The sequence below is a fragment of the Aulonocara stuartgranti genome (genome assembly GCF_965226115.1).
Source record: "Aulonocara stuartgranti genome assembly, chromosome: 13".
Taxonomy (NCBI): domain Eukaryota; kingdom Metazoa; phylum Chordata; class Actinopteri; order Cichliformes; family Cichlidae; genus Aulonocara; species Aulonocara stuartgranti.
The window spans coordinates 10,772,490-10,844,578 of record NC_138949.1 but is presented as its reverse complement, the minus strand read 5'-3'; the positions used below and the strand labels follow the sequence as shown (position 1 = coordinate 10,844,578).

Genomic DNA, 72,089 nt, shown 5'->3' with positions numbered 1-72,089 from the left:
GTTGTTTTAGGAGCGACACACTGCAAAAACGAGAGAAAATCAAATGAAGTTGAAAAGAAAAAATGTTGTGCAATGTTCAAATCTTCCTTTTTTCCAAAGCCATCAAATCCCCCTTTTGTGCTGCAGTCAGATACTGAGCTTCAGGTTAACTGTGCAAGTTAAATCCAATTCCTTTCAAACAGCCTCTTAGTCATTTCTCTCCCTCTACCCAGCAGCTAAAGCCAGTATTGGTAAACAGATCATGTAGCAATGCAGCAGTGAGGTGAGCAGACAGATCAGCTTTTAGATAAAGGAGGTGGCAAACGTTAGAGAGAGGAGAGGAGGAGTTTTGACCAGACAAAAGGAGAGAATGAGAGTTTTGTTTTTTAAGTTTTTAAAAAAAGAAAGAAGGAAAGATTTATTTATTGAAGAAGAAGAAATTGCATTGCGGTGAGGTCTATCTTAATCTGTACCTGCCTTTATGGTTCATCCCTTCAAAGATCTGTCCACTGTAAACCCACTATGAACATAAACCTCTCCTTTTTATCTGCATGCAGGCGATACCCAAAACATATCTCACCCTGAGACATAAATGTGAAAGAATAACGCAAAACGTCCCTGTGAAGAAGAGCATCAATCTCTTCTTCAAAGCTTATGCAGCTGAACACACTTACACAAAGCTGACCTGTGGCCTGTAAGCAGACCTTAGGGGCAGTGAGGGTGAACCGTGTGTGTGTCTGTGGTTGGTTTACTCCATGCTGGGCCGTCTGGATTTAAAGCCAGGGCCCTTACTCTGCGTCTGGTTGTCTGGGCTCGGCTTATTTATGACCCGAGCCGAGCGTGGTCCAACAGCCACAGACAGAGACGAGAGGAGGGATCGAGCTCTGCACAACCCCGTGAATTCCTACGCACACAAGACCTGACTGACACACATTTGTGTGGCGTTAAAACACCACAAACACACTGCAGATAAGGGGATGGAAATCTCTCCCATGACCTCACATCAGAAACTGTGAGTGCAGGGCTCCTTTCCCGTGGCATGTTCTCTCACTCATTTTTACAGCCTAATGGAAAAGAGGGAGTGTTGTGGTGAGGACGCAGGGCCACGTAATTTATACAATTAGCTGTAACCGAGTTTTTGTTACTTCAGAGGAGGTAAAAAATTCAGCTGCACCGAGGATCGACTCTGTACTCTCTGGTTGGGGTGAAGCTTCATCAACAGATTGAACAGCATGATGCTCCAGACTGCTGCCCATTTTAGTGAACTTTGTGAAATGTTCTGATTGCATTGCATTATGAGTACAGACTTTCTCAGTTGGTTTAAAGCCAAAGTCAAAGTCCAAGAAGAGAAAAAAAATCTAATATTAGCGCAAAAACCTTTTCTGCTCTTCGGTATTCTTTATTTCTTTCCTTCCTGATGTCTTGCCCCTTGTATTTAAAGGCCAAACACTGAATTGTATCACTTCTTAGTCATCTGAGTGTCAGTGACCAAGGAGGTTGTGTATGGTCAGACACATTCAGGCATACAAAACCATCTGAGCAGCAAAACTGAGCTTCTGCTGCTAACTATCAGTAGTGGGCACTGTAAAAGAGAGGAGATGAGTTCTCTTTTTCAATTTCGCTCTTCCTTTTCTGTGGTTAAATGCTGTGGAAAATTGGACGGCCTAGCAAAGCAGAGGTGGATGTTTTCTCCGAAGCAGAGTGCGGATGGAGCACATTCCAGGGGAAAGCTGTGTAAATCCCTCCATTGATTTGGTGCGAAACCCTCCTGACCTCTGGAATACATTAGCAGATTAGGCACGGAGGCCGTGTGCACACGGCTCTCTTAGCCCAGCCGCCAGCCTATTCAGACTGCACCCTAGCAGCAGTCTGCCCATGGGCCCCCCAAAAACCCACAGTCCGGATACCACGGGCAAATGGGCCCCATGCCCGCACTCATTCTTTCAAAGCCCAATTACAACAATGTGTGTACTGACTTATTAGATTCACTTGATTTTATGAACATGCGATTCGCTTCATGTATTGCTCAGTCGTCCAGAATGGAGGCGTTCTGTAGGAGCTTTAAGTACACTGTAATCTTCGTGCAGTCTGACAAAGACAAAAACAGAAACAGAGAAAGTTGTTGAAAGCCAGGTCACCACAACCTCAAGCGTCTGTAACTGCTTTCATTTACAAACTGACTGCTGCTGCTTCTTTACATCGTGCTGTCTGGAAGCCGGGTCAGTACAGCCTCAGCTGTCTAGCTTGATCAAAATTACCTGTGTAAGATAGAGATGACAGTGACTTACACTGTGAATCTGGTTAAAAAAAAATAGTCCTGCTTTCTGGCATTTGAGATATTCGTCTTATCTTCAAGTTTGATAACACCAGTGAATACAAGCTTCCTTATCTGAAGTTTAGTCCTGCATACAAATAGGTCGGACACATTATTTTTAAGTGTATATTTTGTAGTCTTGATGTAAATTAATATAGGGCATCCTGATGAACAGAAGGCCAATTGCTCATTGTGTTTTGTTTGCTTTGTGCTTGTTTACTGGATGAAGAGAATATTGGCATCACTAAGTGATACCAGACCCTCAGTGTGGATCTGGACGCCAGCTTTTCCATTGTATCTCAACCTTTGAACATGTGCTTTTCATAACATTGTAGGCTCCTATAAAAGCTAACAGAGTGTTAATGGATTGAGCAAGTGGTCATTGACCTGGTATTGTGCGTATGTGTGTTTGGATGCGTGCGTCTTGTTTGGGAGGGTGGGGTTGCTCTGGGTCAGGGGAGCAGGCATCATGGTCACAGGCTACAAATCCCACCAGGACCCCTGCGCCCCCCCTCAGAGGGGACACATGGCCAGTCGCCTCCCATCTCCCCCGCATTGCAGGCAGGGTTTTACTCGCCAGCAGAGCAGCCTGACACCCAGATGGCAGGCAGCTCGGCTCACTGTCCATCTTCTCGCATGAGGCAGGAGAAATTAAATCACCTCATTTGTCATCAGCGAGCTCGCTGTTTGTCTTCAGCGATAACTGAAGCGATGACTCTAGCCGCATGAGAGCAGTGGAAAAAAACCACAAAAAAACCCGATGGTGTATAAGAAAATTAAAAGTATATATCTGATGTTCCACATAACAATAACAGTAACCACAAAGCCAAACATCCCCTCTGCTCTGTCTCATTGCGGCCAGCTAATTGTCACTACTAACCACACTGAAAATGTTACAGATGGGAGAGTTTGCTTGCATCCATCTTGGTAGTGCTGCAATCGAGTAAACAAGTTCCCGTCGCAGACTCTGATAGTCGAGTACACAAGGCTTCCAATGAAACGCACATGCCGCCACCACAACTGGAAGGAAGTTAGTTTGCCGCAAAACATCCTTCCAGCAACGATGTTATAATTTACAGAGGATACAATGGAGACACTGTTTCAGCTGAGGGAAAATCACGTAGCTGGATTTGGGTCAGCTAAAATGCCGAACAATTGGACTCAGAAATTTTATGGCAGAAAAGTGTGAGTGAAAGAAATCGTCTTTGAGTGTTCAAATTTCTTCAGACATAGCTGGCATTCATCACAGCTTATTGACTGGATGAGCATGAGAAACTGGAGGAGAGGCAAATGACAGTAACAGAGGTGGGGAAAAAAGTTGTGCCTGCCTGGGGGCTTCTGTGAAACAGCTGAGAAAAAATCCAGGTGAAAAAACAAAAGTTTTTTTTCTTAAACCAGTTTTTAATCCATTAAGACAAAAGTAAAAACAACAGACCTCACCTACTTTTTTCCCTCCTCACTGTCTCCCTCCCTTACTTCTCTGGGCCTCTCTGTACCTGGTAAATATTTAGTCAGTTCCTCATATTCTGTGGGAACTTCTCGTTAAAGCGATCTAAAGGTTAAGGACGCCTTTCTCCACTAACTGTTTGCACTCCAGGGGCATTCGGTTTGGAAGTCACCCTGTTTGTCATTCCGTGTGTCGGTGCATTTTCTCATTTTCCCTGAAACACTTTTCCCGCCCTCTGCCTCTCCGTACCCTGGTTAATGTTTATACCATGACTGATTTGGCTCCTATTGCTAATGCTAGATAAGCAACAACTGATCAGTGCCATTAGCACATCAATCCTCACAAGTGACTCCTCTTTGCAAAAGAACAATATGGCTCCTCAGTTTGATTTATGCCCAGACTTTAGCTGAACCTGGGTCATGTTCCCTTTTTGCTTTTCTCAGTTTTTTCTCCCCACCTTCTCCTCCTCCCTCCTATTTTCAGTTCACCCCTATTTCTCTGTTTATTGGTATTCTTCCTGTTCCTCCACCTCTGCCTCACAGGAGAGGAAAACGCTCCACAAACTTGTACAAAACCTCAAACTGAGTGTTGTTATTGACACGGGGTGTGAAACTGAAAACTACCCACCTTTGTCTTTTTTATTCCTTCTTTTCCTTGGAGTCAGAGGTTACCAGCTTACTATTCCTCAAACTATGAATCCCCTCTGACAGGACGGTATTGACTATCAGCGTCATTGTTGTCTTTCAGGACCAAGACAGCCATACAGGAAAAATATTAATTATGGGTTTTTACGCTGCAGGGCATCACAGCAGGACTTTGTAATGTGTAAGAAAATATTGAAAAAGGCTTGTGAACAGATATGGCAGATAGTGTGTTTGTACACATCTCTGTGCTATGGCCCACCCACCCCACCTCTCTTCTGTTAGGGATCATGGGTGATGTGTAGCATGGCCAGTTGTTTGTTGTCACTGTGAATTATGGTGACATGCTGAAGGAGTGAAAACTCACGCTGGGCAGCACTTGCAAGGAACAGTGAGGGTGTGTTTGTGTGTGTGTAGGGGGATGGGTTGAGGGGGCTTTTATCCTGCCATTTATACCCAAGGTTAACTGCACAGGAAGGGACAGAGGGGCGGAGCTTTTGGTGAGAACATCGGCGTTCTCAGGGATCAGTTTACAAGGTGTGTCTGGTTGACTTTCACTGTTACAGTTATAAGATTTTCCCGCGGTGACTTTAATTACTACAAACACTCCATTGGATGATGAATTGTGTCCAGGCTGACGAGTCATATTGTCTGAGCACAAGAATTTATTTTATAGTTTATCTATCCTTTAACAGCACGCTACACACAGTGGGCAAAATTAGCGAGACAGTGACATTTTGTTTTTAGTCAACTCAAATGGAAACCTGAAGAATTATTAGCATGTGAGAAACCAACAGCTGTTTATTAATGACTTACGCAGATTTATAATTGCAGAACTAATGGCTGCAAAGCATAGCGGCCTCCAAAACAAACAGTCTGCAGTTGTAAACTGTACCTTCTAACTGAATGCATGGTTAATTCAACTAATTTACTGCTTCAGTTAAATGTTTCACATATAGGTTAAAGTATCGCTGTTTTGTTTTTTTAAATGTAGTTATTTTAAAGTTAGTCATTTATAAGCTAAAGTGAAGCAAACTCTTCAGTAAAAACGTGGCATTGCATCTCAGCTCCCAGATGGATTTCGGTGCTTCTTTTTCTAACCACGCTCTACTTTTCACCACTAACACATTTACAGTTCCATCAGTCTTTGCTAAAATGCTTCCCTGCTGGAACAGTTCTCCGTGCTGGCCCGGTCCCATTTTTCCACAGTGATTTGATCATGATTGATGGGTTACATGCTAACAGGGCACCCAAACTGCGAAGCTCTAAAAAGGAATGAGAATGAATGAAGTGCACGACGGGAGCCCGCGTGTTAAAGCATGCGTCTGTTTACACGAAGAAATTATTCTAAAGACTTTTCCTGGCCCGTCCCAAAGGTTTGGTGCCAGAATGATCTTTTTATATAAATGAAGCAGTCAAAAGCTCTATTGTCTCGAGGAGTGTTCACTTGTGCAGAGACGAGTCTATCCGGGTGCCTTTATAATTGCACGGTTATTCTATAAACCTTGTAGGAGTTTTTAATCTGCTTTGCTTTGCCCAGCCCAAGGTTTCTATTGCATTGCTGTGGGCAAGAAGGCTGAAAAATAAAACATGTACATGCTGAGAGATTCTTTTTTTCATTGCTCAACAGCACAATTAGAACTTGCAAGTGCAGAACAACATGGTAGACGACAATATAAATCTGTCAGTCTGTGCTCCAGAGGTGGGCATGCTGCAACTTGAACTCTTAAGTCTCGCTCGCAGTCTTTCCTCTGTTACTAAGTACAGGAAACCGTATAAACAGAAGAGAAAAATGTATTCAGGAATGAGCACAGAAAAAAAAGGTTATTTAATGCAAGCATTGTACTGTCATGTATGCACAGGAGTTATTTTCCAGGATGCAGGCTGAAGAGATGCTTAAGCAGACATATATCTCTGTCACTCTCTCTAGTTCCCTCTTTCTGTTTCTCTCAAGCGCAGAAGAAACTTGGGGGCGGGGTAAAGGTCAGGGCCCCGGTGAGGAGGTCGCGCCTCAGGAGCACACTCAGCTCAAATTAGGTCTCAGATTGGCATTCACGGTCAAAATAGTTAACCTCAGCTCACCTCACCGTCCCTTAAGAAAACATATGCTTTACCTCAGCGCCTTAGGTTCATTTTAACAAACTCTTTCACCCACACAAAGGTAAACGTGCTTCGCTGTGAAGCACCACTGACACATGTCTAAACACCTCCTTGGTAAACCGTCGCTTTCAGATGCCCATATTAGCACATGGGTTGGACCCAGGCTGTGTTTTCACAATCATCTGCTGCCCTACTACGAGTAGGACCAGATGAAATATGTTGGACGGAAGTAATTTACTGCTCCCCTAACTTACAATATCTTGTGCCCCTGCCACTGGACAGAGTGGTAAGAAGAGACGCGGAGAAACAATAAACGTGGTTAAATGTGGGAGTGGGGAGTGGAAAACGGCACAGAGCCAAGGTCAAGTCTATAACTGCTGCTGCAAGAATGATTTAGGTGCTATGGCCAGGGGGCTAGACCAATAGCGGCTCGGCAGAGTGAATCAGGGAGGGATGGCAGAGGTGTTGAGAGCCTTGGTGGTAATGACTTGCTGATGACATCAGGACATAGCACAGAGTCTTTTCTCTGCAGAGGGGTTAAAGTTCAGACAGCCCATTCAGTGACCCTGTGATTTATTCCCGGGGCCTCCTTTAATATATAAACACAATGAAAGCTGGGTCTTTGCTGGGAATGCACGACTGTCTGTGAGGCATAGTCCAGAGAGCTGCTAAACACTTTTTGTTTGTTTCTTCAGCCCTCTTTAGTGCTTACTTTATCACCATCTGTGACAATGAAAGTTTCCCAAAAAGAAAAAAGTCAACAACCAGACAGACTGGGCTCATCTCTGAATGTTGTAAAGACTCACACCTGCTTTCAAAATGCAGCGAAAGTCTTTCAAAAGCCCCACTGCCTCAAAGGAGCGTCCCCGAGGACAACCTCGAAGATAGCATCAGTTCAGTTCATAGCAGCGGATAATGCTGCTGGTAAGAGCAGCCGATTATAAGCACTACAAAGCACACATCCTGTGAGTTGTCACTCAAAGCAGCTGTTAGTTCAGGGGAACAGTTTGGCCCTGATGCACAGTCTAATATTTAACCTGACTTCCTGCTGCACCACAGAAGAACTGCAGGAATCACTGCAGTCAGCAAAAATACCTTACTCCCTGCCAGAACTACGAAGCAGCAGTAAGGCTCAAAATGATATCAATTATACGCATTTAAATAAATCACGCTGAGCATTTAAACAGTCCTTCATTCCACAGATAAGATTTTAAAAATGCATTTCTTTAAAAAACCCAACAACTTTTAATTACTTTAAAACGGTTTGTGTTCACTTTCTGATGGAGAGTTGTGGGAAAGAGTGATAGCTCTCAAATGCCTGCGTGTTCGCTAAAGGACCTGCAGCCATCAGCCAGCTTGGAATGAAGACTGCAAAGAGTAAACACCTACCCCACGCCTGTTCAGGGGTGACAAAATCTTCCCCACCAGTCCTGCAAAAGCTCATTAACTAAAATCTACAATTTGGTGTAAAAATATTTTCTTTTTCCTTTTTTTTTTTTTTTTGCCAGGAGCCACGTGTCAGAATAAAAAGCGCTCAGAGCCAAGAAGCAGTCCAGCATACAACTCTCGATAAAATGGCAAATTAGCATTTTTTCCACAACATTTTTAGTTAATGAGCTTTAGAGAGGCTGGAAGCAGATTTCAGGCACAGCCAGGCAAGCTGTTTACCCCTGTTTCCAGTCTTTATGCTAAGCTAAGTTAATCAGCCACAGGGTTTATGGTTTCATATAAACATAGAGTGGCATCAATCTATAAATTTCTCTAGCAAGTGAAAAGCAAGCATCTCTAAAAATGACAAACATTAGCTTTTATACAAATTTGTTGCCACTACATTTGTCACAGATTTAAGTAGCTTGAAATAACTTTGTTTAAGCACTTAAATATTGTCTGATTATCGCTCGAGGCTAGCATATTTATTGTCCAGCAAAGATTACATAGATGAATTTTAATGTTTCATGCTCACTGTAATGTCACCTCAACATAAGAACTTAAATTCCAAACATCACACAAGAATGTGATAATTTTTGACTTGATGTAAAGGAAAAAAAAGTAATTTTCAATGCTCAACACAGTTACTTAGTGACTCCGTAATTTAATCCATCTTTGGCTGCAGCATGCGTAGGTGAGGAGCAGCAGCAGTTAGCTCAGGATTGTCAGCTCGGGGTGAGAAACAAACCTGATTTCAACGCTGTCAGCACAGACCGAAGTCCTGACTTGCAAAGTGTGAGTCATGCAGGATGGCTGGAGTGACCTGCTCTCTGTGTTTGTAGTTATGTGTGTGAGTGTAATGTGTTTTGTGAGCAAAGGACGTTGAAATAAAAAGAGCAACAAAGCCAGGGAGGTAAAAACAACATCAACAACAACAAAAAGAGTGGGAGAGAAAGCCTCATCACTTATAAAGACAGGAGAAAGATCTGTTCATTCTTCATTTTATGTACGAGATATAAAGTTGTCAGTTCCACTCAGCTTTTCTCTGTGTTTCTCCCTGGAAAAAGTCATGTGTTATTTTTATTAGGTATAATGGTGCCAGTCAGGTGGGAGGGGAAGCAGACGTTTTGATCAGAGGTAAAGCTGCATTAGCACAAGCGGGCACATGTTTCTGCTCAGTGTGCTCCTGTTTGCCGTTTCCCGTCGTTGCTCGAGGGATTCGAAACTATCAAACGCCCTGCTCGAGCTGGAAACGCCAGCTTTCTCCGTCTGCTCGTGTCCCCCTTTATAGCTTAGCTCTGCAGCCAGCTCAATCTGCAGGCATCCCAGCTATTCCAAACACTCTGGAGCACTAAGGTGGAAACATGTGAGGAATCTGGATGACTGACCCTCCATCCACTCCCCTCGATCGCTGCATTCTGTTACCTGCTGAGGAGGCGGAGAGGGCGGCGGAGGCCTGGGTGTCCAGATGAGGTTATTATAGCGTATCAGTGATGCCTCCTGAGGTAAAAGCAGAGTCTGTGACAGCGTGAGATGGCTCAAGTCAGGCAGTATGAGAGTCCAGCGCTAAGATCTGACCTCCTGGGTGGAGAAAAGGCATATATGATATGATGACATTTTCAGGCGCACATCTAAAACTGATTTCTGCTTGTCTGTTTCGAATGCCCCCTAAACTTTCCCTTCACACCTTCTGTCAGGGTCCTCTTACATCGGCACACGGCTGCAGAGGAGCTACATGGTTCAAATTAGACCCTGAGGTGTGCTTTTACTTCTTCCTTCTCTCTCTCTCCAATCCCCCCCAACACTTATAGCTCCGCGCATTTGTTTCATATTTTGCTCAGGATATGACTCACTCACCCGGCTGATGTTTGATGTTTTAATTATGCAGTGTCAGTGATACACTGGGAGAAAAATGAGGGGTCTTTCTGGCTAAGATTTGGAACAGGGAAGTTGCAATAACATATCGCTGCCATTCATGATTAACTGCAGGACCCTCAAGGAGGAAGAAAGCACGGTGTTCAAAAGGAGAACAAGTCTGTTTTGTGTTCTCAATGGCAAATATCTCTGTTACGCTTCTATAGCATTCAGAGGGACACAGGGAGGAGTTTGGTGCTCTGGCTCTGTTCAGTGTGAGGGAGTGGATTGTCTATGTGCCACTGCAGTAAAAAAACAACACAAAAAAACACTGTATAATGGATGATTGACTCCAGCAGAGGCGTGCACGGCAATCATTGCTGCGATCACTAATACAGCACTGTGAGGATTTGTTGTGCAGACTGTGGCTGCCTAAAATAGACTTTTATGAGACATGATATTTCATGAATTGTTAAAAAGGAAAACGATAGAAACACATTCCCGAGACGCAACTGTATAAAAAAAGCAAGACGGCCCACAGCGATGCTAGCCTCTCTGTGAGGCTGCTTAAAGCCTTGCAAAAAAGGAAGTTTTCACAGGACTCTGTGTGAAAAGCTAAGCACACCCCATATGTCAGTAGTTTCTAGAACCAGCAATAACTTGAAGTGATTATTTTTAGTGTGTCTCACATCTTTGTGGAGGAATTGTCATTCTTCTTTACAGCGTTGCTTCATAAACTAAAGTGCAGAACAAATTAGATGTGCGTTCAAACGCAGTGGATCTCAAATTCATCCTCTGGGGAGCATGAATGTTTTTTCTAGCAGCCCATCAAGGAGTTGTAGAGATTTTCATCTGGAGTAAGTGGTCAGCCAATAACACACAGTGGTCCATATTACCGCTGCTGCCAAGGTGAGGTCAGGGGAGGTCTTCTTGAGCAATGATTTGAGTCTACTGCCTCATCTATTGGAAAACCACGAATCAATAAATGTGCGAGAAAAACAAATTCAGATATTTTAGAGCAGAATGTGTGATGTTTTATGCTAAAGAGTAGATAAAGGTTGTTATACTTCTACATGCTATTTGAATAACTGGGCTCTTAAAGCCCTTATGCAAACATATTTTATGCATTTATTTTGTTGTTTTTTAATTGGCTAATACTGTGATTTATTCTCAAAAGCTGCCAGGTTCATATTTTTCACATGCACCATCCATTTTCTGAGCTGCTTATCCAACTAGGATCAGGCTGTTCCCTGTCCCAGCTGACCTGAGGGAGAGCGACGTTCATCACGCTCAGCTCACCCATACATCACATGGTTAACACAGAGACAAAAACAGCACTTCACTCTCCTGTCCACACCTACAGCTAAGTTACAATCAGCAGTTAACCTAACAGGAAGAGTATGCAAACTCTGTGGAGGGAGATCCCAGCCAAGCACCCGGTTTGAACCCAGAATATTTTTGCTGTAAGGTGACAATGCTAACATCTGCACCAGCATGCAGACGTACACAGTTCATCTCATCAGACTTTCATACTAATACTTTCATGAAAAGATGGGACATCTGGGTGTGATCCAGGAATCGCTGTTATTCATCCCTCACATCATCTCAGATTTGCATATCAGGATGAGGTAAACATAATGACCTGTGATTGGCTCAGAGCAAAACCATCAGTTGCAGCTTCAGTTCTCACAGCAATAAGAGACGTTCTGGCATTAACATATCACTGGGCAGCCATTCCAATAAGCTCACCTCCTTACGAGTTCTATCAACAATGACGAGAAATCAATATATTCATCTAACATGCTGATTACAAGCTACTAGCTTGTTATTTCCTTCCCTGCATCCAAACACTGTGGTTGCTGGCACAGGAGGGAGAAAAAACAAAACAAAAAAAGAAAAGATTGGAAATGAAGAGGGCCAATGACAGGTTGACGGATACCACAACACCAGGGCACTGAGTCCATCCCGTCCTCCGTCAAAGCCCCATGAGAATCTGCTTGATGAGGTTTCTTTCAAATGTGGGATGCCCGAGCAGTGGAAAATAAAGTGGGTGATTGTAAATAGACTTCTGTAGTGGGAGGAAAGAGTCACAGAGAGGGAGAAACGGTGGGGGGTATTTTGTGCCACTTGAAAAATGAGTCAAACTTTCCTTCCTCACCTCTTGCTCCCTCTGTATTTCTAGCCAACCTGTCAGCTCCACTGTTATCTGAAGGTTTTACTGGTTTTCAGGCAGAGGTGGGAGAGGAGAGAGAAACAGACGAGAAACTCTGCATTCACAGGACAAACCTTTTGCTGAAAGAAAAAAAAGCCTTATTAGTGCAAAATGAATGAAAGCGTTTTCCCTCCCTTGTTTAAAAAAAAGGGGCTCCTGCAGTGAAAGCGAGACAAAAATAAAAAGTCTGCAGAGATTAGAGTCTTCCACCCTCGCCTGTGTCTCTTTCAGAGCACTTGAACGCCTGAACCAATGCAGGAGACAGCTTGAATCAGTGGGGGACAACTTTTGTTGGGCCGACCTTCAGTTTCTCTCCGGGTAGCTGCAGACAGAGCTGTTCATTTATAGGAAAGTTATAAACAGAAGTTTTTTTCTAAACTCCGCAGCCTTGCAGAATATCATAAACCTCCCCCTCTCTTAAACTGTGATTCACTTCTTATTGCTTTCATTTATTGTTCTGTTATCACGAGCTATGAAAAAGATCTCTTATTTAAAAATGTGCACAATAGTATGAAACAGTAAAGGTTCAGACGCAGAGAGAATGTTTTCAGTGATATATCAGTATTACTTGGACTGCTATATTAGTGATGTTTTCTTATCCCAACTCTAAAAAAGTTGGGACGCTGCGTAAAATGTGAATAAATACAGAATGTAATGATTTATGACCGACACAAACTGTGTGGAACTGAGAAAATGTGACATTTTAAGGCCATTTAGAATTTGTTGGCAGCAACACCACTGTGTAGCATCCCCTCTACTGTCTGTAAACATCTGGGAACCAAAGAAATGAGTTGCTGGACATTTTGAAGGATTTTAAATGGTGCTGATTCTGGATCATTTTCACATATCTTTCACTTCTTTGCATCATAGGGCTTTGCACTGCATGGTGAGCTGTGGTCACAGACAATTTCTGGCAGTGTTCCTCAGGTCATACAGTGATTTCTATGCCTGTTTTTAATGCCGTGCTGTCTGAGGTACCAGAAACCACAGGCATCAAATACTGTCTTTTGCGCATGCTCTGAATCCTATTATGCCCTGCAGATGATGAGATATTCAAAGTCTTTGCAATTTTATATTGAGGAACATTGTTCTAAAATTGTTCCACAATTTGTAGACATGGTTTTTGTAGTTTGGTGAACCTCTGCCGATCTTTCATTCTGACTTCAGTTTTCTTGCTCTAAATCACTGTACACTATTTCTACTTTGAGAAACTGATCTGAATATTCTAATACTGAGTCTGCAGGGATGCTTCACTACAGTCTACGTTGTGTCACGTCTTGGCCACTGAGCGGCGTTGCGGTCTGACAGCTCGGCAGAGGAGCAGTGGCTCTCGCATTCCCACTCTGTGTGAACGAGTCGAGCGCGGGGCAGGCAGTCAGGCAGCTCTGCAGTTTGATGGGCGGAGGAAGGCAGGGCCCGAAAGCAGTGCAGGCACAGGCTCGAATTACACTCGGGGTGCTCGGGACAGGAGGAGGGAGGGGGGGTGATGACACGCACTGGAGGGAAGGAGGAGGGCGGTGTGTGTGGAGACGTAAGGAGGAGAAAAAATCTAGTAAACCTGACAAAGCGTCTGAGTAACAGAGTGAAGACTGTCGGCGGAAGAAGTAGACGCGAGAGACGCTCGTTTCACCGAGAGGACGCACATTCACGGATTTTACGAGGTGTTTTTTTCTCCTTGCAGTGGACAACTATTCTCTTCTGCCCTTTAGAACTCGTCCCACGTACGTGGTAGCTGCAAACTTTCTGTTGAGTTGACAAGTGCGCTGTTCGGGGAACACTGGCCAGTGTTTTGCGCTTTGGAAGAAACTTGGTGACGAGAGGTGGAAAGTTTCGAGGGGGGGACAGCGATATGGTTTTACGAAGTGTTTTGGAAGGATAACGCGTGTAAACCCGGATTTCTGTGCATGGCATTGGTCTACGCTGTCAGTCGGGTTTGGAATATATCTTCAGATCCGAGCTGATGCCGGCTGATTGTGGAATAGTAAGCTGAAGAAAAAAAAAAAAGCCAGCGCCTCGATTTTTTTCCCTTTTTTGCCGCTGCATTGTATTATTGGAGACATTCCTCCCTCTGGATTCAGCTCATGCTCTCTCCTCCCTTATCTGTGCATGCCAAAACAGAGATCTCCACGATTTTAGTCCTCCCTGGTAAGTGTTCTCTGCATGGGATAAAAAAAAAAATCTAATGCGTCTTCAGAGCCTCATCTGTCAGGGTTCCTGCTGCCATACGCGATAGTGGAAATGCGCTTCCACGGTTTGTGCAGTTATTTATTTTTTTACAGCTGCACGAAAAAACCCCTGAAAATTGTTTGTTTGTAGTTTTCTAACCAAAAGAGTTTCCAGAAGACGACGAAGTGCGTAAAGTTCTTAAATCTTAAAGTTTTTAAATTTTAGTTTCATATTTTCCTGGCATGCATTAAAAAAAACCCAATTTGTTTTTTTTTTTTCTTTTTTTGCACGTAAAAACTTATTGCTGTGAACTTCATCTTTGTTTATTTAAGACGCGAGAGGAGCCACACAACACCTTGCATCATCACTTTAGGGCCCATTAACAAGTGTCCGGGTTATTTATTACTTTGGTAAATTTTCTACATTGCATTTATGGTGCCAATTACCCCGTGACCGCTGTTGTTTTTTCACTGCTTGGTGCCGGAGCCCTAAATCACCGAGGAGCTCCAAATGAGCCCCCCTCATTGTGGAAAAAGCCAACTGATTTGAATTTCAATCGGGGATTCAATCAGTGCCAAGAAATTTCATTGAAAGCTCGAGTTTTTAAATGAAGGCTTGGTTATGTATGAGGCCGAGCTCTCAGTGGGTCCCGTTTTAGAGTGGATTATTTCACGTATCACTATATACCGTTTACTTCTGAGTTTTGCGCATTAATTTTCTCTTTTTCCAAATCGTTTCTGTTGTAGGTTATTTATTTGACGGCTGTAGAAAAATGTAGTATTTGTATTGCTCTCTTTAAGCAGCGTAGCACAAAAACACCCCCACATGGAGGCTTTTTTGGTGGGGGCGTGTTATCTGGGCTCTTTTCGTCCTGCAGAAGTTTTTAGACAGCGGTGATGCCAGTAGTACTTGATTGGTGCACTGATTCGTTTACTTTTCATCAATAATTCATGAGTCTGGGCTGTCACTATGCGGAACTGGGTACTCTAATTGCAAAATTCACACCGGCGCATTTCTCTAATAAAGTTAAGACGTCGGATGAACTCAAGCATGCACGCCGACATCAGGTGCGCGGTCACCGTCCGTGTCCCGCAGTCCCCCGCCCCCGAGCGGTTGAATGAAAGATAACTCGGCATGTGCACGTCTTCTTTTTCGCCCTCTAAAAGTCAAATTACATTTGTCTTTGCTGGTGAAACCAATCGATACTTCCAGCTGGAAGAGAAGGAGCTCAGGGAAGCGTGACTTAACCAAACCTCCAGAGACACTTCGCCGCGGTTGAACCGCAGATGTCTGGCTAAACGGAACGATGTGTGTGTTTGTCCCCATGTTGCAATATCGCTTTTTTCAATTAAAACCGTACGGCTCTCATAATCAAGTCCTGGGCATGCAATAAAAGCTCTTACGAATGCGATTAACACAAACACAACAGCGCGGGCAACAGGTTTGGTGCATCTGTTGCGCATAAGCGGCGTCCAGCGGAGAAACTGGTGCCACACTGGCTGCTGCTGCTTTGCCTTTTCTGCACCAGTGACTTTTGAAAACATATAATGACTGATCTGTTACAAAAGAAAACGTAATATTAGTAATTTAGCGGGGAAAATGAGCAGCGTGGAACAGGTGATGCTCTTTTTTTCATTAGATTCATGTGAGATTAAATAAATGCTAGAAGTCTGGGGGACGTGAGTGAAACGGCTCCTTTGACACTAAAATTTAGAAGAGGGATGTTTGAGTTCGTGTTCTGAAATATATGTCAGTGCGTACAGATCAAAACTAAAGGTAGATGCGGGGCGGCTCTGTGTGGGCTGCCTCACCTTTCAGGTATGTCTGTGGTGTGGCTTGTTTGACAGCATTTTGAAGCACTTGGTGACTCTGTTGTTTCAGCTGTCTCTCACTTTTTACGTGGCTCAAAGAGCATCTATGAATTAAGATGAACCATTTTGACTAAATCTGTCTTCTTGTTCTCTCCCCTTGCTGCCTTTCACACTTCTGCCTCTTCAACCTGTCTCCCAACTTCTTCCCCTTACCTCCCAGCCCAGGTGATTGGGTGAATTCCGGTGAGTGACAGGCCAACCCTGCAGCAGTTGATGGTTGGGCGGACCCCCTCAGATGGGATCAGTGTCCAGGGGGAGGTGGAGAAGGGGGGTATGGGGAGCGCTGTCCCCCAATAGCGGGATGGCCTCGTGGGCCTGGCTCCTGGCCGCTGTCCTGTTGTCCCTTTTGACTGTCAGCGTGGCCCGGCCGCCCCTTACTGCCACCAAGGGGGAGGCCACTCTGGAACCTGAAGGTAAGCAGTGAGGGGCTGTAACACGGGGTAGGAGAGGGGTGGGGGGGGACCCACATTTGTTTGCCTTGTTTTTCAAGAGCAGGCACCAGTTTGTCAATAACTAAATAAATAAATCCACCCTTCATCCTATTTTTGTTTACTTTTGCATCCTTCCCTTCAAATTCTTGTCATTTACTCACATTGAGGTGGATAAGAATCCAGAACTGGCCCGTGACACAGTTTCTATATTTTATACTCTTATTTATTTATTTATTTTGTAACTTTCGGAGTTTCATGCAGAAGCACAAGTTGTTGTTTTTTTTCATTTAACTTCCAGTAAAAGTTAAAATATTGGAAAAGAGACAACATTTTAGAGGGAGAAATATAAATAAACTAAAGAGAAACAACTAACCTTGGCATGGCCGACCTCTTGTTTTCCTCACTGAGTTCTAATTCGCACTCTTTTTGTTTTATTGTTCTTCTCTGTGCGTAGCTTACTGAGCTATACTTGAGCTGTAAAGCCTGGTTTGTGTCTCTGTTTGGAGGGAAAGTTGTGAAGAAGGGTGGCACAATGTTTAACCCGGCGTCTCTCTCATGACCTTCTCGCCTGGAAAGAGATTGAGATGGAGATTTAGAGTTCTGGTCTTTGCTTTCTTCCAGTCACGACTGCTGTTATTTCCTGTTCCTGCAAAGTTTGAATAATTGTTTTAAGCTATATAGTTTTGAGAAACATCTTAGTGAAAGGCTTTCTTTCTTTTAGGCTTCTCTATTTCTGTGTCTCTGGTCTCGGAGTCTGGTTAGAGACGAGTTAATTAGTTGTTTTGATGGGTGGTAAGTCGCATTCCAAAGTCCTTTGTTCCCTGGCTTTAATCAGCATGCTAATTGTGAGTTAGGCCAAACAACAGAGCATCACTTTTAAGCCACCTCCCCCACCGTCCTTCTGTCTTTACACAAACACACACTGTACCTTTTCTCGGCCTTTGCCCTTGAGGTCAGGTATCAAACTTACCTACTTGGATGAGAGGCTGCCCGAGCTCTCCTCTCCTGTTGTTTTTGTTGTTCTGTCTCAGACTGTTTGGCTCCAAGCCGGTGAGTTCAGAGCCCCACATGGCCCGGACGCTACGCTACATGGCCACAGAGAGGACAGGGGGAGTTTTCCAGAGTTACAAAATCCCCCAGAAGAGCTCTAAGAGGATTTGTGCATATTTGACTTCTCCTTTAGATGGAGAGATTACAGAGTGCTGCTGAGCAGCGATGAAGTCATGTGACTGGAGATTAAGTGGCCTGGGTGAGGTCACCTGAAGAAGAACAGAGAGGGCACAAAGAACCTGGTCTGCTTATCTGATTGTGAACCAATTTATCTGTTGCATGTTGCAAACAAATATTTATTTATTTAAATTATCATCAACAGCACCTTTGTGTGATTTTACTCAATGTGTTGTCCTCTTCAGTCTGTTGCTTTCTTCCATTCACTAATACTGACAGGACACTATGGAGTCACCTGTGGGATGCAGATGTTAGAGAGAGATGGACTGACTTGTCCTACCTACCGTAACTGTCTTGAATACCCCCCGCCTCCGTCCCCACACCCCACCCAGAAAGGTTAAGAATTCTCAAAATTTGAATTCTCGCTCCCCTCCCCTCTGCCCTGCAGACGTGCTTGTGTCTGTGGGAGCAGTAATTACTTTAGATTCATCAGATTGCATATCAATGTTGTCTCTATACAGCCTGCCCCTGCACCCCTGGTGGTGGCCCTGGTAGTTTGCCTACCTGTGGCTGTTACAATGGAAGAAGCGGACTGAACGTGCTGTTTAATGTCTTCACACAACAGGCTTATTGTTGCCACTGTAGCCACTTCAATATGGGAACGTTTACCTTGTCCAGGCACGCTCTGTTTGCACATTGATTAAAATACTCTGAATGACAATGGCAGAAAATACACAGGCATTTTTCTGCTCTTTCAAGCCACTCTTCTTGCACATAATGCGGAATAAATGTGGCACCAGGCGCAGGCTGACAAAAGTCAGCTCATGGTTTGGCTTGACTTTCATGTCGTCCCCGCCTGACTGTGTTCTTCAAAAATGCTCTGATCAGCATGGAGGCAGCGCTTCAAAATAGTCGAGTGGTTAAATAAATATAGGCTCCATTATGCATCAAGGAAGATTCTTTGATGCCTAGACAGGCACACGAATGGGATGGATGCTTGTTAACAACACACTAGTTGCTTTTCCACAGTAGGAATGTAATTGCTCTCTTGGCTTTCTTGCTGCATCGTTCCTGCTTTCACATGTACGCTGCGCCCTTTTAAACCAGTCACACAGTCGGCACATGTTAAACAAAATGGGATTACAGTTTTCTGTCTCAGCGTGTGCATCCGTGTGCGAGGTGTTGCTCATAACCGATCTGTAGCACTGTGCTATCTGCACAGTAGGAGTGCAGCTGTAAAAGTGTAAAACTGTCAGCTGGCCAGTTAATGACATGGATTGTGGGTTTAGATGTGTGGCGATGGCAATGGAACTGAACTCTAAACAAACACAGTGTGTCAGTCGGTGTGTGTGTGTTTGGGGGGGGGGGCATTGGGGTTTAATATACAGCTTTCACACAATGGCTTTTACTAGCCTGCCGTTAGCTGGTGTTAATCTTGTAGGTTGGAGTGCGTTATTTGCTTTGGCTTATGTGCCAGAAAATACCATGTCACTCCACCGCTCACTCTCACAGCTGTCTGATAAGAGGCTGGGAAGAGCCGCTACCTGTGCCAGCCTGTTTCGTCAGACCTCCATGCGCTGTCTGGTGTACTTCAGGTGGTAGACGGCAAAAAACCCCACCTTTCCTATTAAGTGTGTGTGTATATATATATATATATATATATATATATATATATATATATATATATATATATATATATATATATATATATATATATATATATATATATATATATATATATATATATATATATATATATATATATATATATTAAAAAAAATAAAGATCCGTGGCCTCATAAAAGTGTAAAAGGTCTAGATCACATTGTTATTTGTTTTTCTCCTTTCTCTCACAAGCTGAGGTCACATTTGTTGTTATCTGCGCATTATGAAGATTTTTGAAAAGGTTACTTAACCACTTAATTGGTAACCATAACGATATTATTGAGTTAAGGAACAATGCTGCGTTACAGGCAAATTTAATGTGATTAGGGTGATGCAATACATTTATATTGTACTCTTTCTGCCATTAGCCCCACCCCTCCTCAGTAGCCCCCCGCCCCCCAGAATTACCACCTCAATTTAAAAAAAAAATTAAAAAAAATTAAAATCAACAATACAAAGGGATCAAAATTAAAAAGAAAACTAAAACAACTCAAACTTGTCCATGCCACTGCAGCAGCACATTGATTTGTTGTACAGCTTTAAGAATTAAGCACTCAATATGTTTTTCTTAACATAAAATAACTTGCATAAGACAAGTGTTTTTATAGTCTACTGATCTGACAGATTATCATTAGATTGTCGTTACTGTTGGCTTCAGCGTGTCCTTCATCTGACTTGTTATAATCTCAAGATTAATGCAATGTTTCTGAGGGTCACTACTGCTACATTCAGCCTAAGAAGATTGTTGTACATAGTGTCCAAAGGGCTAAAGGGGTCGTGTGGGGTTCAGGGAAGGCCTTGATAAGGGGGTGAAGGGGTGAGCGAACTCGAGGGGCTGTTGCCATGGATGCTTGCAGGAGCCAGTTCACGGAGCTGCTCCTTTGTCATAAAAAAAAAAGCAGAGGAGGGATTTGAATCTGAAAGGACACAGACATTAGAAAAGGGGTAGAGACAAAAAAGGGGGAGAAAAGTCCTGGGATTTAAGTACGTGAGGGGGTTACAGAGGAAGAAGAGAGGGGTAAAAAGAAAAGAGGAAGGATAAGAAGGGCAGTGGAGATGATGTGATTTGAGCACGTGTATGTGAGTGTCTGTGTTGGACTCCATGCATGCTTAGTGTGCGCCTTTGAGATGGCAGTCATTACATTTAGTCTTCGATCTCATTTTGCAGAATGAGGCAGGGAGGAGATGGGAAGATAGGCCTGGAGGCAAATGTGCCTCTCTGAAGAAGTCAATTCCTAAGATCAGAGAAAGGAAAAAACGTTGCTCTTGTCTTTTACCAACATTTCTGTGGGGATCATGCCAACTTGATAGATGGACAGATGGGCAAGCAGACATTAAAGGGACTTTGGTGAGAATCGCTTGCTGCATTTAGCCACACATACACACACACACACACACACACATGCACATATATTCGGATTGTGAGACTTAATTATTGCCAGCAAAAGATGGTGCGACTGAGGATGAGAAGAGGGAGCGGGGATAAGAGGGGCTGAATCTGTTCCACCTGATGGACACTTGTAATGGCTGTGCATGAGAGGGAGAGAGATGGAGTTTGAAATGTGCTCCAGGAGAAGAGAGGAAAGTGATAGGACTGTGAGAGGGTGGGAAGAGGAGAAAGTTGCTTTAGAAAGAAATTGAGAAAAACGTGTGTGTGTGTGTGTCTATGTGTGAGAGAGAGAGAGGCTCCCGCCTCCTCCTGTTGTGCAGAAGGGGGATGAAACTTTGCAGAGATGAGAAAATCTGCAGTGAAGTGTTTCAGCTCTTACACACAAGAGGCTACAAGAGTCCATGTACACATGCTGAGAGTAAGTGTTTCACCGGAGCTGTGCATTTAGATAACATGTTTAAGATTCAGTTCTGTATCTTTATTTTCTTAGTTTGTCTACAAGTTAGTTTCTGCATTCTGTGTGTGTGTGTTTACATGGGGTTAGATGACACAGGTTCCCATGAAAAATCAGGTATGCTGGAGGTGTCAACAGGTTTGGGAAGGGTCGAGGTTAGGTCAGCAGGGTCGTGGTGGGTGTGGATGTGTGTAATCAGAGGAAGAAGAGGGCAAAGCGGAAGGAGAGGTGAAAGAGCAGCAGGAGGAGGAGGAGCTGATGGAGGGGCACAGATGGACACAGCAGAGAAAAGAAAATGATGAAGACAAATTCAATCACTCACACACCAAATGGATAAATTCCTGCCCTTCCCTTTTCCTGTTTTTCCTTCCAAACTTGCGTACCCTTCTTCCATCGCTCCTTCATTTCCAGAACTATCCCTGTGATATAGAAAAAACCCCTCCAAGCAGTAATAACATCACACTGAATGCCTCCAGTGTGGAAAACCACATTGTAAAAGGTAGCGGAGACAGCTCCCATCAATCAGCACAGGAGCTCCACCTCTTATCAGACCACACACTCGGCCCTGGGTGCCAAAGGGGGGTTTAATCACTTCCGGTTTGAAGGAGTTAAGAGGGAAAAACAAGACAATGCAGGAACCGTACCTGTGTGCGTACGTGCCTAGGGGCAAGAGGTTTGCGCACATACCTCAACTCCAGGCTTGTGGCGGAATGACTTTCCCTTCCTGTTGTACGTGTGTGTGCAGGTTTACGTTACATTTTACACAAACATAGGAAGCGCAGAGGTGTATAATGAGGGTGGGGTGTCGGTGAAAAGGTGCATTGAGGTACAGGAAAGGCAGGGAGTGCCGCTGCCTCTGTAATTACACATATCGGACTTCAGCTAAACGCTCTGCATATACCACCATCGCTGGCTTTTTTTGTACGCTTTTCCATTGTTGCGACTTTCCTCCCTCGAATCTTTTTAATCCCTCTCATTTTTCACCTTGTTCCCACTGAAGACGTAAACTTGTGAACATCTGCATTATAGAGAACAACACTGACTAAGATCAGTCTGCAATCGAGCTGAGTGAACACATACACGTGTGCATGAATGTGTGTGTGAAGTTTGCAACGTGCCCGGGGTGACTGGAATCGACTTGAGCATATACGGCAGAACCCAGCTTAGGTTTTTTCCTAGTTTGCTCAGCGTTCCCAAACTGTCTCAATGTGTGTGGATATGTAATCCATGATGATCCTGATGTAGAAGTGCAGTCTCAGCTATGGAAATTCAGAATTCTCTCTTTTTTTTCTTTTCTTTTTTTAAAACATGTCGGGTGTTCATCTTGCTCCGTCAGTGCAGATGTACGAGTCTGAGAACAGTGTGTGCACACGCACTCGCAGGCAGGCTTGATTTTTCTCCCAGAAATGAAGAGTTCTATGCACTTTGGAGTAGAGCGCTGAGTTTCTTGCTCTCTGCCTTGGCTGGCAGGAGCTGAGGCTGTAGATCTGGCCGAGCTGTAGATCCTCCATGGCCATGTTGTGAAAGAGAACGACGACAAGAGAGATGGAAAACAGAAGAGTCAGGCTGCCGCCAGCTCAAGGTTTTTCGTAGCTTAGGTGCACAGTCAGTACCAGAGAAATGCCAAGACAGGAAAAAAAAAAAACAAACCCCCGTCCGATCCCATCCCCGCCTCCCCCCTCCCACTTCCCCTGCTTGTCAACTACTTCCGTCTTAGACTTTTCTGGATGCTTTCCTTTCTGATGGGCAGACATTCTGGAGTTGTATTACCTTCCCTTTTTCTTTTTTTTTTTTTTTTAAACGCTGCAGAAATGTTTCTGCATTGCTCCTACTCACCTACACACACTGCTTGGCATCTGCACTGAAACAGATGGATGGCTGGGGAGGGGTGTTTCACCACAAAGATGTCCATTTCACAACTGTTCGCAAAGCTTGGATTGTTTTCTTTGGTTTTGTTTTTATTCCTTTCTCCTTTACACACAGCTATGGCCATAACTGCATGCACTGAATCTATAACAGCCAATCGTCTGCACACTTCAACAGATCTAGGTTTCCAAGGGTCTCATTTTAAATGACTGGGAGTTTGTAAAGATGTGTTGGTGTGGCGGTTTGAAACGTGGGCCTCCTCTTTTCTGTATTGCTCCTCCTGCATAAGTTGATTTAAATGCATCCGTTGGGTTTTTTTGGTGTTTTTTATTTCTTTCTTAAATTGCTTATTTCTTCCTCTCCCACCTCTCTTTCCTCCTCCTCCTTGTGCACCCTCTTCCTTCCTCATCCTTTACCCCCACCCACCTTCCCCGATCCCCTTCGACCTTACCCCACTCCTCCCCACATCTGCTCTGCAGAGGCGTCGAACAAATACCAAATTTCTAAGCCCACGGTGTGCTCAGTGCACCCGGGGGAAGTGCTAAAGCTCAGCTGCCCTCTGCCAGGGACGGGGACCATCACCTGGACCAAAGATGGCAGCTCTCTGGGCAACAACAACCGCACGCTGATAGAGCAGGAGGTGCTGCAGATCCGTGACACCACGCCCAAGGATTCGGGCCTGTACGCCTGCACCAGCGTGGGCAAAGACACAGTCTGCTTCATAGTCAATGTCACAGGTGAGTCAGGGATCAGGCAAGGTTAGGACAGGTCAGGATGTGAACTTTAGAGAGAGGATTGGTCTGTGCTTGGTGTGGATCCAGGAAATGGCCATGGAGTAGATGTGGTCAAGGATGAGCAGCCTGAAGCTCAATATATAGTGTGTGCGCTTGTATAACAACAGTAACTTACAATCATATTTTAATATTAAAAAAAAAAAATGCCCTCACGCTATTGATTCCTTTAAAACTGTGTTGCAGTGTTGTAACATGGAAATTGCTACATGTGTGTCTGTGTGTGGGGTGCAAAAAAGGATGGCAGTAACCGTGGTTACTCTGTGCAGATGCCATCTCGTCGGGGGATGATGAGGACGATACAGAGCGATCGGAGGACACTGGGGCGGATGGAGAGCAGTTAAGTGAGTATGGGAGGAAACCAAAGGGGGTATGAATGAGTTCGAGATGCTCTCCCTTTCCTCACCAGGTCGCGTAGATTAGGCACCCCTGAGCAAGATGCCTTAAAGAGACAGTAGTAACCCGTTTCTTCACCGATCTGACATCTTCCAACTTCTCCGTTCAATAATTTTCTCTGTTTCCTGACATTTGTTCCATCGTTAACTCAAGCTTCATTCTCCTACCAGTTACAGCTATGTCTCCATGACACTTTAAATGCACATTTTGGATGCAGAGAAGGCTAAAGCAATTAACTAATAGCATATTTGCCCATATCAAATAACAAAAAGTTCAGTTTAAGGGCTTTAAAATTAGCACATACCATGGTTTGAGTGCTCTAGTCTGTTAAATACCGAAGAGTCCCTAAGAGCATGTCAGAACTTAAGTGTGGGATGCTGATTGTGATAGCCAAATACTTAGAAAGGCTTAATCCCCAAGCGAAATAATCTACTTGGCTTTGTCAGAGTTTGTTAGCAGAAGTGAGATTCTGTGATTATGATTAAAGCAGCACAGACAGTGGATGGTCTTTATTTGTTCTGGGAGTGACACCAAACTCTTGTCAAATTGGACTTTTAGCCATATTGCTGCTATTCTATACATTAGTGTTCCTGAGATTTGCGTGTGTGTGTGTGTGTGTGTGTGTGTGTGTGTGTGTGTGTGTGTGTGTGTGTGTGTGTGTGTGTTTCAGGCTGGACGCTCCAGGGGAGTGCAGGGATTCCTTACATTCTTCTAGCTTGTGTCTCACAGGTAGTCAGGCCTCATGGAGCCATCCTGTCAGCCATTTAGTCAGCTGGGCTCATCCATTATGAAAGATGCCCATCTGGACTCAGTTACCCACCTGATGGGTTTGTGTGTGTGTGTGCATGTGTGTGAGAAAGAGAAAGTTCTTTACCCAACTTTGTGGCGAGTATCTGGGATGTTTCTGCACGCGCGCATGTGCACGCTTGCGATCGCATACGCTCTCACGAAAAGGAGGCTGAAACAAAGTTGAGGGCTTCCACATCTTGTTAAACTTCTCCACAGGCGCTGCGTCTCATCGTGAGTTCTCCTTCTCCACTTTTGGGCTGACTGTAATTGCCTGAAATCCATTAAATATGTGGTGGTGATGGTTGGGGGGGGGGGGAAGCAGAACTCGAGCAAGAGTAAAAGAAAAAAATGGTGGAGGGGAAAAGATCCAGCCACTCTGATGGTAATAAGCTGTTTGAAAACAAAGGCGAAGCTGTTCTGGCAGTACAGTTGCATTTTCTCGCCGTGTGTGTTTCTGAAAATTCAAAACCAAGATTATTATTAAAAGAAAGGGGGGGGGGGAGAAAAAGAGGCAGGGGAGTGGGGGTGTGTTGGATCAGTACCAACTCTTTTCTGAGCATGGCGTGGAGCCTTGGCCTCGGGCCGAGAAGGAGGAGGGTGGGCGTGGGAGGGAAGGAGAGTGGAGAGTGAGGGGTGTAGCTTTATATTCGTGGCTTTATTTTCTGGATCGGGCAACACAGAGCATTTTGTTTAAACTTTGTACAGAAGACTGACGAACATATGCTAGTGAAGAAAAGATGGAAATTTGTTTGTTTATCAGCGGGGGGTGGTGTAATTGGAGAAGATGCAGAGGAGCCTCTACAGGGATCTGTGAGGGGAGCCATGCTTAGGGTGGTGGATGGAGGGAAGGGGGGCAGGGGGGACTGATGTCATGATTAAGTTGAAAAGCCACGAGGAGCTTCGCTCTAAGCTCGGGTCTAAATCATCAGACCTGTATCCTGTTTACAGTTGTGTTGTTTAGATGATTGCTCACTTTTATTGCGTGTTCCCTTTGGTAAAAGTTGTGCATCTTTCGAATTTTTATAAGGGAACTCCTCCCCGTCTCAGTTTTTACTTTGCTTATGACATCATCTTCCTTGTTGGGTGGGACTCAGCTGAAGAAAAGTTGATGTCATAAATCTAAGCGAACCAACCAGGATTAAACAATGTCTGAATCAAAACTTGATGACGATTGATCTGCCACTATCTTCCAGATCGAATTAAACCTTCCTCACATGTGTTAAACATATGTAATAACTCTTTGAAGCTTCCTTCGTTTGTTGCATATTTCTTTTTTGGATTTAGGAAATCCTGCCATCATGAAAGGTTGTCAAAATAAATAACAGCGTTTCGGCTTGATCAAGAAAAACATTACAAATTGAATGCTTTTATATTAAATTTGTCTTGGTGAAGAACCCATATGAACATGGTAAAAGTTGACATTTTAGAGGTACTTTGATTTGACAGATTTTTCCAGCACTGGTACTAATTTACCATCAAGAAAAATCACTTGTTCAGCTTGCACAGATGAACGGTAAACAGGAGGATATTGCAGCTTAACAAGAAATCATTTCAACAATGAAATACTTCTCTGGGACACTTGCAGATTTAGCTCTCTAGAGGAGCTTAGAGAGAAAAAAAAACTTGACTCTCAGTGCCTGAGTTAGATAACCTCAGCTCACCCCAGGCCAGCTAAGGATAAACAGCCGTGAGCGGGGAGCCGGATGTGCAGGGCTTTGGGGGCGGCAGGGATTCCTGGAGGCCAAAGCGTTTGGGCCAGCGAGAGTTTGGCTTCATCTGAGGGCTTGTTGGGTTTGAAGTGCTATCCCTCCGGACAGAGAGCATGGGAAACTGCACTGCTCACCTTTTATGTCTCAACCTCATCTTCTGACCGGCTGCCAGTTTGAGGTCAGAGGTCGGTTTTGAGAGACGGGCTCACGATGGGTTAGTCTCCACCTAATCTGTCTCTGTCTGAATGGATGGAGTGATAACAGGGCGAGTGTGCGGAAGTGAAGCTGGAGGAAAAAGAAGAGCAGTGATAGTGAGAGTGAGGAGGAAGATGAAAGGGGTAGTGACTAATTATAGTGCGAGCACTTACTGTATGCATCCATTCAGGAAGGAAGAGCGATGTTTACTGACTGTACTTTCCAAATATGCTCGACTTGTCCGGTTGTTTAAGCCAGAGAAATGATTGGTGGCTTCTGCTGATAGTATGGGCGGGAAGGAAAGAGAGTGCAGGGAATAGTCTCCTTCAATTTAAGCTTGTGTTTGAACCAGTAGCAGTCTTATCTTTGGGTATTCCCTCTGTTACTTGCCATATGAGGGGGAAGTGATGGTGTGGAAGACCGTTTGGATTGTTGTTTGACTTGGAGTTTCTCTTCCCCTCCGAGTCCCATCTGCTTAGGCAATCACCCTCCCAGGTGCAGAGAAAAAAAAGAGGGGCGGGGGAATCCAGCTGACTGAGTGACTGAAATTGTGAGAAAAAGAGGAGCTGACAAATGGACGAAACACAAGCACGGTGACAGATTTCAGTAGGAGAAATAACGGTTGTCAGTTTGGTGTTGATATGAATCTGGACAAAAGTATGCAGCGAAAACTCTGATATCCTTCGTTAAATGTGACATTCATTTTCTCCCCTGATGGCACATAATGATTTTCAAAAGGTGATAAGCGTCCTGGGCCCTGCTGTCCATATCTAGCCAAGTGACAGGCAGATAAACAGGGCAGCTATGGTAATTGGAGGAAGTGGAGGGAGGAAAAAAGCTGCTAAGTGGAATGAGATGAAATTGAATGTGATGGTCTAGTTACCCTCCTGGCAACGCCCAGGCACATTCTCCCCTTAGAGCCGATGTTTTCCTCCCCTGCTACACCCCGTCGAGCCTGCAGGAAAAGTGTGTTTTTGTTTAGCTCTGTGAATGTTGAGCTCTGGTTTTTGTTCTGTTGGAGGGGGGGTTTGGGGTTCCCAAAGCCCTGGGAGTTTTACAAATGCTTCAGGTTTGTCTCTTCTTGCAGTAATTCTTCAAATGTACATGCCTTAGCCAGTCTGCAGTCCCACTGCCAAAATGTTAATGCCGAGGACATTATTAGGAAATCTCAGCCTCACTCAACACCAACTGTTCTCTGGTTGCAGGCGCGCCGTATTGGACCTCATCAGCAAAGATGGAGAAGAAGCTGCATGCGGTGCCAGCTGCCAACACAGTCAAGTTCCGCTGTGCTGCAGGAGGCAACCCCAAGCCCAAGCTGCGCTGGCTTAAAAACAGCAAGCCTTTCCGCCAAGAGGACCGCATGGGAGGGTATAAGGTAGGATAAACACTAATAGATCAGAATTTTTATTACTAACGTCAACTCACTTCCCTCTCTGGGTTTTGGCTGCTTTTCTGGGCTGCGGTTCTCATGGCCATTTTGTGAATTTTATTTGCAAGGAGAGCCTTCTCCTTTCAATACTTCCCTGAATGTCCTTTCACCCCTTTTCCACCCTTCGCTGGAGAGACGGGAGGAGGAAAGACAGAGGAAACGAGGGCAGGGTTTCTGGTGTGAAATTGGAATTGCTCATCCGTGCGCCTCTTCTCACCGGGATACTTTGCAGAGCCTCTCACTGTAACTTGACATGGTTCTATACCCCCAACAATTAGAAATGTAAGCCCAGGACATAAGGGTTAAATGCTCCTAAACAGTAATGCATAGAGAAAGTCGGTAGCGTCAGGTTTGAAATGAGTTCACAATGTTGAGGTAACTCGATCAGGGAGAACCTGTCCCACTGGCTTTAGGTTGGAGACTTATAGTGATTCCAGCTTGTTATTCTTTTGACCTGAAATATGATTTACAAATGCTATAGCTGAGCTTGTTTATATTTAAAATTCATGTGCTGTGCATGTTTACACCTTTGATTCCAGGTGTAGATTAAACTGGTGCTAGTCTGATACGCAATTTGGTTACAATTTGTTTTCTCTCCTTTAAATTCATCTTTGTCCCCTTACTGTATATGATGGAGTCGTACTGATGAAGTGCATTAATAATGCAAATGGACAGTTATGAAATTCATTTATGAAAAGACCCAGTGATGCTGAATGAGTCTGGGGCTCCTGGTTAATGACTTGTGGTTTATGAGGAAACACATTTCACTGCCAGGAAAGTTTAGGTGCAGATTAATGTTGATGTAGCCGCTAATGTTGCTTCCCGTTGGCTTTCAGCACACTCATTACAGCACGGACAAAAAACAGCCACGACGTGGCGGAAATGACACAGTCAAGCTGTCAAATCTACCGTGGACAGTTCATTTCTCTCTTTTTGTCAACAAAGGCAGGACAAAAGCTGTACCTGAGCCCAGCCCTGTAGTATAATCTCTCCATTGTGTGAAATGTAGGCCTGTACAAGCAGTGGCTACAGTGTCTCTTCAGTGTGCTGATGGAAACTCTATTGTCAACTCACACCTGCTGATGCCACACAGAGGTGAAGCTATTTTTGCAAATAAGTATGAATAACTGTATGTTTTTAAAATGGCTTTGACTACAGGATGGGGGAGACTAAATGAAATAGCAGTGGTTGACAGAAGAGGTAGACGGCTAACGTGGAAACACGCAGGGCAATGTTAGGCGTACTTGCAGTGTAAGTACTTCTTAGAGCACTCGGAACTTAGACGGTGATATAAACTGGGAAGCTTTCGCCATCAGGGTATGTAATCTGCATGAATAAAGAAAAGATTGTGACGTTGGAGAGTCATTTTGTTCAAATCTGACCTGAATATTGTTTGCACACCGGATCGTCTCGTTTCTTTAATGCTTCTTTTCAGATCCCCTCTGTCGTGTGCTCCTTTTTTTTTTCTCTTTCCTCCTAGTCTTCACATTTAGCACCGGCTCTCGGTGTCTAATCTCTGCTCAGTGGCTCAGTATTTAATGACATGCACGTGATAATAAGTTGTGTGAGTTTCTGTCTGCGCATAACAAGAGACTGCTCCTTTACCCAGGTGCGTAGCCAACACTGGACCCTCATCATGGAGAGCGTGGTGCCGTCCGACAAAGGCAACTACACCTGTTTGGTGGAGAACGAGTTTGGATCCATCAACCATACCTACACCCTGGATGTAGTGGGTCAGTACTACACACACTTAGGCTCAAAGTACACCTGAGAGGCTAACAAAGGAGGGATGGAGGAGGGGGAGGGCAGTGGGTGTTTCTCACAGTGGGAATAGAGCGTCTTCTGTGGAATTGCCCAGGTGCGCTCTGGATGCAGGTGGAGGTCAATGAGGAATGTGGAAGCTAAAGATGAATATGTCAACAGTTTTAATATGGCTATCAATAATTTATATAACAATATTTAATTTGTGTTAAGTTAAACATTTGATGATTTTGAAACTACTCGAAGAATTGAGTGGTGTCTCACTAATGTAGAAGATCTTCATTTGGCCTGAAAAACATTTTATTGCTCTATTTTTTTTTGCCCTCTGTACAGCTGGTTGTCTCACTATTCAGCAGTGATTGAAGAAAACAATCAGACTTCAGCACTGTAGCCAGACTGACAGTCGGAGCTCTGTTCCTTTTACGTTAACTAGTAGTTACTTCATGAATTTCTTTACAAATAATTAAAAAAAAAAATACTCATAACCCTCTCACAGACATATCATTGCATACAGCTGCTTTGATAATTCTTTCTTGATTCTGAAGAATCTTGAAAGAGCAGTTGTGAAACAGCTAATTGATTTTCTGCAGAGGAAAGGCTTATTTGAAGTGTTTTAGTCAGGTTTCAGAGCCCATCACAGCACAGAAACAGCTTTAGTGAAGGTTACAAATGATCTTCTTATGGCCTCTGACAGTGGACTCATCTCTGTGCTTGTCTTGCTATACCTCAGTGCAGAGTTTGATACTGTTCACCACAGTATTTTGTACTGCGCTGCAGTGGTTTAAATCATGTCTAATAAAATCCAGTTTGTTCATGTAACTGGAGAGCCCTCTTCAAACACTAAGGTTAATTATGGAGTTCCACAGGGTTCTGTACTAGGACCAGTTCTGTTTACATTATACATGCTTCCCTAAGGCAGCATCGTTTGATAGCATAGCATACATTTTCATTTCTGTGCAGACGATACCCATCTTTGTGTCTAGGTGAAGCGAGATGACACACACCACTTAGTTAAACTGCAGGAATATCTTAAAAATATGAAGTCTAATTTCCTGGTTATAAATTCAGATAAAGTTCAGGTTGTACTTGTGTTGTAATTGGGGTTTCCCCTGTATTGTAGGGAATTTAGTGTCTTGCCACAACTGCTGTTGTGATTTGATGCTGTCCAGATAAAATAAAATAGGTTGTTTTTGTAATTTGTCTTGATATGTCAGTCCCAACGAGCTAAAACAAATGTTTAGTGTCTATTTAAAGGATAGTTTAATGCAAATTGCAAGAAAAAAATGTTGAACCTACTCATGTTTCTTACAAATTGGCCCCTGATGATGTCATGAAATGTCAAATTCTTGTCATTTAGTACAACTTACAAGTCAGTAAAAAGATTTGTGAATGATTTTATCATCTAGACTCTGAGACAACAGAATGCTGGCTGAGCAGTATCACAGGGTTCAGATCCACCTCAGTCAACCCCCTTTTCTGACCTTTGGAGTAAGACAGCAAAGACTGTTTTTCTGCTCAGTTTGCAAAATCGATTGTGCGGACAACAAGGGGAGTGGGATAAAGATAGTAGATAATGTAAGCCTGTGTGCTTGTGCAAGCGCACACACCAACTTTGATCTTAAATTGGATTTGAACCAGTTCTCCTTTGGCCTTTGCTGCGCATCATAACTTATCTGACATAGTAATTCTTCTACAGCCTAGTCAGTAAACCACAAATAATCAGAATAGACATGAAGCTGCAGCTGCTTGTTTCACTGAAGAAAATTTAGGGTGCTACACTCATGCATTTGTAGTTTATGGTTCTAGCTCTGTCACTAATCTTTAGCAGTCATGCTGTAATTGCACGCTCTTTTTATTAGTGCCTCCATGGTAATGATGAGTATTATTTTCACTGTATCAGATTTAGATCAAATACCTGAGGGTTTTAGCACAAAAGTGAACATACAGGCACACAAACATGTGGAGGTCGACACACGGGCGCAAATGCTCCCCAACTAAGGCCCCCCTGCTCTGCTTCGCTCTGCACTTAGCTCAAGCTCTCCTTCAGACTGCATATTTCTGTTTTTGTTCTGTTTTATTGCAGAGCAGTAAACCCCCTCCATGTCTGGCTCCACAGCCACTGCCCCCTGCAACCTCTTGCTTCATTTTACTCCATTATAGCTGGTTGGACAGAATGGAGAGAGGGGGAGAAAGAGAGAAAAGGCAGGGAAGCAGGGACAGAAAATGCTGCTCTTATCTGTCTTTTTTTTTTTTAAAAATTTTTTTGTCCAAATGACCTGCATGATCAGCATGTGCTGTGCCAGTGTGCCTGCACATGTGATGTGACAATAAAAAGTGATTTGATTTGATTTGATTTAAAACCAAAAGCAGCCAGTTTGCTCTGGTTCAAGCTGGGCTTTGGAGAAAGGGTTGCAAAGTGACAGCCATGGCAAGTGGAGAAATGAGGAGTTAAAAGAGATCGGGGTGGCTATGTGACATTTTGTGGGTAGCCCTGTGTCCTCCTGTGCTGTGCTGTGTTTTTCCTAAGCCCCTCCCTGACCTTCAGGTCACTGTGTGCCAAGCCACCCAGCACCCAAAGTTCATCAGACTTGAACGATGGAATGCCATCTCCTTGTTGTGACCCTGGTAACAACAACACATAAAAAATTAATGCGGGGTTTGCTTCTTCGTTTGTTTTGATACAGAGAAACCTTAACTTTGGCCTATTTTTCTGTTGCTTACTGGAATTTTTTCCAAATATGTCTTCTGCTTCCTTCCTTTAAGTTCTTGTACAAGTTCAATGGGGAAACTTCTAGACCCATAACCACGCGTTACACACTTTCCCATCCCTTGTGTTCATTTACTGGAGACTTGACCATAACTACTACCTCGTTAACTCTCACCCTAACCTTATTCTAAACTTAAACTGACCTTTCATGCTAAATCTTTATGATTTATGCTATGGGAACTTCCCAAAGCCAAATCTCCTCCATGTGACAGCATGAACAGACTTGTGTCCTCACAACATCAGATCTAAGAGTTTACACACACACACACACACACACACACACACACACACACACACACACACACACACACACACGTGATATTCCTTTTTCTAATTTAAGAAAGAAAAGCTCCACAGCCTTTTATTGTTTGCGGGTTTCTCCCAAATCATTACGTGGCCTATTTTTCTCACACCACCACATATTCTGTCATTTAGTCTAAGTAGTCAGCTATGCAGCTCTAAATGCTCCAGCCAGAATTGGCACAGCTATAATAAAGTTTCAAGTTCATTTAAAGGAAAAAAGAAAAAGGAAAAAGTCCTTTGACTTGCCAACATGTTCCTCTGCGTGTGATTGTTTCACATTTTGAAATGGTTTTAAAGTTCTTTAAAAAGAAAATTGCCTCATAAAATGCTGTTCGGTATGTTTTACAAAGAGAGCACGAAATTCAAGTCGATCACCTCTCCCTGTTTTGTAAAGATCGAGAGGGTGCGGAGGCTCGTGAAGTATGGGAGAGGAGAGAAAATGGGGGCAAATAAAGAGAGACAATAAACAAGACGTGCTCTAGGAATGTGCAGAGGGGAGGAGGGAGGAATAAGGGGTGGGATTGATCTGATCTGACAGATGTCAAAAAGGTGGAGCGTGGAGACAAATGCAGACACATGGAAGAAGTCTCTACCTCTTAGGTTCTGCACTATCCATCTGTCGATCCCTCGTCTTTCCTTCCTTTCACCCTGCTAATTATTCCCCCCCCTTTTTCCCCCTCTTTCTCTCTAATTCCCAGCCTCCACGCTCTGACCATCCCCCGTGACGAACCCCGACACGTATACATACACGGGCACAAACGTATTCACTACAGTTACCTTCAGGCTTTGTTTTGGAAAGGCGCTGCGGCGCCCCCGGCTCGGTGATGTCACTTTGTGCGTGTGTGAGAGTTTAGTGGCAGCGGGTGGTTGCTGTCAGTGTGGGGGTTGGTGGGCTCTTCATAGCGGTGGTGTTTGAAAGGGGGCATTGTTCCACAGGTCTCGCTCTGGGCAAATGTTTGCTTGTAAAAGAATGCAGATAAGTCGAGATGTGAGGGCGCTATGAAGATATTCCGCTTTCCGAGACGGGCACATAGTTTAGGTTAACCCCCAATGTGCACCTCGATTTTTAAAAGTCCTCCTCTACCTGATTTCTGTTTACTAGAGCTAGATACTCCTCTTTGTTTTGTTTGTAGCTTTCAAGAGCTTCTTAGATTTACACATCGGGATCACCATGATTATACCTGCCTGGGCTGCTCGGAAAAACCATTCACACTCACAGTGCATAAAGCACAAATCAACGTTCACATTCTTAAACATCAGATTTAACTACGAGACTCTTAAAGGGAAGTGGCAGGCATTTAGACATGTTCTAATTTTCTTCTCTCTCAACAGAGCGGTCTCCTCATCGGCCTATTCTTCAGGCCGGCCTCCCGGCCAACACCACTGTCCACGTAGGAGAGGATGCCCGTTTCGTTTGCAAGGTCTACAGTGATGCGCAACCTCACATCCAGTGGCTAAAACATATCACTCAAAACGGCAGCCGCTACGGCATAGATGGACACCCCTATGTCAGAGTGTTAAAGGTAGGTCGCCTCACGTCCCCTTTTAGATTTTATTTCTGCGTAAACAAAAATCCTTCCCTCCGTTGTGGCGTTCTGCCAGTGACTCCAGGTGAATGTCAGCAGTCATATAAGGAACTAACTCTGTTTTTCTCCTGATGAAGTGCCAGGTTTTATCCGTGGGGATTCCTGCTTTCTCCTCTCTCCTGCAGATCCATATGCAGTAGTTGTAGTCGTGATGTTTGACTAATTCTGCTCATTCATTTGATGTGCGTGTCTAAGAATGTGTGTGTATGTGGATTGCAGCGTTCAGGCATTAACAGCTCAGACGTGGAAGTGCTCACACTCACCAACGTGACAGAAGAAGATGCTGGAGAATATATCTGTAAAGCCTCCAATTATATAGGCGAGGTCAGCCAGTCGGGCTGGCTGACTGTCATCACAGGTAACCTATGAGACCTGACTCACCTACACTCCCTCCCTACCTTCCGGTGTGGTTTCATAGGCTTCGATCCTGACTTGCTGTGCTGTGGTGGTCCTGCTGGTGGTCCCTTGGTTGTCCTGGTATCACAGTCCGTTTTCCCCCTTTATGTTGCGCCCTTGTGTAATAGCTGTTCCCCCACCCCCCGTCATTACCTGGGAATGGTGAGACCATGGAAGCACTGGACGAGCCCGCACACCTAGACATCAAAATTGACACAGCTAGCATCTTTTTTCTGTGCGAGCTGTGTCAAGGTGATGCATGGTGTTGCAGTGTTCTCCATGCTCGCTCTGTGTTGTGCATGTGTCTAATGTGTGGTTTAGACTTGCCTTTTCTTAGCAGGTTCTGTGGGTGATGGGAACCTTTTGGGTATTTGTTTCTGGTGCACTTGTTCTGTTTTCCTCATGTATTTGGTGGCATATTGGGTTCCATCTGTGTCCTCTCCAGCCCCGAGTGTTCCCAACATCCTTTCCTCTAGATGGAACTGCAACGATGGATACTATCCAGCTCCTCTGATTTCTCTTTTGGTGCTGTGGGGTCTCATTTTTTTCTCTTTCTCTCTCCGTCCTTATTTCTCTCTTTGACTCTTCTACTTTCACCTTCCCTCTTTTCCTCCTCCTCTTCCAGACTGCAGGTGTTAACACCACAGATAAGGAGATAGAAGTTCTCTACTTGCCCAATGTAACATTTGAAGATGCTGGGGAGTATACGTGCTTGGCGGGTAATTCTATTGGGATCTCCTATCACACTGCTTGGTTGACGGTGCTTCCAGGTATATACACCCATGTACTGTCTTCTGTTTCTCTTTTCCCGCTCTCATTCTTCTCCAAAAATGATTGGATTGTGTCATTTCAATTATCTCTCTGGAAGGCAAATCCTCCCTCTGGAGTCTAATTCACACAACTCAAATAGCAGATTATGGCTAGGAGCCAGCGCGGCCATCATCCAAGGCAATGCACTGCAAAAAGCAGGGAGAGCTTGTATTCTATAATATGATATGGCCTGGTGAGCTGCTGAATGCTCACAGCAGATGACAGGGTGGTTTGGTGTGCTCCAGCAACAGTTCAAGTACCTGTAGACTCCAAAACGTGGGGAAGGTTTGCCTTTCTTCTGTCGCTCTTGTTTGTCTCCTGCTTCTCGGGGAAAGTCTTTGAGTGCCACAAAAATAGCATTTTTTCCCCCTTATGCCTCAAGCTGTACTTTACCCCCTTCTGGCTCTGATAATTGGAATCTTTTAAAAACTCTTATTTCTCCCTGAAATAAAGGTTGAAAGTTAAAGCTCAACACTCGCTTCACGTTGGCTTGACTTTCTCAATTATCAGAGCCAAAGCTTTCAACTTCTGCACAGTGAATGTCTTATGCTTGTGTGCGTCGTCATTTATCAACATCCTTTTTTTTTAATCCTCTATTTTTGTCCATTGCTGAATGTCCGGGCTGTAATTACACATGCCAAAGGATGAGAAACGTAAAACTCATCGACGAGTTAGTTCCAGGCTAAACGGGTGATTATTGATGCTCAAGTTCCTTTCAAAAAGTACAGTGGGCATTAAATGTGACTGAGAGTAGCTGGCTGTCGGCAGCCCTCAACAGACAGCCAGTATTAAACCATCATTAAGGCTGTAACAAGATAATAGTTTGGGTTTTGTCTGTAAACAATACCGCATAATGATCACAAGCAGGCTATTTCCTCTGGGAGTAATATGCAATATTTATTACACTCAATGAGCTCTATCTGCACGGCTGGCGCCTTTAAGGCTGTAACTCCTCTGTGTGTGAGTGTGTGTGCGCTGTGGTTTTTGGACCAGCAGATACAAAGTAGGCTGAAGAAAGGTTCCTACATGTACAGTAGCTTCACCTCCAGCTGGCTGAAAGGCAGTTTGGTTGGCTGTACTGTACAAAAGCCTTGTTTGTGGTCTGGAGGCTATGCATTATGGAACAGTCTGTTTCTATAGTGTACACACACACACTCAAATATAAACTAAGACCATTTCTGACAGGAAGTTCAGGCGATACGCAACCATATAGGACAGCGCTTTCCCTTTTGCAATCTGAAGTGAAGCGTTCATTGTTCCACCGTTTGTGGGTGTGGGTTTGTGCTCGCGTGTCTCCAACATTAGCACAGAATGCAGACAGATGCAGGCCTGGTTGGACTGGCTGAGTCAAGATTTAATTGTCTGTTTAGACTGTTAAGCCCTGTACGGAGTTTCTAGACTTTTTTTGTTTTTTAACTAGGAATGCTGGGAAAAATAGAGAGGAGAGGATATGCAACAAAATAATTTTTGTTTAGATAGTTCGTTGATGGTGATTACATTTATACATGAGTCACCTCCAGAGCATCTGTCTCTGTGTTTGTCTGTCTGATACCCGTGTTTGTCTGTGCAAATGGAGAGCACATATGTGAGCAATCCTAGAGAGTGTTCCTTTAACCTTCTTCGCCTGACCTCACCCTCGCTGCCATTTCTCTGTTTTCCTCAGCCCTTGAGAAAACTCCTGAGTCCATTTCCCCAGACTACGTGGAGATCGCAATATACTGCGCGGGCGTCTTCCTCATTGCCTGCATGGTGGGCATTGTGGTGGTGTGCCGCATGAGGAACACTGCAAAGAAGCCCGACTTTGGTGGCCAGCCAGCGGTTCACAAACTGACCAAGCAGATCCCCCTGCGCCGCCAGGTAACAGAAAGTAGATAAAGAGTTCTAAAGGCATCTTACACCTCTAGAGGAGAATAACACACATTGCATACATGCTGAAAACACAAAACATAATAACAGACAGTCTAGATGATATAGTTGGGGGTATCAAACTTATCTTACAGGCCAGTTTAATCTCCAGTGGGTTGGATATGCACAGCCAGTGCATAATAATCTATTAAATAAACTTTTAATTACTGGTTCTTTTGCAAATCGAACTATAATAATGCACTTTTTTTCCCACATTCAGTCACTTTACTGCATTACAAAGAAACACTCATGCTGCAAGTCAAGCAAATGTGTCAGCATGGCTCATTGCGTTGATCACCTTTCTTGGTGTGGTCCAGCAGGCCAGGGGTTATTTCTTTGTTAGTAAGAACGTCATAAAACTAATGAGGACTCCAACCTCTGGCTTGCATAAACTTAACCTTGCAACACACAATGCTTCTCCACTAAAATAAATAAATAAGCAGTAAAAAGTCTCCAAATTTGGGACCCTTTCTTTGCAGTTTTCACGCTTCTAGTCCAAGGGGCCAAATGGGATCGTTTTTGTCAGCTGTACCTTTGACAACCCCTGATATAGAGTAATGCTGAAAAAATAAAAGCTGCATAGCAAATAATGAGAGGTGAGGGGAAAAAACATTGTGGCACAATCTGAGCTACATAGTTTTCTCTCCTAATGAAGGTGTTGCCACAATTTAAACAAACAAACAAAAAAAACATGCTATTTTTTTTGTTTTTTTTTATGATAACCATTTCTTTTAAAAGACCAAAGTAAGGCCATGTCGTATAAAGAGCAACAGAGCTCGCAAAGACTTGAGATAAAAAAATGCAGTAATCAGTTTTGTTTCTTTCTCACATGCCTCTCAGGGCTTTCATACATGGTTGATACACTTGTAAATAACACAAAGATTACAACTGATGTGGTATCTTAAAGAATCTACTTCCAGATCTCATTTAGGTGGCGTGCATTTTTGTACAAGTTAGCACTGCTGCCTGAAACTGCAGCCACAGTTTTTCTTTTTTTCACCCTGTGTATGAGCCACAGTTTTCCCTCAAAGGAAAACCAAAAGGTACAAAAAGTGTTGGATTACATTCTGCAGAGAGACTGATTCCTGTGTCAAGGTAAGGTTAGGCTGGAGGGAGGAGAGATGAGCCCTGGAGACGGTGGCGAAGCTGAGCATTTAACACATATTTATCAAAATTACTGTTGCTGCTCAATTAATCATCATTGAAATGTAATCTCCGGCTCTGGGAACGACTTTATCGTAATACCAAAGCCTTAAATGTGGAATTCCCAAATATACTACTTGTGCTGACGCGCCAGAGTTCCCAGCAATGTTGTTATTTTGTAAATAAAGTAGTCAGTCGTACATGCCTCAATTACTCCTCTAGTGATGCCTCGGAGCTCTAACTGATCTGTGAATCCAGACCGCGGTGATCAGCCAATCCCCTTTCATCCTGCAGGTCTCAGCAGACTCGAGTTCTTCCATGAACTCTAGCACGCCTCTGGTGCGCATCACGACACGGCGGAGCTCTGCACACGATGAGCCAATCCCAGAGTACGACCTTCCTGAGGATCCGCGGTGGGAGTTTTCTAGAGACAGGTGAGAAATATTCTTCCTTTTCCTGTCACAGACATTATCCTTCCTACTTACTGGTGTTTTTGTACCCTGAAGAAAGGAAAACCATAACTGATTATTTTTTCCCTCAGAAAAGAATTTGAGATTAGGCTCGTGTCACGCAAATAAGAACTCCCTGTTCTTATTTGCATGTCTCACCACTTTACAAAATGCCAAATAGACAATTATGTAAATCAAATTCAGCTCCTGCATAAACCAAAAAACACCTGAAAATGCTGATCTGCTACCCAGTCCTGCTTTCTTTTGAAAGGGGGTATTCAGAAAAACACTAAGGATTCAGAGCCTGTGTGCAGTAATTGTTTGATGGTATGCATAATACTTTTTTGGGGCCGTCTTTGAGCCTCTATCTGATTTGATCTCACCTGCTAAATGATCAGATTAATCATTTTTATAGGTGAAGAGTGCAGACTTTAATGACTAACTGTTAAAGCACAGTTGTGGTAACTGAGATAAAGGGCTGCTGGCTCATCTGTTGGTGCTTTAGTAAAATGACCTGAACTTGGCACGCTGCACACCGCCTCATCATTACAACGACTGCTACGTCACACTCTCGCTCACCCGTAGTGACACACACACATGCTTCTGTTGGGAAGGAGCGAAGATGTGCTAATTAGTGGTTAGCATTCACAGCTTTCATCTGCATGTTTGGGCTAGGAGTGTTTGCTCGGTTTCATACCAGAGGAATTAGCACCGCTGAGGTTTCGGTTAGTCACAGTAACTACAGCCAGTGATAAGCTTTAGGGTGGATTTAAAAGGACAGCAAAGGTTAGAGCAGTTTAAAGCTGTCTTGAGGCCTTGCGTTTTGAAATGAAAAATGAAAATCCAAAGCTGTTAGTCTGAAAGGAGGCCTGTCTTTTGTTAAAATGAGTTGTTAAAAAAACAGAACTTGGATCATAAATAAAATTTTTTAGCACCAGTCATCAGTGGGGGAAAAACATTTCTGATATCATATTAGACTTTGTGAGTGTGTGCTGCTGAATGGCATTCTGCTGAGGTTTGCTTTTTTTAACACTTAGACCCCCTTTAGATGAAGCAACCATAGTTGTTTTGTCTGGGTTGAATAAATGCATGCCTCTGTTTGAGTCTTTATTCCTTGCTTGCCATCCTACCGCCCGAGGGATCACGTTGGGCTTGCAGAAGGCTTAGGAATGCTAACGTTTGCAGTTTGTGTGCAGGAAAAATAACATTGATTATGTGTGGCTGGAAAGACAGACTGGTTGTCATTGAGTGTGGACAGACAGAGGATTGTGTTACTACATAAGGGCCACAGGCTTTTTTCATGTCCCAGTTTGAATATTTACATAGCCTGTACACTGAGCCTTAAGGTAAGGGCCTCTACTGTCAATCAAATAACAGACAGGAGGCTACACTACCAGCTCAGTGGTCTGATTGGTGCTGCAGCTCTGATGCAAAGTTATGAAAGAGCCTGTGTAAGAATTTCTCCCCCTGATTGATAAATCAGTGTAATAGAGTTTGGACGTTAAATTTAACACCAGATTTTGAAACATGCACCTGTAAGGCAAACTAAAGGAAGAATTCCATCCTTCTGAGGCCAATGTTTTAAGGCTAAAGTAGGCTCTGTGTAATGACTTGAGAAGAGTGTATATTGAAACATGCCAAGAGAGGGTAAACAGTTTAGAAATTAGTGCTCTCCCTGACTTTATCAGACGATTATCGTAGCCACGTCTGCCTTCCTACCTACTGCCCTGGCAGAGGCTGCGGTCGCTGTGCCAATAAAACACTCACACAGACACAATCTGATTTAAACGTAGCAGTCTAGAGAAAAAAAACCCAAAACCGATAGGGTGAGGTTGACAAGCTGGTTCTGTGCCAGGTTTCATTAACCCTCTCTCCCACACTCTAACCTGTTTACTGCAGCACTGTGGGTGAGTCAGTGCACACAAATCAGCCTCATGCATTTGTCTCCCTTTCTGCAGCTAATCAGCTTCCTGTCTATTTTTCCTTCTTGCTTCTCCTTCTGTGGCTGCAGGTTGACCCTGGGCAAACCCCTTGGTGAGGGTTGTTTTGGCCAAGTCGTAATGGCAGAGGCCCTGGGCATCGATAAGGACAAACCCAAGGAGGCTGTAACTGTTGCAGTCAAGATGCTGAAAGGTAAGTGAGTCTCAGTAGCGTTGTGTGTCAGACCGCGGGGATAAGATGTACACTTACTTCATTGTGTCTTCTGAGCAAGGTGAGAACATTTTACAGGTGATTTATGTTCCAGTGAGGGTTCACTAAAGGTGCGTGGTGGAGCCTGGGGCTGTCGTTATTATTCCTTATTGGTGGTTGCTGAGTGACAGCTAGAGGGATGCAGGTTGGGAAGGTAAGGGTTAGGGTGCGGTTACATACCTGACCCCAGAGCAGCAGCTGGCTGGAGCTCAGTCAGCACCCACACAAAGAAGTAAGTCACACTAGCAGCACTGCTGAGATTAATGAAAACAGGAGGAGGGGGCACTGGGTTGGTTTGAGGTTGCGGGGTACGGTGAGATCAGACATGGCAGCAGGCTATTGAGCCGACCTCGACAGTATACGTCTGCTTTTTTAAAACGACTCCAGATACGGTAATGGTGCAGTGGAATGCAGGCAATGCCAGTCTGGCTATTGGGATATCTCCACTTGCTCAATCAGTTCCATGACAAAAGGAGCCTGTGCAGCAGATAATGAATCCAGATTGAACGTCTTTAATTCCTTCTCCTCCCTTGCCCTGGTGCTGAAAGGATGCCTCTGTAGTCATTGTGGGGAGCTTCCCTCGCTGCTGTAACTCGAGCCGACATTGTCTGTCATCCGCACTTAATCAGACGCACCTAAAAAACAGGGTGCTGTCTAAAGGGACAGCTCCTTAGTCCTGAGCCAAAGGGTTAAAGGGGCGTTTGGAACATGGGGTGTGTGTTTTTCAGACCTTCTCTTGGCAACCTTTAATATGTGACTTCTTCTGCTGTTAGATGACGCCACCGAGAAAGACCTGTCTGACCTGGTGTCAGAGATGGAGATGATGAAGATGATCGGCAAACATAAGAACATCATTAACCTTTTGGGGGCCTGTACACAAGATGGTGAGTGCATTGATTGTGAGAATCAGTGTGCATGCATATGCAGATGAGTTTGCTGATTTTCTGTACAATGCCATAAAGGTTTGCCACAGGACCCTTTAGTGTCCTTAAGCACACTTGTTGAGTCCCCATGAAAACAATACTAAAAACCCACTGGCTTACTCTGCTTAGTTAGTCTCAGGGGACAATGTTAAAGTCTTTGAGGTTTCCAGTATAGCTGTCACTAAAAAAGATGATAAAAAGCTACATTGTCATCACATGATAGTCAGTGGTTTGCTCTTCAGTGAGCGTAGTCTCTTTCTGTGCACACGGGCTGTTCAGCTGCATGCAAAGCAACAGGAATCGTCTATTCATATGCAGATTTGTGTTTGGAGCAATTACTGTGAAAAGGAAAAGAAGAAAAAGAATTGGCTATTCTGAGTTTTGGAAATGCACATAACTGTTGAAATGCAGCTCTGCACAGACTGGCTGCTTTAATGCCGTTTCTCACACAGCCCTTCTCAACTGTTTTTGAGCAGAAATTTCCATGAAGCAAGCGCTGGTTTTATGATCTGAATGTTCTGTTTTTCATTAAAATTCACTCTGAATTTTGTCACTTTGTTTCAAAGGGAATAATTCAAGTTCAAACACTTGTTTGGCTCCGTCTCTTGTGCAGGCCCCCTCTATGTCATAGTCGAGTACGCCTCCAAAGGTAACCTCAGGGAGTACCTCCGAGCCCGCCGGCCACCCGGCATGGAATACTCCTACGACATCGCCCGTGTCTCAGACGAACAGCTCACGTTCAAAGATCTGGTCTCCTGCACTTATCAGGTGGCGCGGGGCATGGAGTACCTAGCATCGCAGAAGGTAAGGAGAGGACACGCACAGACACAGACAATGCCCTGTTCTCATATCGATCGCACGCTTGCTGGTTGCCAAAACAGATCTCGGTGCCAGCACACAGAGGGTTTGATGTGCTGTATCCACAAAGGTTTTACGTAGAAGCTTGTATGTGCTTCACTGTGGGAATACTGTCTCCTAAAAACACAACTCTTACCCCGCCTCTCTGCCCAAATCCCTACATTGTCTCTCATTCCACTACAAAAGCCCCTCTGTGTAGAAGAATTAAGTTTTCACAATAGGGGTGCAGCCATGTTGGCCGAAAGCAGCATTACGCTCCCTCTAACTGTTGGAATGTGACAGAGCACGCTGCCTCACACGCACGCACACGCTAAAGTGCATATGTACAACCATACATGTGTCAAGGTATGCGAGGAATCTTTACTGATCCAGGCTTGTTGAAGACTGTGTAGTCGATGTGGCGTCGTGTTATTCAGTCCAGCACTCCCTTTGTGCAGGAGATTTCTGGATGATTTCATGCACCACAGACACTTTAACACCATCCCAAATAAAGCATGCACCTGTTTCCAAGTTGATTTATTTACAGAATGAGGTAATTGTCTTATTCTCATCTTCTCCCTCCCCCCTCTTTTCTCAATCCACATCTCAGTGTATACACAGAGACCTGGCAGCGAGGAACGTCCTGGTCACAGAGAGCAACATCATGAAGATCGCCGACTTCGGCCTGGCCAGGGATGTCCACAACATCGACTACTATAAAAAGACGACCAATGTAAGTACTCTGCGTGTCAGCGGATGCTTTTTGGAGAGCTTCAGCGGGGGATGAGTTCACCCTCCTCTCCTTTTGCTCCAGTTCCTTCCCTTCCCTCATCTTTCTGTTTCACTCCGTTTCCTCCGCTGGTGTCTTGGCAAAAGCTGCAGGTTCCCAGGCGGCCTGTGAATCTAGTGCTTCTGGAGATTCTGCCTGTTTACCCCTCAGTCTCTTGTTCTTTTGGTTTCATCGACACTTATACAATTAGCCCAGAAAAGAGACCGAGCGAGAGGGGAGGGAGCAGCAGCTTAGCCGTAATTGACATCTCCATAGCGGCCCAGTGGTGTCTTTCTTTCCCACCGCAGAACGTTGTTGCCTGCGCATCCTCATTTCATATGCATGATTGCCTTTTCATCGCATGCACAATCACGCTGAGAACTAGCTGACAACAACAACAATATTCGATGATGCTGACGGTGACGAAGATTAGGGCAAGCAAATGCGACAATGATTGAAACGGGACCAATAAAGACAGAGGCATCATTGTAGTGCTGCATTTTTTTAATATTTCTGTTAATCTTCATTGGTCTGACAGGAATGGGACACTTTACATCAGCCTTTTATTGAATTGCTTCATAATTCTTTATGGAATGAATGAAAACTACAGCAAATTCAGATTTTGTGTATTTAACTTGCTGCCCACCACAGCATCTGTAACTAAAGAATACCTATTTAGTGTCTGAATGATAATATATACTCACCAAGGTCGCCTTGTCAGCTACGCTTAGCTTCCCGGCAAGTGTTTCAATGCTACAGTGATAGACTCTTCTTTATCCGTGACCCTGTTTATCAGCTCTATTGCCCTAACAATGTAAACGTTCCTCAGGGAAATCCATTCTCCCCTAGACAGTCGCTCCTCTAGTGCCTTATTCCCTTGACTACTTCCACATATCAGCTTTTCCAGGAGTAATGAGATCTCCTGGTCATGAGGGATTTGAATTTCTTGCTGATGAAGCAAGAAATTTAGAGCTCGGCAGTCTTTTAAGGGGTACATTTTATTTGACCTCTCACCTGAGTGTGTGTGTGTGTATGTGTGTCCGTCCTCAGGGTCGTCTCCCGGTGAAGTGGATGGCTCCAGAGGCACTCTTCGACCGGGTCTACACACACCAGAGTGATGTGTAAGTATATAACAAAGTGTTTCTGTGTCCCACCACTGTAAATAATCCAAAATCCATTTACTCACATCAGTGGTACATTAAGCTTTATCATAAAGTAAAAGATGCTGTCACAGCTAGTTTCTATAGCCTGCAGTCAGAGTGATTGTTTTTCATGGGGTACAGGAACAGAGGGTAGGTGATGGTTTGGGGTTTTTTTGGGGTTTTTTTTGGTGCAGTGTTGGTGAGTGTTAGGTTGAGGGGGATGACTGGCTGTAGGGGGCCAGTAGTGGCCAGTCTGTGGCAAAAGTGAGGATTTCACGCTAGACTTGGAGCCAATGCCGTGTTACTAATCTGGCCGGCTTCAAAGGGCCTAGAAGGAACCCGGAGCCCACCAGCACCTCCTCTTTTCCCCCTCTGATTCACCCCTGCTCCTCCGGCCCTGCTCGGAAGTTTCCCATCTTGTTTGGGCCCCCCATGCACCTCTAAACGCAACAATGCTGCAGCCTCCCTGTGCAGGCCTCATCCTCCCTGCATCCAGCCTCTTTTAACTCCCTGCCATCCCCTCTTCACTCTCCTCTCCTTATTCAGCAACACTTTGAACATGTGGATCATCATTTTGGAGCAGTTCCACGATCAAAATACCCCCCCCCCCCCCCCCTTTTCCCCTACTCTTCTTATTTTCATTCATCTGGTATGTGAATTGCTGACCCGTCTCTGTCTCTCTTTCTTTTTAAGATCAAGAGTACTCATTCTAAAAACAGAACAAAGGGAGCGCGTCCCTCTCTTTTTGGTGTTTGAGTCTTATGTGTTCTGACAGCATTCTTTGAAGCTTCTGCTCCAGACACTGGCGGCAGAAAGTGTATGTGGCAATTAGATAAATGCCTTGCATGCTGACCCCTGGGAAGGGAGGCTTTATGTGTGTGTGTGTGTGTGTGTGTGTGTGTGTGTTTCAGTCATACAGCAGTAGCACACTAAATATAGCACTTATCCGTCTAAGCCCTTTGATAGAGAATTTCTTTCCTGTCCGTGCCTCTGTGTATTGTTTGTGCACATAAGGATGTGTAAGTACACATGATGCCCTTCGTGTTCCACAGCAGCAATCAATAACCCTAGGAAGTACAAGGGGGAGGAGCTGAATGGGGGGTGGGGTGCAGTCATGAAGTGGCCACTGTAGTTCTGCTTATTAGCTCACCGCTAATTACGATTCATCACTCACTTTTAGTAATTGGCTTTTTCTCAGAGGTGCAGTTGGAGCGGCGCTTACGCTGGTCGCCAGAATGACAAGCGATCCATACGTGACATCAGATTAAATGAATACATGAATTCCAATTGAACTCGTGTGCTGTTGTTTTGACTTTACAGTCCAGCTGTCAGGGCCTCGAGTATTCATATTTGCATACGAATCGCATATTCATTTATTCTCTGGTTTTTGTGCTGCATTCTGTCATCAGAAATTTCAACAATAGAGAACAAAAAAACCCAACTGAATGTTTATTGACTGGTTGTTTTTTAAGTATAGATTCTGCATCTAGTTGGCTGGAGTACATACAGATCCACCTGGCCGCATTCCAGGTCAGGTAAATTGACCCCAAGCGTGTTGCTTTGTTTGGTACGTCATGGCTGACTGCAAGTAGACACAAACTTGTTCTCCCCAACAAGCGCTGAGCGATGGTTACAATCTCAGAAAGGAGAAATGAGTGTGTCAACAAGTGCAGTGATAGAGCAGAGAAGAAACCTGGCTGGCTGGTTGTGTAAACAGATGGAAGATCCTGATAAATGCCCAACCTGCCTCTGTGCATACTTGCCTAGTTAGACCACTAACACAGATTGTGGTTGCCTGAATGCATGTGCACACACTGCGTTTTGTCAAATGTGTCTGCACGTTACAATAGCTGCAGCCATTGGGTGAACATGAATCAAGCGTGCTGTCATTGCTCGAATGATTCATTTGAAACGCTCGGTACGCGATGATGACGTCAGCAGCATGAAAGCCGATGATGTTAAACAACCGGATGCTGCAATGAGGAAGTAGTTAAAAATTAATAGTCACCAGCCATCTCTGGAGTTCTTTTGTCTTTTCTGGCTCTTTTGTCAATAGTGGGTGGTCCAGCGTTTGTTTTGGTGTGGTGCGATCAGACAATGCGAGTCTGTGCAACTGGCCAGCCGGGAACAAAAGCCATCATTGAGATCGGGGCCAGAGTAGCACTGGCAGTGCGTTTGAACCACGAGTCATTGGACAACAGAAAGAGGGCATTGACACCACGGCTGTCACACTGTTGTAATTTTCTAACCCATAGCCAAGTAAATGTTATGTATGTAAATGATTAGAAGCTTAAGGACATTTGTACTGGTTTGCAAATTCTAGAGCACTATTTACACAGATATATATTTCCTGCTCTAGTCATTCTTAAACACCCTGGTTAACATGTTAATGTGTATATATGTTCATTCTTGTGTTGCCAGCTGGTCATTTGGGGTGCTGATGTGGGAGATCTTCACCCTAGGGGGCTCACCCTACCCTGGCATCCCCGTTGAGGAGCTCTTCAAGTTGCTTAAAGAGGGCCATCGCATGGACAAGCCCGGAAACTGCACCAACGAGCTGTAAGTTTAGCTTTTTTTTTTTCTGCGAAAAGCACATATTCTCTAACTGAGCTGCTACCAAAATACACATCACGTCGTGCATCGAGACTGAATGCCAGCCCAGTCTCCCATCAGATCCATGACTACGCGGCTCTGTGTCCACTCAGTCGGGCTTCTGCACAGCTGTGCCTGTCTGCTATCAGTGTCCTCATTCACAATGAGACCTCTGCAGTCAGCAGACAATGGCACAGTTTCTGCGGCGGTGCCACAGCGAGAGGGCTGATGGGGGAATAGCAGAGGCGGATAAACAGAGAGTACACATTATAATATTAAAATAAATCCAAAACACTGAGAGACATGTTTCTAATCAACAGCAGGGCTTCACAATGTGGGGAAAAAAAAAAAGTCAGAGTCTGCAGTTTTTGTTTTTTTTTTCTTTGATAATGGAGAAATCTGAGTGAGCAGCTTACTGTATACTTCCCTAAACAATTTGCGGTCCTTCCCTTCATCCCCAGAGTTTTTCTTTTAATAAATTGACCATAATTATCTCTTTTTCAGGTACATGATGATGAAAGATTGCTGGCATGCCATCTCATCCCAGAGACCCACCTTCAAGCAGCTAGTAGAGGATCTGGATCGCATCCTAACCCTGAGCACCAATGAGGTGAGCGCAGGCTTGTCTTCTTGATTTCTGGGTGGTCAGAATTCACACTACATAAACCTTGCTGGCAAATGGGAGTTGAGCATTCCATAGCAATAAAATAATAATGATACAAAAGCTTCTCCATCCAAACCAAATTACGCTCTTGCCAATGCATGCATGTGTCAGAAAAATGTTGCATAAGGATTTTTGTGCATTAGCCGTGACATTATTGAAATAAGGCCTAAATAGTGACTGAAAAAAAGGGGCCAGATGATTTGATCCAGGCCTAACATAGTTGCTACGGCCAAGTAAAGTTGCCCAATCATCAAATCCATACTTTGCTCCTTATGACGGCCCACTATTTTTTCCATTCCCCTTCCTGTCTCGTGTGATATCCGAGTGCCGACCTGAAAAGAGGCCGTCGATGGAAAGCTGTCAGGACTCGTCTTCTCTGGAGCTCGAGCTTCAGGAATTTATGCCAGCAAAGCCCCACTTTGAGTTTGAACTTTTGAAATGTAATAAAGCGTCTTTTTCTTGCTTTTTTTCCCCCCCTCTCCATCCTTTCCCTTTTACCCCAAACCGCTGGCAGATGTGGAGATCTTTAGTAATATGAGCCTTTTCGTGTTGAGCTGGGAAAATGGAAGCCAGTGCTCATTTTCTACAAAACCCCAAGAACTCTTCCTCCTCACAACTTGTCCCAATAACAGCCATGAAAGACTGGGAGGAAAAAAAAGGGGGGGAAGAAGGCTGCCTCGGCCGACAGAAAAGACCAAAACAACTTCCCAATGCTGGCTAAAGTCAAAAATTAATAACAGCTTTCCATCTTATTTCGTTTTCATTTAGCTGTGCTCTGCCAGTTTCTTTATTTTTCTTTCCCAACAATCTTGTAGTACTTATGTCTGGCGCTTCAGTGTCAGATATCAGATCTGTTTGGAGTGAAGTGAGATTGAGGTTTATGCCACATCCCTACCCAAGTTTCCTTCTCTAAATGTATCCTCTTGTCCCCAAATCCTATCCATCTCAAACCACTCTGTGGTGGACGAAAAATGCGTCCAGGTCGGCCCTGCTAGCTTCAAGCTCAGTCAGCAGTCCAACGTTCACTTTATTACCTATTATTCCTGCAAATATTTTCATACAGTATCCAGTTTAAGATTGCATTTTTTCTGTTTCATTTCATAAGTCCTCCCAGAGTTTGGATAAATACCATAATAAAGGTGATACTCTTCTACTCCACTGCTCTCCCAATGCTCTGGAAAGTCCCTAATCCCGTCGACTGGATTTCAGCACGAAATTTGCGTTCTTGTGTTTGTTCTAGATCTTCTTCCTCTTACGTCTTCGAAACGTTCCTTCCCTTTGTTCTGCATGTAAGCGATCTCACCCAACCCTCCCTTTCCTCTCTCTGTGTCTGCAGGAGTATCTGGACCTGTGCGCCCCAACAGAGCAGTATTCCCCCAGCTTCCCCGACACTCGGAGCTCCTGCTCCTCCGGCGACGACTCCGTGTTTTCCCACGACCCATTACCGGACGAGCCCTGCCTCCCCAAGTACCAGCACATCAACGGGAATGTCAAAACATGAGCCCTCATCCACCCTCGTCCACCTAGTTTGACCTACCCTAATCCTACCTGTCGGAGTCTTAAAACACGCTCCAAATTTCCTCCACCCGCCCTCCCCATCACCTCCTGTGGCTCCCGGTGGACTAATGGGCCCAGACAGGACTGGGTGGTGGCAGCGCTGCTGTCACACTCTCATACTGCCATACGCTCACACTTTATATATAAATATAGGACATGCTCACATGAGGTCTTAAAGGAGAGGATAGGGACCTTAAAGAAGCCTTTTTGTACTGACTGAATGAAGTGATGTTCCCAAGGGACTCTTCTCCTCTTCCTCTCTTGATATAAACAGAGATTTTTCATTTTGGTTCTCATGTTTATACCCAGAGTGTTTTGTTTTTTTTCTCCTTTTTTGCAATCAACAATGTTTGGTGGTCCAATTCCAGTGGCTGGCATCCCAAGACTGTTGTGTACTCCTGGAAGAATGTATGGGTTCATGTGAACTTGTGGAAAAAACAAGGGACCAGAAGAGGACGGCAAATAGGAAATGGACTAAGAGACAGAGCTGCGACTAACAAAACAGAAGAATAGGTGGAGAGCAAATATTAAAAAAAAGCAAAACTTCTGTTTATTTTGTAATATTAATGCATTTCTTTTTCAGTTTTATTGATAAACCTTCCCAACTATCCTGGAGGAAAAAATACACAGTATAATGTATAGTGCTGGGTATATTTGTAAATATATTCAAATATGTATAAAAATATATTATATATTTACAATGAATTATTTTTTGTATGGACTTGGATATAACCCCCACCCTCACCCCGACCGCCCCCTATATGAGTTGAAAGCAGGTGTGCTAACAGGTTATGTGTTCTATGTTTCTCGCCACACACACGCACACACGAATACACACTTTAATACACACAAACACCTGTCTCACACTCACCCAGTAACACAGTCGAGTATTGGCTTTCAGGGACCGAGGTACCATGTTAATTTATTGACTTTTTTTTTTTTTTTTTTTTTTTTAATGAATCAAAAAATATAAAAAATAATATGGAAGAAATTATGACATTAATGATGCTGATAATACATAAATAATCCATTAAAAATGTATGGTAATTTAAAATGATCTTTCAACAGTAACAGGAAAACTATTTTTAGTGGGTTTGAAAGATCCAGGTTTTGTAAGTTTTATATATGAATGTGAATATTAAGTTAAATTTTTCGAAAAACTGTACATTTTATAGTCAGCTAATCCCTTTCTTATGTAGATCTTAATGGCATTTTTATCCAGTCGTTCTTAGCAATGCTTTAGGAAATAAGAAGACTGGATATTTATATATGATTAAAATACATAAGAATTTGGAAACGCATACCAGCAGTCTGCTCCCTCAGTTTGACTAGATATAGGTTTTAAATTTCCGTGACAGAATTGAAAGCTGAAAAACAAAGTGTTAAATCATAAAAGTGGTTTATTTTATTTTATTTTTGTTGTCGTTTTTTTTTTTTTTTTACTGGACCAACTTTAAAATGTTGTTTTGCAAGTGTTTATGCCACATTTGCGAAATAAATGATGGAAAAAAAGATATCACGACCCAATGTTTGGCTTTTTGAAATGTTTTCAGTGTGAAGTTGATTAGTTTTGCAGCAAGTGGCACTTTGTTTGGTTTTCCTAACACTGCACATTGTGTTGTACAGCTGCACTCTCCTCTGACCTAAATATCTTTTCGCTTTGTATCTGATAAGGGTAGAGTTGATTTAGCTGTTACTACTGGTATGCTTGGATTCTTTGCTTACTATGTAAAGAGAGGAATTTGTTACTCTGTCAGCCATTAAATCACACAAACTGCACAAATGTACAGGGGCTCTATGAACAGGCAGATGACGTTTTTCTGTTTCATTTCTGATAGAAGCTGTCCAGATGCAAAACCTCTGAGCTCATCACAAACTCGGAGTAAACCTGATCAAATTAGATATTGGATTTGTGCCAGTGGTTATACCGGCAGTTTTGTTAATGAATAGGGGACTCCTCATTCTCTTGATAGCTTTCCTCTGCGTCTCTATCCGTCTGACTCTGATCAGCCGAAGAGTCTGTTAGCCTTCTAATGTTCTGATTAGCTAATTGATTTCCATTTTATTCTTATCAGTATAGATTTAAATCAACGGATTCAGTTGTCTGACCTTATTTGATGTAAGATAATCAAAGCTGATCTATTAGCAAGTGTGATTGTTAGTGGCAGATGTGGATTTGGTTGCATTTGGCTAATAGTGGTTAGCTTGCATGCACACACACAGCCGATGGGTTATAGAAAAACCCAGTGAGGCAACAACAGTCAACTATGCTAACAGCTGTTGTGCCAGCTAAAAAGAATATTGTTAGCATGCTGTGTTAACTTTTTCTTATTAACAATAACCATAAAGTAGCTTACGATAATGATTCAGAGAATTATTTAATGAAAAATTAACTGCTAAATATGAACTTGTTAGCTATATGAAACATTACTGACCAAAGTTACTTGCAGGACTGTGTACCTAACTTTTACTTTTTAGTCTACTGACTGAATTATGTCGGTTCTACTAAACACCTATTTAAACCTACTAAGTTTTTGGGTACAGAGTAGACCTGGGTCAGAGGAAGAAAAAGAGGAAGCCCATGTAATAGCACGCATGCTGAAACTGAATTTAGTTCAATTGAGTTTTATTCACAACACCAGTCACCTTACAGCTTTGAAAGGTAAAGACAATGTTTGCAAGAAACCAGACAAACTCAAAGAGCAATGGTGGCATCCTGAAAGTCTAAGTGTGGTTTAACTTTTTACAATTCAACACATTTATCTTACACAACGCAAAGCCGACCATGGCAACACATTCAATCTGAAGAAATACTGGTCAAATACAAAATATACAATGTGAAGAGTCTACCATGTTGGATACAGACCTACAGCTAATGTTAGCACATGTGTGTCATCGTAGAGGAAGCTTAACCCATGGTTAATGATGATAAAGATGAAACTGTAAGTGCGGCCACCCTATCCACATCTGGCCGTTAGGTACCAGTAGTTGGATAAGTTGTTGTCTGAGAAATAGGTTGATGTCTTTTGACTAGCGGCACAGAAATTTCTTATAACAATGCTATTTATCGTAAACAGGCAGTATATTAGCAAACTTTCAAAGGCAAAGACTCTAACATTTCTATTTAATATTGCAGTATGCGAACAGGGACTGATGTCAACATTAGACACACTGTCAAACAGTGACCAAGGCAGCTGGTGTTATGTGTAAAATGTATTATTTTAGAGAATATGAATGTACTAAATTGTAGGTACTGGTAACAGTTCAAATGTGAAAGATACCCAACTCTAGTTGCTACAGTTCATTTTGTGGATGGATGAACATTTAAAAAAAAAGAAGAAGAAGAAGATTGACTAAAACCTCCATCATACACACTAAAGCATTTTTTTTTTTACATAAACCAGGAATCCACCCCCTCTGTTACCAAGCTTCAACTTGTTGTGAATAAAAATACAAACTTTAGTTCCAAGCCTTCCTCTAACAAACGTGTCCCCTCATGTCTCCGGAACCTGAAAAGGGCTTGGAGGAAAAAGTCAGATAGTCAGTCAGAAAACATTCCTCTTTTTCCATAGAATAACGGGGATGAAAGCAGCTACAGAGGACTGGAGGGGGTTTGGAAAGAAAGAGTGGCAGGATAAACCTTAGCAACATACACTCTCATTAAAGGGGTAGAGAGAAGAGAAAGGCAGCCGGATATCCACACTGGCTTTTGCAGACTTTTATCAGAATGACTGCCTATTGTGCTGCAGAGGCAGGGAGGCGGGGGGGACTCCATGGAGACCAAATAGAGGATTAGATTGTTCCAACTTGACAAAATGCCCTCTGAGATGTCACAGCATTAATGTGAAACAAATACACGTCATCTGATTTTCTATAGGGCATGTTCTATCAAGAAATACATTATCAGGTCTGCTTATGCATTGTCAGTGACGTAGGTAGAAATAAGTATTTTGGTTACCAATAACTCGGTGATGCGAGAGCCTGGGAACCAAATGAATCTTGGAGCTCGTGTTTAATTTGCACTTATCAAATATCAGGTATGTTTAAAAAAAATTCTTTGCCCTGATTGATTTTGAATTTATTTAGCTGTATTCAGAGGCATTTTGAGTAATCAGAAATGAACTATGCATTTGTCTGGCAATCCTAGATTAATTATATGACAACCAACAAGATTATCTGTATTTAGAGTCGTACTGATATTTCATTGTCTATGGATGTTTATGGTTTATAAACTCCACACTGCCCTCATCCAGTGAAAACGTACCAAGGACTCAACTAGCATTGGTGTTTTCTTGCCCTCCATCAATAAAAACAAGCCATCACCCCTGGCCAAAGCCCTGAAGGAGTTTGGGTGCCTAATGTCTTGAACCTTAACCCACTGACCCTCAAATATTAGCTTTTACCAATTTTAGGGAGATGGGGCCGCTGCCAGTGGACACAAGCTGACCCCTTTATGTTCAAAAGTGAAAGTGGGTGTTTTTTTGCAGGACAGGACACTTCATTTGCTACAAGGTTGAAATTGAGGCCATCTGGCAGTGTGACAGGCGGATGATTTACTAGTGTTGCCTAACATTTTGGTGGTAAAAGTGGTTTTCACTTTGATTCTGCCTTTCCACCTTGTACTTCATTCTCTGCGTCCTTCATCTTGCTCTGCTCTCCCTTGCCTAGCCATCTGGCGAGGCCCGTTGTGTTTGCACAAGGCTCGGTCCTCTGGAATGTCAACATAAGGCTTTGTGTGAAGCCAGAGGAGCCCACATCCACAAGAGATAAGACCCCAACGACCCGGATTGAGGAGAAAGGGTCAGCTACCAGGATGGCGGTGGCTGACTTAAAGTTTAACAAAGTGGGCGGGTGACCTCCATATCCGCGACTTAATCCTGAGAGACACTCTCACCACTCATCAGAATCCAGCTTTGCCTCATCAGTGGCAAAATCCTATTTTTGAGTAGAAGGCATCCATCCGCTCTCCACCGCCAACTTAATCTTATTATTTTATACCCAACCTTTGAAGCAGATATTTTAGTAAAGTTCTTCCCATTGACCAGTTAGCTGACAAGGCTGAAGTTCTCAACCTACCATTTGCACTGTGTAGCAGATGAATGGTTCATTGCTAGGTCAGTGCTCACGAGAGGGAGGGGTCTACTTGTGTTTGATTAAGGGCTTGCAAGGCACCGTGTCTAGTTCTGCATGGAAGGATAAACAAGTCGAGTATGTGCCTGCATGTACGTGTGGATGTGGGATGTGTGTGTTTTGTTGCCCCGTGGGATCTTCTAAACATTCGCTAACGGCACGGTTGTGTCAGAGCATCTGTAATTCACAAATTCCACTTCCAGTTAGTTTATATGCTGACTCTGCTACGTCTGAAGGTCTGAGGTAACGGCTCTTGGAGTGTAATCATAGCAAAAAGAAGAGTTGAAACTAAATTGTTTAGAGGAAGATAATGGGATAGAACTCCAAAACTAACATCTTGCAGAAGAGTTTAGATTACTTGTGTTTGTTGACTAAGCAGGAGTCAGGAGAGTAACAATGTGTGTTGTAAGAGGGTTAATTATTGCCCACTACAGAAAATAGAGCTAGTTTTGTTTCACACGCACTTGCAAAATTATATTGGAATCCAAAACAGTGAAGTTTGTTACACTGGGATAATATGGCATATTTTACAGCTCTGGGTGTGTTCTATAAATGGGCTTAGTCATAATGTTCCCTGCCTAGTGATGGCAATCACACTCACCCCATCAGTCAGACAAATCCCCCTGTGTCTTGTCTTACAGTCATGAAGTCAGCAGTGACATCAAAAGCCTTAAACCCTGACGTACTCTGATGATTACCTGCCAAGGTGTCAAACGTGGGTTTTCCAGTGGCAGGATTTTTCATTCTGTGCACTGTGACTAAGGCAAAGATGTTTTGTTTTTTTTTTGGGGGGGGGGAGAATTATAACTACAATTGCACTTTCGATTTGCAACAATTTAAAATACCCAGTTCCCGACTATTAGTCTGTACAGTGTAACTCTTACTTACAGTTGTTCTATACTTCTCCCATAAAGAAATATCCAAAAGATCAGAGGTCTGGGCAGACTGCAAACTTGTTAGTGGAGACATTACAAATGAGGATTTAAAATGGCTTATAATGCTGTGCAATCCTATAAAATTTGATAGTTGAGTCGATACCAAGAAACTACAGGGCCATACAGATACTTCTACCCTATAAAGGCAGCTTATAAAGGTAGATCAGTGTGTCATAACTAAATAAATCATCATCAATCTGCAAATTCTGAACACATTTTTATGATTATTTTTTACTTATTCCACAATAGTTAGTTAACATAACAAAACACCTTTCAAAAGCTTTTCATGTATTTTGAATCTGGGTTTTTGGAGACTTGTGCTGGTCTCTAAAGCAGTCTGGGTCAACCTTTGTGGTTTAAATGTGTTATAGGCTATAAATCAAATAGACGTGACAGTCAACAGAAAAAAGTTCAAATGTTTGTCATGGTGCATGAAATACATTTATTCAACACAATTCAGTTGGCTACGTACTGAAATGACAGGATAGAGAGTAAAAACAAATCTATCTACTGGCAATATTTGGACTGATCCACCCACCTCTACTGGCCTGTTACTGTTATTTTAATGGCTTATTATTATTTGTCCCCTATAACTGTGGTTCATTCTGTAGAGCTGTTTACTGTATATTCATCATTTTATTCTGTTTTCTTTCTGCATTGCTGACTTCTGGGTATGTAGGGACACGAGGTCAATCTAGAGTCACAGTGGAGAAGTGTCTTGTTCTTTTGAGTTACTGTAATGTGGAAAAGTTAAAACAAAAAAAGAAGAAACAGCAAAATTCAAAGAAATATGCATGAGCAGGTTTAGAGTTAAACTCCTGTTCTTTCCTTGTATAATGTCAGCTGAACAGAAAATGCAGTATATTACTGACAGGAAGACATACTAAAAAAAAAAAAAAGGCTGTACATTGTAAAGAGTGTTTTGCCTCCTCTGGTCTCCGTGACAGGAGACAGACTGGATGGAGATAAATGGAAGTGTGTAAGCAGGGTTGTTAACCACTCCAGAGCTGCTGCTGTCATGAGTAAACACAGACCCATGCCAATAAAAAAAAAAGTGCCCATAAACGATGTTTAATTGAAAACTGTTCAGGAGGGCAGTTCGTCAGAGCGATGACTCCCAAGACTCCAGACACACACTTTTACGCATGAGGAGGAAGACGACGAGGGGGAGACGGGGAGGAAAAGCAGGAAGTGAGTGAAGGGAGGACAGGATTGATAGAACTGGGAGGTTCGAATCGTTTTACTCTCCAAAAAGGTAAGAGTGAAAGAGAGAATTGTCACATGCATGATTAAGAGCCAAAAGTACTTCCTAAGGAGGAATTAAGATTTCAACATTCAACTTTTTGTCATTCAGAACAAAATGGATATATTTCTTCTTGCAAAGCATTTATATACAATAAGCTCTAAGCAACACTGTGTAGTGCATAAAATTTCCAACCAAGTTTGCACATAGTCAGCTGCAAAAGTTGGCGCCTACCTTTGTAAGGTGGACTGTTTTTGCAATCTAAATAACAAATGATCACCATGACAATGCCATGGTGACGGACGGGGTATAAATCACAAGGGAAATAAATCACCCGAAGACCCTCCACCCCCTTTTCACCTGCATCGCTCTTTCCTAGCTAACAACAAGTCGACTGTTTCTCTGAATGCTAGCACAGTTCATTTCCTTTCACCCCCCTCTACTCAATTTGTCAATTTCAGATATGCTTTCAATGGTTTGTTGGTTCTTTTTGCTGCCTGTGTTTGTGTCTCCCTCCTTATTTCCCTTCCTTTGCTCTTTCTTTCCCGGCGAATTACCCCCACGCCCCCTCCCTCTCTGTCTCTCTGACTTGTATGGCTTGCGTGATTGCATACTGCTGAAAGTTTGGGGGCAGGTACAGGGAAACCTCTCCCTCTCTTGTTCTCATTCTTTACAGTAAGGAGGTCATTAAATAAAAGTGTACAGTGAGTGATATGCCTTTCTACCTGCCTGTCTGCTTAGAAACAACAAGAGCCTACTCTGTCCTGCCCAGGCAAGACGAGATAATTATAGCTACTGACTTAATCACTTACCTCAAAGGCTTTTGGGTCTGCAGCTTCTTGCTTCTTTCTTTTTGCGTTTGCTGCCACCTGCCAATTGTGCAGTGTTGCAACATTATGAATCGCTGTTTTTTTAATTTTATACAGAAACAATGATGGGTGTAGGCGCAGCTTTGCCATTGACGTTGGTTTGCAAACGCACACAGAAGGGCAAATGGTTCAAGGTGTGTCTTTGGCTTAAACTTAGACACAATGTGTGTTGTGAGTTCATTTGCAGGTCAGAATCCATCTCCTCTAGGCATGACACATTCATCCATTTCTCACATTTTCAGAGAAAGAACTTGGGTTTCTTAGAGAGTCAGATCTGCTACAGCAAGTCTTTCTCTACACTACAGATCAATGAAGCGCTGATCAATAATACACTAGTGCTCTGCTTCTACCTCTTCTACATGCTTAACCTGTGTGTGCGTCAGTGATATTACTGTCCAGCCTTGTCCTTTTGCTACAGTTGGGAACATATGAATCTGAAGATTGAACTTCAGCCTGTTTTTACAGTGAATACATTCCCTCCCAGGCTCCATGAGGTAGCCGGCCCCTGGCTGAGCATTGAGAAGGGGGAGAAAAAGGAGAGAGGGCCCCTGAAAAGGTGCTTTGTGCTGGTTTAGAAGGGCCCGAGGCTTTCGCCTGTCAGAGGTTGTGGTTGTAGGCCAGCAGCCAGGCCTTCAGACCCTCTTGCTGGCAGACAATGAGCTACCATCTGGTGTGACGAGCCCTTCCTGAACTGCTCCGTGAGCTGCACGGAGCCAGGCTGGGTTGAGCTGGTTAGGCGCTAGGCTGAGACACACCAGAGAGGGCTGCGAAAATAAACTATTGGTACTTTGCTAAAAATTCTTTGGCTCCAGAGTCAGAGGATCATTCCCATGGGAGAACAGGAGAAAGGCCTCACACTGAGCTACACAAACAGAGCACTGAACAAAATAACTTTAGTCTCCTAAAACAAATCCACGAATGTGATCTGGCTTGTTGATGATTGTATTGGCGTATTAAGAAGAGGATAATGATGTTTGAACTGCACTCAGAAACCTGCTCAGGTTGCATTTGGCCTATGTAAAATGTCTTGACAAAATAATGAAAAGAAAAGAGGGGGGCGGGGGGAGTCAATTGTGTGAGATGAGACACTATCATCAGAAGCGATTTATCATGTTTATGGAAGTCTGTGCCCTGGCTGTCATCAGCAGAGGCAAGTGGGAATGATCAGTGCACTACGTGTTGCTGCAAACACATTTAAGGAGCATGTCAGAGACAGGAGGCTTCTTGACTCACCCATTCATTGGCTTTGTTTACCTTTTCTGATCCAGAACAATATATTCTAAGACTACGGAGTCTGGTGAAGGAGGGAGATCGACAAAGCCCGTGTGCTTGGCAGTCAAGACTCATATAGGCTCCGATTAGGTCTGTGCAGTGCATATGCTCCTCCACGCACTGCTGTGTTTCAGCCACACTGCTACACATGAAAAGGAATCAGTTTTCCCCTTCATCTGAAAAAGCAAGATAATTCATGGTACATTAAGTACGAGGGAGAAAAATGTGAACCACATTGTGCCGGGTGTTTTCAGTGGGGTAAGTTTCTGTGTTTCCCCATCCCCTAACTCCTGCAAATAGAATAAAATTCCTTAGCCCTTCTGGAGATGGCCCAAGCCAAGCAAATTATGGGCCGAAATCTTTTTATATGAACCTCTGTCACGCAAAAAAATATCACTAAGCCCCATCTCAAGCTCTTCCATCCCCTGGAAAGAGCCTTGCTTCGTCCAATTCCTCTGAGCAATGCCATTATGTTGAATCCTCAAGGCCTCTCTAATCGAAAGGGAGAGAAAACAAACACAAGGAGGAAAAGCCTGGGCCCAGCAGAGACCACTTCAGAGAACTGGATGCAAAACAAAAAAACAAGTTTCTTAGACTTAATCTAACACAATTAAAGATCAATTCATCAAAACTCATCATCGCTTCCTTAAGGCTTTACAGTCGCAACCCACCCAGCAGTAATTCAGCTCGGGCGATATTGGTATGGTTTGGACCATTTTCCTACAAATACAACATCAGCAATGGTAATAATGATATGAGCAAGTGTATGAGTGTTTCATCTAATTTTGTCATGTCACTGTTATGTTGTTGATTACAGTATTTGAGAGAAAACAAAACAGGCCAAAAACAGAAGAACTAAATAAGACCTGAGTTGGAATAAACTGCAGGAAACCTTTAAAGCAAAACGAAGTTACTTCCTCACCATCTCTGGTCCAAGTGTCTTCATAGGAGCCCGCAAATCTCTGTATGGACTCAGATCCTGTCCTCTATCTAAAGTTCAACTTGGTTGTGAACCACTCAAATGGCTCTGTTGTTTACAGTAGTGTTAAGTGCATACCCCTCCAGGATCAGTCAGAGCCATAATCCCCTCTTCATTCCCACTGAGGCCCAGAGTGTGTGTAAGTGGACATGGGTGATGGCAGACAGGGACCGGCCCACCAGCCCACCCATTCAAGCCAGCCACGCAGCTTCAAACAGACACGGAAAAACATATTCATTCTTAGACACACACACATACACTATGTGTGTGCATATATATTTATATGAGCACTAGCACAAACGACAGAGAATGAAACCGAGTAAATGAGAAAACTTTTCATGTTTTTGTCCCGTCACTATCCAGTTCTTTTTCTGCTCTCCCTGCATTTTTTATGTCATGTCACCTTGTAAAGAGACTTTATGGTCTTCCCAGACCTCATGGCTATGGTGGATTGTTGGGGCTTTAGAACCCTTCCAGGACCTGCACTTAGTGCGAGTGACAAGAGAGCATCTCCAGAGAGCTTTAGCAAGCACACTGGGAAAGTTTTACTCTTATTTTTTTTTTCCATTTATCTCTTTGGTTAAGTACAGATTTACAGCAAAGCAAAGAAAAAGAAATAGGTTACCGGAATTACAAAGTAGAGCCAGTGGAGTAAAAAGAGAAAGATGCATTATTCACATTAAATTTTATATGTATGAGATCATAAATTTGGGAAGAAGTACATGTTAAAAGTGACCCTGCCTGTTAGTGATTCCAAGTAAATCCAGGCTAAGCATTCAATATGTCTTTGATCCAATTCAACTAATATCCTAATGATGTGTGAGCTGTTCTGGTTTCAGGATTTTTTTTATTTTTTATTTTAAAAACAACTAATTTATAAGTGTATGGTCTCAGTTACTTTTCAACACAGCACTGTTTTAAGTTTGGAAATTGTGGCCCCTTTAGGGTGAAATAAGACACTGAACACATGATTTCGAAACAGTAGTCAAAAACAAAGAGATGATCTCAGTTTGCCTACCTATTGTAACGTATGTTATATTTATCCATGTCTTTGCAAAGCGTTTCATAACCACAATGACAAAGTTCAGGTTCAGATGAAGGATCAGCTTCTCCAGCCCACGTGTCAAAGTGCCCCTCAACCCCAAACTGTCCCAGATTCTCCCATTGTTATGTGATTGTGGATGAGGGGAAGAAGCTGCATAAAGTTCCCAGAATAAAGCACCATGTAAATTGGTGAAAGCAGCTACTTTCAAGAGTAGAAAAGTGTTATTTAAATACCAACCCATTAATGCACATGCAGGCAAATGAGGGAGCATTAAAGGGAAGAGGCTGATATATTCTCTGTTGACCTCAGACATTAACAGTCTCTATCAGGCATGCCTTACTCCCATAAAACTGACACATCACCTAACAAAACTACCTTAAAGTGTTTGTCACACAAGCTGTACACTTGCCAGGTCAGACAATGGGAAAAGCGCAAGTCTTATTACTTTTATTATTTATTGAATTCACCTGTGGCCCTAAAATTGTTTCCACTCACACCCCAGGTCACACGACGCAGGACACCATGTGCTACTGCAGTCATATATAAAATGTGCAATATAATATAACTGTCAAAAGAGGGACTAAATGGGAATTCCACACGACAGAAAGGAGGAAAAGGGACTGGAGTGGTTCTGGATGCATGTTAATCTAATCAGGTATATGTTACCCATTAACACTGAGGTCTCATATCAGTCACATCTCTTATACCACCACCTTCACTTACACCTCTTTCCTTCATTCCTCAACATTTTCTGTCTTCCAGTCTCTGTGCAGGTCTGCCTGTATAATGTACACTCAGAGCCAGTGTGGGACCTCAACGCTTCGCTTTAAATCATGCAATTAATGCTCAGCTCGGGGATTTATACTTCGTGGCAACAGCATTTCCTCAGTTTATATATAGCCGTGGGGAGACATTCTTATGAAAGGAATGCAAAAGTCAAAAGATCCAGGGAATCACATTTTATTTCAGAATGCATACATTGTTCAAACAGTTCATTCTTTCTATTTTTGCATGAATGCTTTTATAACTTCTTATATGCATGGATGGATATGAGGAGTTATAAAAGTGGGCAATAGTTGGTGCATGGAAACGTTTTGCATTCATTTTTGCATCTAGCAAATTTTATATGAGGGTGTTCTTTGTGTAACTTGTATATGTTTTAGAGATTTTAATGCAGGTGCAGAGAATACGCAGATGTTTCATTGTGTTTTGGGTATTTTGGATTTTCTTTTGCCTACCCCTATTCTTAACCTCCTGCCTCAGGCACCAGTCTGACTAGTTTTATAATTTATCCCAGACAAATAAGCTGGCTAAAATGGACATAATGAACAGAGAGCAATGAGTCCACAGCTAAAACCTCCCTTCCTGACATGGATGTCGTCACAAAAGCAAATACTCTTTAACTCAACTTTGGAAAGAAATGCTGTTTTTTCTCTCTCCCCCACAACTCTCACATTTTAATCACGGATGTCTATATTGACACTCAAAACAGAAACCAAGTAAACACTGAATAATACAAACCCTGGTTCCTCACCAGTTTCTTGGTGTGAGAAAGCTCCAGAAACATGCATTTGTAACAAAAAGAGCCAACCGCAAATTCCTGAGGCTGTCCAGTCGTCTGCCACTGCCTCAAGTCCAAAACCAAAACCACTAAATATTCAAGACCACAGAAAATTCTTCAAGACAACGGGACCCAAGAAACTGATACTACACACACACACACTACCTGCCTACAAACGAACACTAATAAATCCCTGTTATGTCTTCACTCCCACTCACAGACATGTCAATTAATTCACAGCGCAAGAGCCACAGAGAGAGAACGAGGGAGACAGAGACCCTTCGTGAAGACAAAGACAGCTGTCAGACGAGCACATTTAGAGCAAATTGAATAATCATAACGATCTTCATCAATCACCGCTGAGGTAAATATGAATTTGTGCAGGAGGGATAAATCACCCCTGATGAATTGAATCCATTTAATTGGGCAGGCGTCCCGAAGATGAGCAATGAGTTTAAGACGTTTCGCAAAATTTGATTTCCCATTAGCTCGGTGAAGCGGTCACAAACACAGCGCCATCCATGGAGATTGATAAGATGATGATTTGTATGATGAGGGGTGATAAAATAAATGCCTTATATGTTTTGGCAAGAAATAATTAAATAAATAAATAAAAAAAACCCACACAACACTGTGACTGTGGCTTTTATTGGAGAAGGTGTTAAAATGGAAATTTTCATTTGCGCTTGAGATATATGACTCTGTCTCGCTCTTCCTTTTTCATCCCGCCCTGTGCGTGTCGGTGTTTGTGCGTGCCAATCTGTGTGTGTGTGTGTCTGCGTATGGTTTCCTGTGTGGCAAACTCTCCAGGTTGTGCTGTGGAAGAAAATTTACGATGGAGGATGTTTGGTCTTCCTATAGCTCCAAGGCAGGAAAAGTTGTGAAATATGTGTAAGCAATAAAAGAAAACAGCGTGTTGTGTGTAAGCAGCACAAATAGCAACATGTGCATGGGCTGCACTGACACACAAGCGCACATCTGCAAGTTGTAGATAAAGATGGATTGACTCAAATTTGTGGTGAAAGCGAGAGTATTCATGCTACTCTGTAGTAGAGGTAAAGGAGAGAAAGTGGCATTAGGAGATTGTGTGTGTATTTCTTGGCCTTGTATTTGGACCCTGTTACATTCCTTCCATGAAAGAATGCATAGTATAAAAACCCATTAACTACAGAGGTTGTCCAGAAACAGCCTACCCCATTTACTGTACTATAATTTACTGCCTTGTTAATTATCTGGCTGCATTAAAATGCACCAATTTAACCAAAATTTGGTCTGGAGCATCTGACTGTGGTTTTAACCACGTATAAAAGAATTATAGTGCAAAACAGCTATTAAGGAGCAGCTTTTTCCCCCACTGGTCACCAGCGCATTCCTTTTTTAGGTGTGAGGTTTGGGTTTCTTTACTTGTCATTCATGTTTTTCCAAATCGAGGAAGAGCTGGAGAAATAAATTAGTGAGTAACACTCACATGACATGACAAATGTCAGGTCTGGCAGTGTGTCCACAAACCCACACGCGTAGTTGTGTATTTTCAGCCGTGAGTGTGATCTGACAATTTGACAATGTTGCCTGACGTGTGCAAGTGCGAAAGTAGTGCATATATGTATGCTCGAAAATGTATCTCCCCGCTGCCCGAAAGTTCACGAGGTAATGTTTACACACATTCTTTCGATAATAAGCCAACTGGATGGACTCCAGTGAAAACACAACGACGGACGAGATGGTAATCTATTTACCCATTTTCACATTCTTAAAGCGGTAGGGCTCACCTTTGTGCGCTGATCTTGGGGACACCGTTTAAATGCCATTTTCCAGGTTGATGTTAAAACCATATTTTCACTTAAGAACTTCAGTTGTTGGTTTTGTGAAGGTTATTAATCTAAAACCTCTGATCACATTGAAGAGTGCTGACATAGATTTAAGGCACCACATTTGTGGGTGAATGAATGAAAAGGTGAACCCTGGAAAGCTGCTGAAATCCTTTAATGGGACTTTTGGAACCACTGCTGATCCCATGTTCGCCCCCACCTCTCTCTTCCCACATGGTGGATGTCTCCAGATTGTGGCATACAGTAAAATTATGGCCCAATTAAGTCAGGGGTGAACGCAGAGGGGGGAGGGTGCCAGTGGTTTCATTTCAGGGTCTAACTGCTGCTGCTGCTGCTTTTGGCATGATGCTATCTGCTGCAGCTCAGAGGAGCACAGGGGACCAAGATATAGCCTTCACCCCCTTCCCTTTTTAGCAGACAGTTTGGTGCCACGAAGTCCGGAACCAGTAATGGACCGAGCCACGTGTAATGAGCTTCCTAACACACAAATAAGAGCAAGTGGTGTGTGACTCCTCCACTCCCCCTGCACTGCTGCAGTGCTTACTGAGGTATACTTATATACATAAGGGGCTACGATAGTCTCTTAAGATCAGAGTGTGATGTAAGACTTGGTACTCAAACTTGCCAAAATCCTTAAATAGCTTGCTACAATGTAACTGCAACAGTATTTTCTCGGGTCTTCCTTTGATGTTTACGTGTATTTTTGCTGTTGCAGAAACAAGGAAACACATGATTCATTTCCTGCTTACCAGATTAGGCAGGCAAACTGGACGATGTCAGATGAGGAGGGTACAGCTAAAACCACAGCTGTGTTGCATAAATTGGTCACTGAACTGTTTATTTATTTAGTTGAAAATGTTGCAAATCATTGAGAATCCCTTTCCTTGCCAAATGCAAAAAAAGAAAAAAAAAGCTCTCCCACTTTCTGGCACCCTACAGGCATGTGGCTGTTAGTGCTGCGACAAACTGAGTTACAAAGGAATATGGACGTCATCTAAGCGTATGCTATCCATTTGTTGTATCACTGACACCCACAACAAACCAGTTCCCCCCCTCCCTCCATCCCCCTTCAGTGGATGTTTTCCACAAAGCCAAACACATCAGTTCACTTCTGACACACTTGTGACAAATTACAAACCGTTCTAATGTAAGGGGTTTTGCCGGGCCGCGTCGGCGGGAGAGCCAAATCCAGTGTATTTGGAAATGAAGAGCTGATGATTGCCAAGCTGTTGTCATAAACATGTGGTACACACAGCTAACAATGGAGCTCTGAGAACCACCATTGACCATATGGTGGCACTTAGCTGAACCCTTTGTCAGAATTACATTGTTTAATCTCATATATGCCTCCTTAAGAAAGAAATATGTTTATGTTTACTTCTTTAATGGAATCTGGATTTGTGCAACGGATAAATATTTGCAGTCCAGATGAAGAGCGATTTATCAAGTTTATGATGGCTTCTTGGGGTGAGGACGGTTGCATCAGAATGGCTAGTGGGATTTCTCAAAGCAGGCCTGTATAGTTTATCTAGATGAAATTGTTATTCTATTAACTGTTTATTTTTGCTTGAAGTCGCTGCGTCTTTTTTGCTTGGAAGACCCAAAGTACTGAAACAGCACATGCTGGCGCACTTGTGAACTCAGGACACGCATCAGTGCAAGTTAAATAAGATGCTGCATCCCATTTTGTTTGCAGCTGAACCTGGTCCACCTCTACGTGCTGCCTAAAACAGGAGCAAGCTAACATGTGAAGGTCTAGTAACGCTAAAGTAGCAATATATTAGCTTAGTTTTAGGTTACCAAGTAGATGATTCTCTGCTCAGCTAACAGAGAGCTGATTCACTGCAGGGGTAAAAGGTGATCAATGGTCCATTGCATCAGATAAGCACCTGACTGGGTGGCTGGTTGGGTCCCCTCTCGAAGCTGAGGGCAAACAATGCAGTCCTGGGGTCACCTGGAGGCACTTGAAAATTAAAGGACAATTGCAGCTTTTCAGAGTGGGCAGTGAGGTGAGTGGACAGGTTGGTCCTGGGTTTGGAGGGAAGCAGAGGCAATAAAGGCTATGCTATTAACATGAAAATAACTCAGTTGAAGGATTTGGCGACAGTGATCGAATCAATGTGCATCTTTCAGTGTGCGTGCATGAGAACGCAAGAGGAGTAGTATTGCTTGGCTTGCATTACGAAGGAAGAGACAGTCACGGTTTGGCATTACTCTTGATGTAAGGGAAGTAGTAAGGGATAGAAGATGTGTTACAGACTGAAGTCCCGATGAACAATGCAAGGAATGAAGCATGAAGAGAAAGAGTGCAAAAAAGACACTATCTTAGCTACACAGCAGTGTAATGTCTCTTTCACAAGCCATGATCTCATACTCCTGAGCAGGAACACCTGTTCAGAGCTGGCTGTCTCTGTTTCACATTGATATGTAGCTGCAGAAAGAGAAGATGAGGATAGTTGTGCTAAACATCTGCTAAGCTGGCTGCTATTAAACAATAAAACTCTCATTAAAATGGCATCGATTACAGATATGAATGTGACTGAGCTGACATGACAAATGAAGAGGCTGTGCTACAATTGATTGGATCTTTTTTTTAGTCCATATAATAAAGTGAAAGAGAAACGTGAGAAGCTTTTATCCATCACAGAACGTTGCTCGTTTATATCAAACATTTTATATTTGATGATACACTTTCCTGTGGGAATGGAAGTTGACTCTGATAAACACGCGATTAAAGAATCACTCTGGCCTTATTTCAGATTAATGTGGTTCAATTGGGGCACTGACTTACGAAACCAAGACACTCGTTCAGATTACAAACTTCTCAGCAGTGCCTGAAATTCAAATTTTCATATGAACAAATGTTGCAGTATGAGTGTAGCTTCTAGGTCCTAAACATTAGGCCAGTGCTTTAAATCTGCAGTCTTTGTAATAAACAGCAGGAGGTGATTACTCTGGTTTAAAAAGGACTCTCAGTTACATACAAGTCTTTGGGAAAATGAAGCTTGGCTCCCTCGTAAACAATTTTCTGATGACTATGAATAAATGGACTGGTTCTTAAATAGTGCTTTTTTATTTTATTTTATCTCATTCGCAACAAGAACTTTTTTTCTATATCTAAGTGGTTTCTATCTAATAATCACACTCCAATAAAATGTACCAGGAGCAATTTGGGGTCATTTTCCTGCCCAAAGATGCTTTAGCATGCAGACTGGAACAGCCAGGGATTAAACTACCAACCTTCTGATTAGTAGATGAACTGCTCTACCTCCTGAGTCACAGTAAGGTACAAGATGTGCTACTTGTAATAAAGTTCCCTTTGTAAATTATGGTCATTAATGGATCAGAAAAGGTGGATATTCAGGATATGCTCATTGGCTAATGACTTGTCAAGTTGTGATGATGACCATGCATTGGTTCACAGTCAGCTCGCACTCTAACTCATCACGTCCTGTTAAAAATGCCATGATGGCGACAGTGAAAACACTAGCTCTGGGCTTACCACAGGACTGATGCCACAATGGCTGTGTACATATTTTATGGTACATACTAACATCTGCATGCTATGCTAACATTGCATGCTGCTATGTGATATGTTTTCTAGTTTGTTCACATTAGCATGCTAAAACAGTACAAAACACAGCAAAGATGCAGCAAGATGGACCTCAGTAAGCAGCATGAATGGGGCTGTTGTATTTCTGTTTCTGTATATGCAGATGTGGTAAATAGATGCCCATCTTTCTGCCGGTGCGTGTGTGAAAATCCTACCACATGCACACAAGCTACATATCAACATATCCTCTTCATTTTTTTTACGTGTATAATCAGGAACCCTTGATTAAAAAAAACAACAACAACCAAACCAAATGATACTTAGGTCCACTGGTTTTATAAGAAAACAGTAACGTGTGTCATGGCAAGGCCTCACTTCCTTTGCATTCCTTCTTATTATGTCCTTTCAGGTGCAATGCAAACATCTCCATGGTCACTGACACACAAAAGAACAACAACGGATTTCATAATGTTCCAGGTAGTTGCCAAGTAATGTTCACACAGGCTGCCCTCTTCTGAGTGTCAGTTCACCATAACTTTGTAGGAGGGGTTTGCATACTGAGACATTCTTAGCTACATAAAACAAAGAGGTCAAGCATCCAATGAACATGGAAATTTGGTCTTCAATCTTGATAGAAAAGTGACTGTTAGACTTATTTGAGTTAAAACAACAGCTGCCCGATTGGTAAGATGCTTAAAAGACTTTTAAGATATCCTGCTTCAGTTAACACACTTTCACTCTTTGGACACGTTGTTGTTTTGTCTCCCAGAAAGCAGCCTCTTCATGCTTCTTGACCAGAACCCTGATGTTTCTAGTTAACCCACATTGGAAGTCTTTCATTTGCAAGCAGCAGATCTGCCGCAGGAGCTTTGATATACCAAGAGGAGGGCCTATCCACATGAAGACCAAAGCTGGTAAATGAAACTTTTACTGATCCCGCAAAATACATGCAGACTTTCTTATATGGGACATGATTTATGTCTGCCTGCGATGTGAGGATGCTCCTAACAAGCTGCGATAATTGAGAACAGCGTTGTGTGTGAATTTAAATCATCACTCGCACTCCTGAAAGTAGTCTAGATTCTCTCCGCTGGGTTATTGACTTTAACACAGAGGCCCAGGGGTTTCGCAATGTTTATTATTTAGCTTTAGGATAAGTCAGAAATCTCCAATAAAAAAACACAGAAACCTGTGGCAGTCTAAGCTGTGCTGCAGTGGACATGGATGAGGTGGTGATTACCCGTGCTTATTTAACATGATGGAAAATAGCAGAACTAGAAGACTGATTTTTGGCAGGGCTGTGCCAAACTGCACTTACAGCTTGGCCATGTCCACATCCGTACACACTGCTGATGTCAGTCACCCAGACATGTCACACGTACACTTATGCCAGGTGATCTAAATGATATGTATGCCACTCGATGTCAGTTAAAGGTAAGTGGATGATGTTAATAACAGACGAGGGAAGGAAAGGCATGGATACAGAAAAAGCAGACCACTGTCACCTGGGGAAGAAGCCAGGAAAAGTTGGGTTACTTCACTGTGTAGCTGTGTGAGGAAGAAAGGGAAGGAAGATCATATGGGCCACTTAAACCAGCAAAGACTCCTGCCTCTGTGGCCTTACATGAAAAAGTGTCACTTCATCAAAACAAACCTTTAAAAGTTGAATTTAAGATGCAGTGTTTAATATTTTTCCAGCTACCGGGGCAGAAATGATAATGTCAGAGCATGGTGATCTTTCCAGTTTTCCTTTATTAGTTAGCTCGGGGTTACAGGGCTTTTTTTTAAACCACCAATTACTCTCCAAATAGAAATCTAAAAAAAAAAAAAAAAATGCTGCAAAACAAAAAATGTAGTGTTGGAGTATGTTCTCTATTTTAAATTCTGGAAAACTAATAAAAGATAACTTCTGGCCTAGCATTAGCATGAGTCATGACATTATAACACCTTCTTAAACGGTTGGATTTATTTGTCACTATAAAAGCGCTTCTTCAGCCCCTGGGTAGAGTAGAGGATTAGCCAAATAGTCAGTGTAAAGTATTCAGCTTCACACCTGCTCATTGCCACAGCTTAGGAGAAACTCACTTACTCGACTCCTCTGAATAACCACGGTTAGCACCCAAAAGACACACACACACTCATCACACTGAGGTGTTCCAACTTGTTGGAGGACAAACAGAAAAGCTTAACACTGAACAGTTGCTGCACACATCTACTACAGGGTGGGATAATAAGTCTGACAGGCTGGGACACTGCTAAAAAAAGAACAACTTGACTGAAGCTCCTCCAAGTGGTTTATTTGTTATCTATAATTCTGCCCGCAGCTAGTGTGTCTTCCTGAGAGCGCCTCTCTTTTTCGCTCTTGGCAGTTTAAGATCTGCCAGCAAGTTTAAAAGCAGAGACAATCTGAAAAAGCCCACGAGGCTTGCCAGCGCCCAGGCTTAATGAAAACACCCAGCGATGGCATGAAGTCATCCTGCAAGACTATACATGCAGTCGGCAGCAAACACTCACCTAGAACAGCAGCGCTGGCTCTTTCCCACTGATTAAAAGTGTTTAAGGGGGTGAGACACATTTAGAAGAATTGAAGGCAGAATCCATTTAATTGTCACTGAAATGTTGTGTGGGTAACATATAGGGTCCTGTTACCAAAGTCATGAGTACATACAGTCTATCCACTTGCTTGCTTTCCTGACTGCAGGCTTTAGCAAAATAGCTCTTTAACTCTCACGTCTGTAAGTGAGCTATGAAGCTTACCCAAGCAGCTGGTTATATTAGCTTAGCATAAACACCCCTTTTTTGTTCTGTGTGTCTATGTGTGGGGTTTTTGAGTGTTTTGGATAAGATAAATTGGCATTTTTAATCCTCTGTATACCACCCAGATTCCAACAGGTAGATTAGTTTTTAAATAGGTGGAGCCATCCAGATCGTTTGTCCGATCCTTTAATCACCCATCTGTTGATTACAGCTTGTATACGGTTGCACGGTGCATGTGAGAGCATAAATGAAGCTGACAAGGAATTTTTAAATTGTAAAAAAAAAGGTCTGTGTGATGCCCATTTGTGAGAATAGTACAGATTATAGCCAACTGAAGCAATAACAAAAAAACCCCCAAACAAAAACAGCCCAAAAATACTGACTTTAACTGATTTATTTGCTAATTTTCGTTACATATATACAATGTAAAAGTTAAAGTGAATGAAATCTTACTTGATTGATACATATTCAGCTTATACTGAGGACATGTTGCTTAAAGATGAAGTGTTTGAACACATAAACATTTGATTTTATATATTTTGTGTCATGTTATTGTTCATGTTATCATCTTGCTTCAGACAGAACAACATCCCAGCCTCATCCTCCTAACACTTTGTAAAAAAACAGCTTAGGTGTAAAAGTTAAAAACAGATTTCATTTTTAAAAAGCACAAAAATCAACCAGTGCGATTATACATGGCATAATATTAATGATGCACTGTACTTGACCTCTGGCTTGTTTAAGTGTCAGCTTATTTCAATTGCAGATAATAATCACGGGGATGTCATGGTCCTGGGCCATGTTGGCCCAGTGTTCTTGGTTTTCTTGT

The 72,089-nt window shown here is 43.1% G+C and overlaps 1 protein-coding gene across 2 annotated transcripts; it reads left to right on the top strand.

Moving 5' to 3' along the window:
• Window positions 1–13,461: 13,461 nt before the first annotated feature.
• Window positions 13,462–51,067, top strand: fgfr2 (fibroblast growth factor receptor 2). 2 transcript variants are annotated; one of them, XM_082556988.1, is made up of 18 exons: window positions 13,462–14,120; window positions 16,173–16,425; window positions 23,464–23,721; window positions 24,045–24,119; window positions 28,070–28,239; window positions 29,903–30,026; window positions 34,457–34,647; window positions 35,732–35,876; window positions 37,580–37,773; window positions 39,259–39,398; window positions 41,425–41,546; window positions 42,377–42,487; window positions 43,140–43,330; window positions 43,974–44,096; window positions 45,183–45,253; window positions 47,696–47,833; window positions 48,371–48,476; window positions 49,867–51,067. In XM_082556988.1, exons 2-18 carry the CDS (start codon window positions 16,248–16,250, stop codon window positions 50,029–50,031), a joined length of 2,502 nt encoding a protein of 833 aa, XP_082413114.1. In that variant the 5' UTR covers window positions 13,462–14,120; window positions 16,173–16,247; the 3' UTR covers window positions 50,032–51,067. The 2 variants fall into 2 exon arrangements, with proteins under 2 accessions (XP_082413114.1, XP_082413115.1); XM_082556989.1 differs by lacking the exon at window positions 35,732–35,876 and adding an exon at window positions 34,930–35,068 and having other exon boundaries at window positions 13,463–14,120.
• The last annotated feature ends 21,022 nt before the right edge of the window (window positions 51,068–72,089 follow it).

Excerpts from the sequence above, each read along its gene's own strand:
- fgfr2 (XM_082556988.1), top strand. The coding sequence starts at position 16,248 with ATGGGATCAGTGTCCAGGGGGAGGTGGAGAAGGGGGGTATGGGGAGCG. Across the intron at positions 41,547-42,376 it reads TGCAGTCAAGATGCTGAAAG|ATGACGCCACCGAGAAAGAC; the intron begins GTAAGTGAGTCT and ends TTCTGCTGTTAG. Across the intron at positions 44,097-45,182 it reads ACTATAAAAAGACGACCAAT|GGTCGTCTCCCGGTGAAGTG; the intron begins GTAAGTACTCTG and ends GTCCGTCCTCAG.